General features: G+C 33.0%; 3 protein-coding genes across 3 annotated transcripts; 1 reads left to right on the forward strand and 2 right to left on the reverse strand.

The window, feature by feature from the left end:
- The first annotated feature begins 21,258 nt into the window (after window positions 1-21,258).
- Window positions 21,259-28,898, forward strand: LOC111913855 (calcium-transporting ATPase 10, plasma membrane-type). Its single transcript, XM_023909566.3, has 33 exons — window positions 21,259-21,428; window positions 21,811-21,968; window positions 22,791-22,907; window positions 23,008-23,047; window positions 23,151-23,266; window positions 23,347-23,478; window positions 23,574-23,663; window positions 23,751-23,820; window positions 23,912-24,066; window positions 24,160-24,237; window positions 24,322-24,393; window positions 24,499-24,582; window positions 24,708-24,790; window positions 24,888-24,996; window positions 25,083-25,138; window positions 25,232-25,274; window positions 25,351-25,434; window positions 25,530-25,667; window positions 25,741-25,806; window positions 25,890-25,988; window positions 26,075-26,185; window positions 26,287-26,457; window positions 26,554-26,613; window positions 26,681-26,845; window positions 26,927-27,043; window positions 27,133-27,231; window positions 27,324-27,562; window positions 27,670-27,715; window positions 27,795-27,929; window positions 27,990-28,097; window positions 28,212-28,303; window positions 28,453-28,562; window positions 28,644-28,898. The coding sequence occupies exons 2-33, from the start codon at window positions 21,813-21,815 to the stop codon at window positions 28,673-28,675; spliced, it is 3,273 nt and encodes a 1,090-aa protein (XP_023765334.2). The 5' UTR covers window positions 21,259-21,428; window positions 21,811-21,812; the 3' UTR covers window positions 28,676-28,898.
- Window positions 28,899-29,970: 1,072 nt separating this feature from the next.
- LOC111913856 (protein MANNAN SYNTHESIS-RELATED 1) lies at window positions 29,971-34,881 on the reverse strand. The gene is made up of 6 exons (XM_023909568.3): window positions 34,647-34,881; window positions 32,154-32,289; window positions 31,899-31,972; window positions 31,661-31,743; window positions 30,824-31,397; window positions 29,971-30,284 (listed from the first exon to the last, which is right to left on the reverse strand). Exons 1-6 carry the CDS (start codon window positions 34,743-34,745, stop codon window positions 30,018-30,020), a joined length of 1,233 nt encoding a protein of 410 aa, XP_023765336.1. The 5' UTR covers window positions 34,746-34,881; the 3' UTR covers window positions 29,971-30,017.
- Window positions 34,882-48,267: 13,386 nt separating this feature from the next.
- On the reverse strand, window positions 48,268-50,260 carry LOC111913857 (protein LSD1). The gene is made up of 6 exons (XM_023909569.3): window positions 50,104-50,260; window positions 49,746-49,863; window positions 49,185-49,295; window positions 48,993-49,105; window positions 48,818-48,901; window positions 48,268-48,674 (listed from the first exon to the last, which is right to left on the reverse strand). The coding sequence occupies exons 2-6, from the start codon at window positions 49,855-49,857 to the stop codon at window positions 48,549-48,551; spliced, it is 546 nt and encodes a 181-aa protein (XP_023765337.1). The 5' UTR covers window positions 49,858-49,863; window positions 50,104-50,260; the 3' UTR covers window positions 48,268-48,548.
- Between the last annotated feature and the right edge of the window lie 21,829 nt (window positions 50,261-72,089).

The following is a 72,089-nucleotide window of genomic DNA, read 5'->3' on the forward strand; positions in this document are numbered from 1 at the left end:
TCAAAATACATACCAGTGATTTCTTGAGGCTCGACCTTGACCTCCTACATAACGATGGGTTTTGAGGTCTGCACTCCCTTTGCCACCCATGCAGGACAGTCAGATTTAAAATGAGCCAGCTGGTGACAATGAAAACATATCTGATGCTTTTTACAATCTGCACATGCCTTCTTTCTCCACACTTGAAACATTTGAACTTGTGACAAACAAACCCGTGAGTTCCACCACACTTGCCAAATATATTAAAGTCCCCATGACTTCCAGTAACTAGGTTAGATGTATCGAACTCTCCACCCATCTCCAACCACATTGAATCATGTGTTTGCCTTCTTTTTCCTTGTTGTGCCTCGACATCAAGATCTCATATCCTAGTCGCCTCAATAATGTCTCCTATAGTTTGTACGATTGTAGTCTGCTCTTCGAACTTGACAATCAGCCTATCAGTGATCCGACCAATGATACCAGACAACTCTTCCAGAAAAATCTTTAAAACCTTAGTGACAATCCAATCACGTAGTCCTGTGTTGTCCACATCAATCTCAGAGGGATCTACATCTTGTCGGGTAATCGACATTATGTTGAACAAATATAGAACTGACATCGCATAATCAAAGAATTATATTTTTGCTATAACAGTTACCCGCTAATCAGAATCCTTCGCATCAATCCTCTACCAACCTCTTAGAATCTCCATGATCCTTCTCGATTCAGTTAGGATCCTATGCTTTCAGTAGTACAGGTCGAATACTACCTTCCACACCTATCCATACTTTCCTCGAGAATCATCCCAAATCCTCTAAGTCACATCCTTACAATGATGCTCCTAAACTGCTAAATAGCGCCCAATCGCACTAAAGCACTTACTAGGCTCATCTAGGACTGCCACCTCACTCTGCCATTAGCTGTTGAGAAACTCCTACTAATGTTAGCTAAGTACTTCGTGAATACAATTACATGCAATAAAACTTAAATAATCCTTCAACTAAAAGACCCAACCCTATAATGGTTAGACTCATACGAGAGTTACGCAATAGAGTCGAATCAATCATTCTAACATTTTTTAACCTTTGCAGCATATAATTGTACATATTTATTTAATAGTTAACTCACATTAGTGTGAGTCCCACAAAGCACAAAGCAAGAACCATTCGAGCAGTAACACTCAATAAGTCACAAAAATACAAATGCATCCTTCCTAATAGGCATTCTAACATTCAAACTTGAACATATATGTGACATCCCCATTTTTCACGGCCAGAAAAGACCGATTTTGTTTATGCTTTGTAAAAATCAGAGTACTTCTTTTCATAAAAATGTTGTGGAATTTGTTTTCAAAAAAACACAATAAATACGTTATCAAAACATTTTCGAATAAACGTATTTTATTCATTTTAAAACGTTTGGGATGTCATCGTTAATATAGAAACATAAGCATAAACAGAACTTACATTCATTATCACTAGTGTTACATCTCTTTTAAATCTCTCAGTGTAATGTGACATCATAACAACACCTGAGACATAAATAAACTGTGTGGGTCAGGTTGGGAAACCTGATGAGTACATAGGGTTTTCAACCCACAATAATATAATTATTATGTTTAAACAATCAAACAATCAACCCAATTACCCATCCCCATTATCTTCTTTAGTCTTAAGGGTCTACCCTAAGAATCAGCTATTCCTCATTTATTCATTCCTAAGGATCATCCTAAGGAATAGGTACAAAGTCCATCGTTACCAATGTTTATAGATTACAACAGGTGAACACGTAGACCAAAACATCTAGTAAACACTTAGTTCAAAAATAACCAGTGTAGTTCAAAATACCTAGTGAACACACTCAATTCAAAAATACCTAGTGAACACACTCAGCTCAAATACCTAGTGAACACACTTAGTTCAAAAATATATAGTGAACACACTTAGTTCTAAAATACCTAGTGAACACACTCAGTTCAAATACCTAGTGAACACACTTAGTTCAAAAATATATAGTGAACACACTTAGTTCAAAAATACCTAGTGAACACACCCAGTTCAAATACCTAGTGAACAGACTCAATTCAAAAATATATACTGAACACACTTAGTTCAAAAATACCTAGTTCAAAAACACCTATAGATTACGAGCTTGCTAGCGTTCCACTGGACTGTCTGGTATCGTCCGTGGTCGTCATCCATACTCCACTAGATGACTGGAACACTGTCAAAATTGATGTCTTTCATCGTGTTATCACAACTATTTCATTTACCCATGTTTTACCCAACACATTTTGTAGATATAAAATACATATACAGTTTAAATCATTTAAAACATGTATAAAAATCTTTCACCCAGCATAGACAGCAAGTATTCAAACAATATGCACACATATCACATAATTTATATTAAATACTTCATATCTATGTGTAAGATGAAAGGGATCATGCACTCACCTGATTAGGTGGTGACTCGGTACTCGCACAACACTTCGTTATCTCAAAACAATTTTCCCTCGACAAAACCTAATATCATTACCACTAAAGTTTAGTTTAACGTTAACCGTGACTAATTAATAGTCTAGCTATTATTACTATTATATAAGCGTTAAACAATACTTATATAGCCCATAATAATAGCCACAATACTTATTATAAGGTCCTAATAACATTACTATGTTGAAACATAAGCTATACTAAAGATAGGGTAGGTACAGCTCACTTACAGCGGGTTTTCTCGAAAACCGGGTTTCGCTGGAGCAGCGTTCCCAAGCCGAAAGGCTCTTTTCTCAGGACTCCAGGAGCCTCGGGGCTTCTTTTAGGTACTAGGGGGTTTACCTAGACTTTAGGGGGCTTAAAGGAGGTTAGAGAGAGAAACTAGAGAGAGAAAGTGAGGTTTGAAGGTGTGAGGAAGTGAGGGAACCCGACACCTCTATTTATAGGGGTGCTGACTGATGGACTCTCCGAGTAGGAGGACCTACTCTCCGAGTTGGGGCATGTGGCAGCCTTCTGGTGATGCCACGTGTCCAGTTCTGGTGGTGCCACGTCACCTCCTATCGCGTATCAGCCTTCAAACTTAGAAAAATCATAACTCTCGCATACAAGCTCCATTTTTGACGGTCTTTTTTTCAACGCGTAGGTAAAAACAAGATCTACAACTTTCATTTAGACTCCATTGGCTAATTCTCGACCAATCTCAAATTTAACAGTATGAGGCGTTTAGACTGTTAAATGACCGCGAAGAATTCGTAACTTCTTCATACGGACTCCGTTTTCGTCTATCTTTTTACCGTTGAGTTCCTATTAATGAGATCTTCAACTCTCATTTAGGTCGCGTAAGCCAAAAACCCCTCGAACTAAATTTAGAGTTTCAGGTCGTGCACTGCTAAGTCGAATCTTAGAAAAATCATAACTTCCTCATACGAAGTCAGATTTGGGCGTTCTTTTTATGGATGTTCTCGGTTTAACGTATACTACAACTTTGGTTTATATCACCAAGGCTAAAAATCCCTCCAACATAAATTCACTATTTACCGCTCCCGGTACCGTGTCGGTTTTGCCGAAAAACTTCGACGGGTCATAACTTCTTCGTTATAACTTGGATTTTGGCGTTATTTATATGTATGGAAACCTTGTAACATATACTAAAACTTGGTTAAGATTATTTATTCTAAATAATCTTTTTTCAAAAAGTCATTTTCGACACTTATTACCTCTAAATTGACTAGCCCGATCTACGGGCGTTACAATATCCTTATGCTAACTTCTAGCATGCAAAACATATAACATAACGACATGTATGTGTATTCTAGGAACCACTTACTTGAGCTCAGATGATTACATGCATCTCACCCCTTTCTTTGTAAAAGTCTTTTTAGAAAAAAAAATCTTTCAAAAGATTACCAATTCCTCGGTTTGAGTTCAGATACACCCGAGAGTGTACCCAAATCCCTCAAACCAAGTCTCTAATACCAACCTGTAACATCCCAAAAATAGTAGAAATATGTTTTTTTCGAAATCATTGAATCCATACAAACATTTTTTCCAAAACCAAACAGCGCCAATTGTATTTATCAACATAAGAGTAAAACATAAATAATCATTGCGGAAAAAGCTGTCAGGGGATGTTGTGCAGTCAAGTCCTTCCCTTTGGAAGTGGATGTACCCAAAAAATATTAAACCATAAACTATAAGTACAAAGCTTAGTGAATTCCCCCAAAATACCACATACCATACAGGCATTGCCATGGGCTACCCCCATGCTCTTCCCCTAAAATGGTATGGGCTGTCCCATGGTCTTTCCTTGAAATTTCATGGGAAACCCTCATAGTCTAACATCTAAGTGTCATGGGTTGCCCTCATAGTCTTTAATGCAAATGTCATAACTACCCCCCATGGTCTTTCAAACAAATGCCACGAGATGCCCCTGGGTCTTCCATGCAAGTATCACAAGGCAACTAGCATTCTACACGGTATAGTGAGAATACTTACCTGACTCATGAAATCAGCTAAACCACAACTTAATTCCCTGAAACATATGCTACAACACTCCTATCAAAACATACAAGGTCCAATCTTAATCTACACCTTGAATCCAACAATCTTGACCAAAAGTTAACCCAGGTCAACAAGTCAACAACCAAAGGTCAATCCTCAAATTCAACATCCCATAAATTACCTCAGTGAGTCGCCATGTCGTGGCCTCCATTGGCCATGTCGTGGCAGCATAAAGACAAAACAGTCGAGTAGCCTCCCAGACGCCGTTGCGTGGCCGCCAAAGTGCCATGGTATGGTAACTAGGTCTTAACAACTTAATTGATCAAACTGTTTTCTTTGTCCTTAAGAGCTCCAAAGCTTTGATCTAACATGTCACTACAACACAATAGCATGCATAACATGATATAAATCCAAAGGGTCGGCATTGGTGCCTTCGATCTGCAAATACAGTCAGGAAAACTCACCTCACAAATTGAACAAAAGCTGATGAGGTCTTGAATCTAAATCTCAATTCTCTAACCGACAACTATTCCCATCAAATGACCAATTTCCATCAAAATACCAAAATACCCTTAAGGTCAAACTTGGTCAAAGTCAAAGTCAACTATCCTCACGTCGTGGCCAGGCGTTGGTCACATTGTGACAGCAAACCCGATCCGTTTCCCACTCGACTCGAACCAAACTGGTCAACTCAGCCAAAGAAACCACCCGAGTTAGCAACACAACATGAACACCCATTATCGCGTCATAAGCCCCAAGGGTTCCAATAGAAACGGGACAGCTCTGATTCTCACGTCATGGGATCTAACACCTCATGTCGTGAGTATTGTCTGAGGCTAAGTGTCACCATTTTAAGTCCTTAATCCATTAAGTCTTTGATTCCATTTCATCCAGAAGCTAAAGGAGACCCCTAAGGTCCATAAAAATGTTTATTTTATGGCCATGCATGCACCAAACATGATCATCCATTTTCTAGGTCAAAAAGGGAATAAATGAGCCTCAAACTTGCATGCATGCCTCAACTCTAAACCAACTTCTAGATCTGAACGCTATAATGCTCTTGGAACTCTTAGAATCCATAAAGTTGCCAACTTTATGGATCTACTCCACTCAATCATGCAATAACATCAACAAAATGAACAAAACTCAAGATCTATCCATGATAAGCAATAAAGTTGGGTCCTTTGATACTTACAAGGACCCAAAAGCAGGCAAAGATGATGATGATGCTAATTCTTTGTCCACACCAAAACTAGAGCACTTCCTTCTTCTTCTGTTCTTCTTCCCACAAGCTAGAAATGAACCCAAATGACAAAGCATCTTAAGAAGGATGAAGATTAGGATTATTGGAGGTCAAGAGAGTAAGGGAGGCTGAGGGTGAGAAACCCTAGCAATCTCATTCCTTTAGATACCGAAAACTTAAGAGTTTTTTTGTCACCAGTCGCCGTCACGTCGTGAGCCTTAAAATAAAGCACGAGTCCTTATTACTCTTCACGACATGATAATGCATTCCTCACATCGTGAGAATGGAAAAAAAAAAGGAAACTTTAACTTTACAATATGGAAGGTAATATGCACTTGATCCGGGTGTTACAATTCTACCCCACTTGAATTAGACTTCATCCTCGAAGTCAACTACTACGAAAAACTCCGGGTAATGCTCCCGCATCTCAGCCTCCGGCTCTCAGGTCCATTTGGAGCCTCTCCAATGCTACCACTTCACCTTTACCAAAGGTATCTCCTTGTTGTGAAAAGCCTTCATCTTCCTTTCTAGAATAGCTATCAGCCTCTCAACATAGTTCAGATGATCATCGGCCTGAATATCGTCCAAGGAAATTACTGCCTCATCATCCAATACGCACTTTCGCAACTATGAAACATGGAAAGTGTTGTGAATCTGGTTGAGCTCCTTAGGTAGATCCAACCTGTATGCAACCTTACCAACCTTGGCAATCACCCGAAAAGGCCCAACATACCAGGGACCCAACTTCCCCCTCTTCCTGAAGCGTACCACGCCTTTCCAAGGCGAGACCTTTAGTAATACCATATCACCGACCTGAAACTCCAACTTGGATCGGCGCTGGTCGACATAACTATTTTGCCGACTCTGAGTCATCTGCACTCTCTGATTGATCTGTTTCCCATAACCCTGTAACCAAACTCCCCCCCAACAAAATTGGGGTACGGCATCTCCGACCATACAAGAGCTCAAAAGGCGGAGAACCAATGCTATAGTGATAACTTTTGTTGTAGGAGAACTCCGCAAGAGGTAGGTAGGAATCCTAGCTCCCCCAAAAATCAATAATACAGACTCGCAACATATCCTCAAGAGTCTATATGGTCCACTCACTCTGCCCATCAATCTGCGGATGATATGTAGGGTTGAAATGCAACCTCGTGCCCAGTTCCTCATGGAACTTCTTCCAGAAATGGGAAGTGAACCGAAAATCACGATCTGAAACAATGGAGTATGGAACCCCATGACGATCAATTATCTCCCTAACATACACATCGGCTAACTTTTCAGCCGAAGATCTCTCCCGAATAGCCAAAAAGTGGGTACTCTTGGTCAATCAATCCACAATGACCCATATAGCATCAAAGCCCTTTGCCGTCTTCGACAACTTGGTGATAAAATCCAGCGTGATCTACTCCCATTTCCACATGGGAACCTCCAGAGGCTGCAGCTTGCCATGCGGCCTTTGATGCTCAGCCTTGACCATCCTGCAGGTCAAGCATCTCTCAACATACCAGGCGATATCCCTCTTTATACACGGCCAAAATTAACTAAATCTCAAATCTCGATAAATCTTCATGGCCCCCACGTGAATAGAAAAACAAGACTGATGAGCCTCCTCCAACACAATCTGCCTGATCCCACCCGAAACTGGAACCCAAACCTGACCACACCGGGTAAATAACCCTCGACTATTCGTAACAAATCTATCAATCTCACCTCTGATCCTCTCTTGTTTCCAATTCTCATTCTGAACTCCCTCAACTTGAGCCTCCCTGATCAAACCCAAAAGTTGAGAATCAATCGTTATCCGCATACACATCTCCTTGAAGAAGATCCAACCGAATTGTGACTCAAAGCATCCGCTGCCACATTTGCTTTACCCGAATGGTAAAGGCTCTCACAGTCATAATCCTTGACTACGTCCAGCCACCTGCACTGCCTTATGTTCCGGTTCAGTTGATCCATAAGATGTCTCAAACTCTTGTGATCCGTGTAGATAGTAAAATGGACCCCATATAGATTGTGCCTCCAAATCTTGAGGGCGAACACCACTACCCCTAACTCTAGATCATGCGTGGGATATCGAGTCTCATGCGGCTTCAACTGCCGCGAATCATAAGCAATCACTCGTTCTCTCTGCATGAGGACTGCCCCTAAACCGGTGATGGATGCATCAAAGAATACCACAAAATCCTCAACTCCCTCTAGGAGGGTCAATATCAAGGTCTCACATAATCTCTGTTGAAGAGTCTCAAATACCGACTGTTGCTCAGGGCCCTATCGGAAATCCACCCCCTTCCTCGTCAGACAAGTGAGGGTACCGCAATCTTGGAGAAATCCTGAATGAATCTCCGATTGTACCCTGCCAAACCTAAGAAACTCCTGATCTGAGGGAGATTTCAGAACCTCCCACTGCATCACAACCTCAATCTTGGCTGGATCGACCAAAATCTCATTATAGTTAACGAGGTGCCCTAGGAACTGGACCTCTCGTAACCAAAACTCGCACTTCGAGAACTTGGCATAAAGCTGCTCCCTCCTCAAACCCCTAAAAGCTCTCGAAGGTGCTCCTCATGCTGCTCTCTGGTCTTGGAATTCACCGATCTAACAAATCACTACAGCACAATAGCATGCATAACAGGATATCAATCCAAAGGGTTGGCATTGGTGCCTTCGGTTTGCAAATACAGTGTGGAATACTCACCTTATAAACTGAACAGAAGCTGATGAGGTCTTGACTCCAAATCTCAGCTCTCTAACCGACACCTATTATTACCAAATGACCAATTTCCCTCAAAATCCCAAAATACCCTTAAGGTTAAACTTGGTCAAACTTAGTCAAAGTCAAATTCAACTATCCTCACGTCATGGCCAGACATTGATCATGTCATGACAGCGAACCCGTTCTGTTTCCCATGCAACTCGACTCAAACTAGTCAACTCAGCCAAAGAAACCACCCAAGCTGGCATCACGATGTAAGCACCCATTCTCACATCGTAAGCGCCAAGGGTTCTAACAGAAACAGGATTACTCCGATTCTCATGTCGTAGGATCTAACACCTCATGTCGTGAGCATTGTCTGAGGCTAAGGGTCACCATTTTAAGTCCTTGATCCATTAAGTCTTCGATTCCACTTCACCCAGAAGCTAAAGGGGATCCTTAAGGTCTATAAAAATGTTTTCTTTATGGCCATGCATGCACCAAACATGATCATCCATTTTCTAGGTCAAAAAGGGAAGAAATGAGCCTCAAACTTGCATACATGCCTCAAATCTAAACCAACTTCTAGATCTGAACACTATAATGATCTTGGGACTCTTGGAATCCATAAAGTTGCCAACTTTATAGATCTACTCCACTCAATCATGCAATAACATCACTAAAATGGAAAAAACTCAAGATCTATCCATGATAAGTAATAAAGTTGTAGCCTTTGATACTTACAAGTGTCCAAAAGTAGGAAAAGATGATGATGCTGCTTCTTTGCCCACACCAACATTAGAGCACTTCCTTCTTCTTCTTTTCTTCTTCCGACAAGCTAGAAATGCACGCAAATTACAAAAGATCTTAAGGAGGAGGAAGATTCGTGTTTCTGGACGTCAAGAGAGTGAGGGAGGCTGGGGGTGAGAAACCTTAGCCCTCTCATTCCTTTAAATAACGAAAACTTAAGGTTTTTTTTCACTAGCCGTGTCAAGTCGTGAGCATTAGACTACCTACGTCGTGAGCCTTAAAATTATGAACGGGTCTGGATTACTCTTCACAACATGAGAATGCATTCCTCATGTCGTGAGAAGGGAAAAAAAGGAAAACTTTAACTTTACAATATGAAAGATACTATGCACCTGATCCGGGTGTTACATTGCAACATTTTCAAGTAACTCACAATAAATCATCAAAATTTTATGTAATGCATATTAGTCTACTTCCTATTTCTAAGTATATATTTTCATAAAAGTATCACAATCTAAGGATAATATGGTAAACTCAAAGCATAAACAATGTGTTAGTTTTATCCGTTAACCTGTTTAGAGTCTTCAATCATTAAACAGTTTGGGAGTCATAAGACCATACCACATGAAACCACAAATTAGGTATGCAAGTTCTATCTCCTAATCAATACTTGTCTAGAAATTAAATCACACTCATAAGTGTCGGTGCTTATACGAGACCTTAATCCTAAAGTGTAGTGCTCAAGACTTCATTCAAGTCATAACCAATCCTATATGAATACATTGGTTATTATTAAACCTCCTTTAAACAAGTAAACATTTACCTAATTATTAAAACTCCTTAAAAAAATATTTCATGCATGTATGTTAATACACATAAAAAGGATATTTACCTAATTATTAAAACTCCTTGAAAAAATATTTCATGCATGTATGAATTAACATATAGTAAATCATGCAATTAGTACACACAGAAAGGAATTTTATAGAAATCACTTAACACAACATAAGTTTAAAGACGTCTATTATTGGGAATAACTCAACTGACATGTGCCTGAGATCTTCTAATTCACTTCGAAAAATGAATATGAGTTTAATGGTCACAAAAGAACCATAATAGATATAAGTCATTGCCTCTAACTAACTAGCTGAAGAAACTTGTAGCTTATATAAAAGTCAAATATCTCATAGCCGCTCTTATAATGTCCAAGGAAAGCATTGAATACAATCAAACATTAACCAATTCAAAATTATAAGTATTTAAGCTTTAGGATAAAAGGTCAAAATGATCGTTTTACACTAGGCAAGTCAAAAAATCATTTCACACATATGTCACACATAAAACAATCCTAATGTCCTAAAATACCCCCCACCCCCAACACACACACACACCCAAAATATATATATATATATATATATATATATATATATATATAACACTTACAAAATGATTTTTAGTGATTAATGATGACTTCTTAAAGTCTCAAAAGCAATCAATGCAATAAATATGAAAATCAGATTTAGAGGAAATTTCTAACATCTAAAAGCTTAATGACTAAGAAATAGATTTGATAGTTACATTAAGAGCTTTTCCTTAAAGATTAAGCTTTTTAACACCATTAGGTCTTTAAACATACTTCTAGTTTCACCATAAAACTAAAAGAATTAACATCCATGAGAATCTTAGATTTTCAAAATGAAGGGAGAGAAAGGAGATTGAGGGATATAAGCTGAAATATTTTCTTATTTAACAAAATAGGCCCCTCAACTTTATAATTTATGACTTTAGTCCCTAAATTGATAACAACCACATTTCTAACGTAATTCTAACCTAGAAACTATAATATAGGTCCTAGAATGTTAATACATTAACAATTTAGTGCTAAAACTTAAGTTCTAGTTAAAATCCAAGTCAAGTCAAATTTTCCAAAATTTGGAAAATTAGTCCCTCGACATTAAATTTTATATTTGATCATACTTATCATGTACTTTAAGCATGAACTTTATATTATTATTATTATTTAATTGTTTTTTTATATATTTTAAAGGCTAAAACTACTAGCCTAAAATTAATGAGAGAGAGATTAGTATTTTGTATAAATATGTTTGTGTTATTTAGACCGATTTAGAATATATTGGTCTAATTTTGTCTGTTTTTGATCCGAGTTGATTTGATTTTGACCGAACTAAATTAAGGTTTTATTGACAAAAGTTAATAAAATTAGTGTAATCGGGTTACTCGTTCTTGGAACCCAAACCATCGATCCCGGGACTGATTCCAAAAATTTAAGAACTGCATATATTGGTTCCGGTTCTGGTTCTAACTTTCTAAGAACTGTCAATTCCGATTTCGGTTCTGGTTATCACCAAATGAGGTGGATTACTTATGGAATGTATAATTGTGTCAAAATGTCCAATATATATACACATTTTTGGATCTCTTATATTAACACCAACAATCAAGATGATCTTATGAAATGATGCATTTTCCTAAAGAATATTTCAAGCAAATTCTAGGTATTATAGAAAAAAAAGGTCATAATTAAACATCGGTAAACCAATATGATAGGTCAAAAAATTGTCACCTCACTATTTAATTATATTGACCTCTAATTAAATTGTTTATCCAATGGTTAAACTTTTCTTTTGTTTTTTTATTTCATTAATTTAACTATGTTATCTTTATTTATCTAAAATGTTATATAAAACCTTTTTATTTAACTAATCATTTTTTAAACATGTCGTGTTTTAATATAAACATTCACTTACATACAACATATTCACATATTATTATGGTATATATTTATATATATATTTTTATCTATAAAATTTAGATAAATAATAAACTCATAAAAATAAATAACAAAGTATTAATTATATTGATCATTCAATATATATTAAACGGTCAATAAAAATAAATAAAAAAGTCATCTATTCCAATAGTATTAAATTGTTCCGACCATTCATTCAAATAATAATAAACTATAAAAAATATTTCATTGGAGATGCTTTTATATACGATCATTATAATAGATGTCATAGACATGTTTTACATGCTTAGTATCGAGTATATAGTTTATTTTTGTGTTTTGCATATATGGAAGTTTATAGGACGATAAACAATAAATTTTACTATTATGCTAATCCTAAAGAATATTAATGATATAAAACAAATAATATATACTTTTAAAACAAATAACATGAAACAATAATATATTTAAGAATTAAAATAAAATAAATAATTTGTTATTTATTATTTGTAGAATATAAGAAAAATAAATAAATAAATGAAATTATTTATTAATCAAATAAAATGAATTATTTAACAAAAATAATTAATTAATTAATTAATCATAACTAATTACATGCATCGGATATACTTGAAAGGATTGGCTTGTAAGGCTTTCCTAATGACCTTATAATTATGCAAGTATTTGAAAGGATTGGCTTGTAAGGCTTTCCTATACACCTTCCTATTTTTTTTTATATACTTGCATAATTATAAAGAATTATAAGGTCATTAGGAAAGCCTTACAAGCCAATCCTTTCAAATATATCCGATGCATGTAATTAGTTATGATTAATTAATTAATTAATTTTTTTTGTTAAATAATTCATTTTATTTGATTAATAAATAATTTCATTTATTTATTTATTTTTCTTATATTCTACAAATAATAAATAACAAATTATTTATTTTATTTTAATTCTTAAATATATTATTGTTTCATGTTATTTGTTTTAAAAGTATATATTATTTGTTTTATATCCTTAATATTCTTTAGGATTAGCATAATAGTAAAATTTATTGTTTATGTTCCTATAAACTTCCATATATGCAAATCACAAAAATAAACTATATACTCGATACTAAGCATGTAAAATATGTCTATGACATCTATTATAATGGTCGTATATAAAAGCATCTCCAATGAAATATTTTTTATAGTTTATTATTATTTGGTTGAATGGTCGGAACAATTTAATACTATTGGAATAGATGACTTTTTTATTTATTTTTATTGACCGTTTAATATATATTGAATGATCAATATAATTAATACTTTTTTATTTATTTTTATGAGTTTATTATTTATCTAAATTTTATAGATAAAAATATATATAAATATATACCATAATAATATGTGAATATGTTGTATGTAAATGAATGTTTATACTAAAACACGACATGTTTAAAAATGATTAGTTAAATAAAAAGGTTTTATATAACATTTTAGATAAATAAAGATAAAATAGTTAAATTAATGAAAAGAAAAGTTTAACCATTGGATAAACAATTTAATTAGAGGTCAATATAATTAAATAGTGAGGTGACAATTTTTTGACCTATCATATTGGTTTACCAATGTTTAATTATGACTTTTTTTTTCTATAATACCTAGAATTTGTTTGAAATATTCTTTAGGAAAATGCATCATTTCATAAGATCATCTTGATTGTTGGTGTTAATATAAGAGATCCAAAAATGTGTATATATATTGGACATTTTGACACAATTATACATTCCATAAGTAATTATGATTGGTAAATAAAATCGATTTCGAAGTCATTTTTTAGTTTTATGTTAATTTAACCAGTTTATCTTAAAATATAAAAAGATGGTAAAGGAAACATGTCTCGACTGCCTTACAAAACAAAATTTTCAAATAAGTTAGCCTCTCATAACATTTTCTTTTAAACAATGTTTAAGAGGAAATAAAACAAATGTTTCAATACCCATTATGACATTCTCTATATAAAACCCAATTTAAAGTTGCATGTAACATGGATTGGGTTGTGTTGCATTGTCATTGTGATCCAATTGGAAATACCATCAAATTCATATTTATATATTTCGTCGAAAAAAATATGTCATCTTATTTACTTCGTAATTTAGGTCCTTTTAACAAAATATATATTTTTGTTTAATGGAAATATTTTCTTGTCATGTTGATAATATTAATCACTATAACATATTTATTATAATGATTATGATTCCCAAATGTTTTGTAAGACATTCTTGACAAAGGGTCACCTAATTTTACCATATTCTTACCTTTACTTCTAATCAAAGTCTCCTTCATGAAAAGTAGAATAAATAGTTCTTATACGAAACGAATATTTTTACATGACTTTATTTTTAATATTTTTTTTTGTTGACTAAAATTTCATTTTAACGCGTAAGAATATATGCAAAATTTATCAATACGTATAACTTAGAATATTTCCTTTTGAACGTTTTTTCTTGCAAACACAACCTTATTTTGGATTCTCCTTTGTATTAGTCACTTTAAATACATTGAGATTATTGTTGCTAATTATTGCTTTTTTAATAATGCTTTGGATTAATAAGACCTTATGCATTGAGTTTTTTTTATATTAAATTTCAACATTATTGTTTCCTGAAAAAAAAACTTTACATTTTTTTATTTTTCCAAAACGACACTCTACTTTTTATTTTATTTTATTTTTTTCTAGAAAAAACTTACATTTGACATAATTTTTTTGATAAAACTACTAAATCGGACAAACCGAAAAAAAATGTAAGATATTTTCCAAAAAAAGATTAAAGGTTAATCCATAAAATTACAATATATAATATATAAAATCATTTATGATATTAATCATAATATTTTTCTATACCAATGTCTTGTAAAGAAATATAATAATAAAAATAACAATAATATTGAATTTGAAATAAAACCTCAAAAAGGTTACAATGTTGGAACATGTCACAAGTCACAACCACTGAATGATGCGGAAATTACGAAATAGAAACGGCCGAAAAGAAGGAATGAAACGGTCAACAACACAACACACGGATTGCTCTCAAAATAATGCTTCACATAGCTCAAAATTCAAGCCTACAAAGAAAGGAAATCACCATGTTATAAATAAATAAATAAATAAATAAAAATAAATAAAGAATGAAAACACAATAACCCTATATTACCTTCAAGAGCTTTTCTAGCTTATTTAACAAAGTGTTGCAAATCTATTTTAATAAATGAATGTTATTTTGTCACATGTCACACTATCATGAATTTTGATACTTGTCATTTTGTGGTATTTTTAATATTTTTTTTAAATCAACCTATATAATATATGAGTTTCAAACATAATCTACCCTAATAAATAAAAATAATTTTGTCACATGTCCTCTTCTCTTTTATTTTGACACTTGTCATTTCCTAGATTTTTTTTGAATTATTTAATATCCACTTGTCATTTTCATAGTTTTTTTTATTCAAATCTCACCTATGAAAGTCATCTCATATTAATTAATTTTATAAATATAATAATTAATATAAATAATAACTTTTTATTTTTGAATTCCACTTTCTGTTAATATATTAATAAATGTATATGTATATTCATGTAAATAGTACATTATAGATTAATTAAGACCAAATTACATAAATAGTCCATGTGGTTTACTAAAAGGTCACAAACTCAATTGTTACTTATTTTTTTATGAATATGGTTTTTGTGGTTATCAAAACTTTCTTTTAATAAACTCGTGTAAAACACGGGTTTCACACCTAGTAATATATATATATATATATATATATATATATATATATATATATATATATATATATATATATATATATATATATATATATAAGATCGAGTGAGGACTCTTTTTATAGTGATGATTCGTGAAGACACTTTAAAAAATTGAAAAAAATCTAAAAAAAATACAAATCACAAAATCGAGCATAGTACTATATCTGGGAGAAAAATAATTGATTTTTTTTTTGCATCATTAAAATTGACTCATATGTCCAGTTCTGGTGATAACTCTTTTTTCGGTGAGGACATCTTAAAAAATTTTAAAAAATACAAATCATGAAATCGAGTATTGAAACATCCCAAAATTATGACAAAAAATTTCATTTTTAATTATTAAATAAACCATAGTATTAAAATCATTACATCCAAAAATATAAGTCATAGTATCAAATCAGAGTATCATATCAAAACATCAGAGTGAACATCCCAGGCTAAACATTGTGGTGTGTGCAATACAATCATCCTGAGCTCTTCCCTTTGCTACCGGAAGTACCTGAAACCAAAATTGAAAAGTGTAAGCACGAAGCTTAGTGAATTTCTCCCAAACTACCACATACCATACACATAACATGCAACTGTGAGATACGGGCCCCACCTACACTCAAGGAGATACGGGCCCCACCCTCTGACATACGGGCCCCGCCCACACTCGGCTAACTAGGAGATACAGGCCTCGCCCACATTCAATAACTAAGAACACATACAAGTGTCACACAGACAAAAAGTATAACAAAATCTATCAATCAATTCCATATCCATACTCAGATAATGCTAACATACAGTCCCAGCCCACACTTAGCTACTAATCAGCACACATAACATACACGGGCCGACATTGGTGCCTTCAACCTGTTCAAACCAGGAGGAAACTCACCTCAAATGCTGGATGATAGCTGAAACGTCTCTTCCTGAAATTAGCTATACTCACTCCCTGAACCAAAACAACCCTTTAGATACCATTCCATACTCATAACCCTTAAGGATCAACTCTGGTCAAGTCAAAGTCAAAGTCAATGCTTCGAGTTGACTTAACTCGTCGAGTTTACCCTTCAACTCGTCGAGTTCACATGAATCACATTATCGTGAAATTGCAATCCAACTCGTCGAGTTTTCCTCCAACTCGCTGAGTTCCTTCTTCTCAATAGAAACAAGACTTTCCCAGTACAACTCGTCGAGTTCCCTTATGGACTCGTCGAGTTCCTTCAACAGAATCGGGAACATTCCAAGCCAACTCGCCGAGTTCCCTTATGGACCCGTTGAGTTTATCAGTCTGTCAACCCTTCTTATTTCATTAAGCCCTTATTCTTCAAATCCAAGTCTCATATTCTGGATCTAGATTGGAATTGCCTCTAGACAAAACTGCAAATTTAGTCCTTATGGTTTGTGAAAAATTATCACTTTGGTCCAAAACATTTTGGAATAACACCACCAGTTCAAATCTTTGATTTTGTTGCTAGTTTGGTCCAAAATTTTTGAAACTTTTTATAAAGACGATTTTGCTCCTATTAGTATAATTTTCACTTTTTCTTATTTTTTGATTTAAAAAAACAAAAAATAAAAATAAATTAAAACTTACCCATACTACCACACCAGCCCACCATATCTTTAACATAATAGTACACATCTCTTTTACTCACTCCGTTTTGTCACCAAAAACCAAGAAACCACTGCTACGGTGCTACCTGCCAGAAACCACTGCTCCATACCGAAACCACCGCTACTAGTCGAAAACCATCTCTACAATCATCATTCTTCCTCTACCCCATCTTTCTTTCTATCCACTATCTCTATCATTCTCCCACATCGAGGGTTTGTTTTGTCTTCATCGAAAAAAGATGGTTTTCAGATCCGAGGTTTCCCAAATTTGTACATCCAACCAAGCTTCGATGACGTTGGGGTACAAGATCGACGACGTTAGGGTTAGGGTTTCTAGATGGTGGTGGTGAAATTAAGGTTAGGAGGGATTACATTAAGGTTGTCGAGAAATGAGACAGATAAAGGGGAAGTCTGGCAATGAAGATGAAGTCATTGGAGTTCAATAAACACATTTACAAAAGGTGGTGGCGACATAGAGACTTCAACAATGACTTACATATCTGGACGCCGACTTCGTCTCTCTACTTCTCTGATGTTTATAAAGGCGAAGAAAACGTAGAGATGAAGGGTTTTCTCCATTACTAGAGCTAGCATTTTCTAACGATAGTGCCGATGCTAGACTTTTTTAACAGCCAAGGAGGCAACGACGACATTGGAAAGCCAAACCATGACAAACTTTTCTCTCCGGTGACGTTGCATATATGGTTGGACATTGTAGATCCTGTGCCAGATGTTCAAATCTACGTTGTCGGTGATGGTCAGGATGATCCAGTGAAAAGGGACATCTCCGATGAATAGGGTGGTCTGATAGGCTGAGGTAGTCCGACTAGGACTGTTCATTATTTGGATAAAGCCGAATTGTCCAATTGGACAAATTGGATTGGACTATTTGGTTCGGATATTCGGATTTTTGGATTGGTTTTCAACAAAACCGAATTGCTATTTTGGATTTCGGATTGGTTTTGGTTTATAAAATATGAACCGAATAATCCAAAAAACCGAATAACAATTTATTATTTATTTATTTTTAATATAACTATAACTATTTATTATGTTTATAATTTATTTTTCAAATAACTTTAAAAACTTTCATCTAATAAAAACATTAATATGCATTTTCTCTTAAAAGTTCTTTACCTATTAAATATTAAACTATAATATACATTCTTAGTAGTTTATAAATTTTTAATCACAACTAAATATTTTTTTGTTTCTTCTATAAAAATTGGATAATATTATAATTATATGTCATTTTAAAATGTTTTAGTTTTTGAAAACCGAATTATAAAAACCGATCCAACCGAATTGTAAGTGGATCGGATCGGATCGGATTTGAATTTAGTTTGGATTATTTGGATCCACATTTTGAAAACCGAAATCAATTTGGATTTACTTAATTGGATCGGATCGAACCAATCCATCCAAACAAACACCCCTAAGTCCGACAGACGGCGGTAGTCCAGTAGGCGGTGGTGGTCTTATGTATTTAGGAGTAAGGGGTGGGTCAGTAGGAGGTGGGGGTAATTTTTTTTTTTTTGTTTTTCTTTTAGTTAGAAAAATACTAAAGTAAATAAAAAAATGAAAAGAATAATACCAAGAGCAAAGTCGTCATTTAAAAAAAATTCAAAATAAATTGGACCAAATTTATAATCAAAATCAAAGTTTTGAACGAATGATGTTAATACAAAACTTTTTGGAAAAAATGATATTTTTTACAAACCTGAGGCATTTTTACAATTTTATCTTAAATATAAATGCACTTTTTTTATACGCGTAGTTGATTAATTAACCACAACATAGAATGTGAGGATTGATCATCACATGAAAACATGGGAAGTGTTTAATGACATTGAATGCCACATAAAAATCTCATGTCGATGCTCGTTCTAATGTCGATAAAACCGAAAAATAGAATCATAATGAATCTTTTGTTCTAAAAGAATATGGTCGATCATAATTGTTATCATTTTTAATATCCAAACAAGTTTTTGTTAAAACGAAATTATACACGCAAACGTCCTCTTAATATCATAATAGTTATATATTGTCTCTTGATGTCAAATTTGTAGTCCATGAGTAATTAACATTTTAAAATACATTGATATTGAAAAATACTATGAATACAAAATAAGTACTTGAAAGTTGAAATTATTGGTTATTACTGACTATGAGAAAAATCATAGATATAACACCTATATTTTTAGTACTCATAAAATTACCTATTCCAATAAATTTTAGTACGAGTCAGTGTAGCAATGACTTTGTTTTATGATAGACCAAATAATATACAAAATATGAACGAGTGATAAAATTCTTCAAAAGATAACAAAATATAACTATATATGTATTTTTAACTAAATTGTTTATTTAAGTTGCAAACGATGTTGTCTTACATTATTAAAATAATTTAAAATGGAGTCTAATTGACATAGGCAACAATGTATTATCTTCTATTAATTTCAAGTTTTGGATGAAATAGACCATATAACAACCATAATTTCTTTTATTTAACAAAAAGATATATATATATATATATATATATATATATATATATATATATATATATATATATATATATAGTTTTAATTTTGTGTGACCCACTCTTACCCTATATTAGCTACGCCCCTAGTACGAGTTGGATGTAATATTTTTACATGAGTTTCTAAAAGTATAATTAGTTAATAGATTATATGTTTAAAAAAACTTAAAACATCATTGATAATATCTAATTTTGTTTATAAATTAATTTAGGAGGTTGAAAACATCAACATAGCAATTAGGGTGGCTTTTAAATTGCATTTTGATCTTTAGTAAGTTTTAAGGATTTTTGTAGAGTGTATTTACAAAACATTACATTTAAGGCCTTATGATTTGATAAACATATGTTTTATACCCTAAAAACATTTTGTTATCATTAATAATCTTATATAAAAAAAATACATGATATTATATGTCAAATTTTTCATTAAAACCAATCAATTTAACAAAAAATTATATTGTAATAATTTTAGCTTGTTATAGTAAGTTAAAATGATCGACATAAAAATATCAAAATTAGATAGATTTACTTGATAAAACATAAATATAATGGTTACAGCAAAAATATAGTAAAAATTAGACTTCTTATGTATTTTGTCCTAATAAAAATGTTATTAACTAAATGGTCCAGTCCTATATTGACATTGGGTGTGTTTAAATGTGTTTCTTGAGTGGTTGAATGTTAAATTTATGGTTGAAAAAATATATAGATTTAAAAGTTTGATTAGACGAGTGTTTTTTTTTAATAAAATATAAAATAAAAATAACAATGCTATAAATTAAAATGGATAAAATCAAATTGTAGTAACACAAATAAATGAATGATATAACTAAAAAGATTTTTTTAACATGCATGCTAAGGACATACGTTAGAAATATTAATTATGTGGAAATTTTTTTTGGAAAGAGAATTTTCTTAACGATGATTTTTGAGTCAGCTTTCGTGCAACGACTAATCTCCGCTGCGAACATGAGGCTATGTCTCACGCCCTAGAGTCACTGCAGACGAACCTCAATAGTCACAGAGGTTGAATCGTGCCAAAATTTTAACATGAGAATAGACTATTCAAATTCAGTTATAATAATATTCTTAAAACTAATGTTTGTTACATAATTTAATGGTTAAAAAAATATGTATGAATAGTTAAAAATAAGTCACATTCTTTATTAACATAGATCGGTTAATAGTAAATATATTTTATTATGATATCATTTAATTTTTTTTATAGAATTTAAACAAAATTATAATTATTACAAAATGTCTTTCTCCTATAATAAATGACAAATCTTATGAATATAAACATAGTTAATATTACATTATTACATTTAAAAGAAAAATAAGCGTGATATAGTTACTAAAAATAGCTCACATAGCACCAGTTATCTTGTCTCCCATGCCGTTTGACTTGCAATTTACAAAGAAGAAAGAAAGTTCCAGGAAGTTGCCCCCATACTGTGGTTTCCTATCACCTTCACCCAACAAACAAACAAACTCAAATCAGAAGTTCTACCTTTTCTTCCTCCCAATTTCTCTCTCTCCTTCTCTACAGGTGCATTTGCTCAATCTCCCATCTCAATAACTGTAATTTTTTACTTGATATAATCATCACTACACAACAACTATCCGGTTTTCGATATGGGGAACTTCTTGGAAAATGTTTTGGTCGGTGGGATTATTATTTAATTCAAAAATACCCAATATAATGCGAAACCCTAGTTACTATCGCGAATCAGTAAAATCCATCTTTTGTATGTGTTTGTTCTTAAATGAAAGCTGATGTACCCACGGCTAGTTTGATAATTTTCAAGAGTCAGATGTTATTCTGTTGTAATTTTCACAGTGTTGTTGTTGTTGTTGTTTTTGTTTCTGATCGAGAATTTGAGACGGTGTCATCTCTCCTGCGTACAGTTGTAACTAATTTTAATTTACAGAGATGAGTAATGGTGGTTCGCCTTACCGGAGACACAAGAATGATGTGGAGTCCGCCGGTGCCGGCAGCGGTGGTTTTGAGGATTACGAGTCGACTTCCGGCCCTTTTGACATTGTTAGTACCAAGAGTGCTTCAGTCGATCGCCTTAAAAGATGGAGGGTAAATAATAATGCTTCATTTTTCAATTGCTTTTTTGATGTTTCTTTGTTTCGTATCATGAATGGTTTCTCTAATTGAAATTGATTATGATTAATTGGATTCTTTAACAAGCTTTCTTCTTCGTTATCTTCAATTTCATGGTTGGGTATCCCTGTAACATAGATGTAGACACTTTCGATGAGAATATATTGTAAATTTGATTCAATATTGGCCTTTGATTATTTCCTAGGGTTCTTCTAACTTTCTACCCTAAGAATATGTTCTTGTTTAACGGAATTTGGGCAAATACATTTCGTTTTTGTGAATAGTTATCGAGTTTCCATTAGATTAAAAAAAGTAGTGCTACAATAATTATATGATCATTTCCAACAATTGGTATCTTGTGTCCATTTGTGATCATATTTAATAAGTTACTTTAAAAGAATTTTGTTACTCTTGTTTTTTTGTTTCCCAATATTTCCAACAATGAAAATGCGACACTTGGGTATCGAAAATAGCAATACTTTCTAGTTTCTATTTTGAGTTTTCCTACAAAATGCAACATTTTATTTGAAAGATTTAATATTGGGTTTTCTTAACTTTGTATTTAGGTATTTGATCATTAGTCAAAGATTTCAATTAAACTATGTACAAATGTCAAATGTTACATTTTTCTTGTATGAAAGAAGAATATTCTATAGTGCAAGATAATACAAGTTTGGAATCAGAATATAGTATCTGATAACATAATAGTAGTTAAAAGAGTAACCTATTCTGTTAAGTTACTTAATTATACTTAATTCTATAATTCTAAATATTAACAAAATATTTATTTTTATATAGCAAGCAGCACTTGTACTCAATGCTTCACGTCGATTTCGATACACCTTAGATTTGAAAAAAGAAGAAGAGAAGAAACAAATTATAGCCAAAATCAGAACCCATGCACAAGTTATAAGAGTAAACACTTTAACCACTCAATTCCTTTTTTTTTTTTTATAAAAAATAACTCAACTTTATTATATTCATTTTCATTTTTCCATTTTTGCCCTTCTTTCAGGCAGCCTACCTCTTTCAAGCTGCTGGAGCACAATCTAATGGTACTTCTTTTTCTGTTTAAACCTTATATTATGTTTTTAAAGTTTAAACATGAAAAGTTATTTTTTTTTTTTTATAAAAATTTGAAATCTTTTTTTATAATAGGAATCCAAAGATCACTTCCAAATCCAATTCCAACTGGAGATTATAGTATTAGTCCAGATCAACTTGCTGCAATGACAAGAGATCATGATTTCTCAGCTTTACAAAATTATGGAGGAGTAAGTTTATTATAACACAAAGTTTGACTTTTTTCAATCATGTAAATAATGTTTGACCATTTGTCTACTTTATTAATTAGGTCAAAGGGTTGTCAGAAAAGTTAAAGACAAATCCTGATAAGGGAATTCTTGATGATGAGTCAGACATTTTGGAGAGGAAAACTGTTTTTGGGTCAAACACATACCCTAGGAAAAAGGGTAGAAGCTTTTGGGTATGTATTAATTTTATATAAATATAAATTTCCATTTTTCTTTTTAAATTTTTTTAGCATATTCTATAATTTAAAGATTTTAATCATTTTTATAGAGGTTTGTTCTTGATGCTTGTCGAGACACCACCTTGATCATTTTAATGGTGGCTGCAGCTGCTTCTTTAGCTTTGGGTATTAAAACAGAGGTAAATATTGGATAATATTTTGTTACATAATAATAATAAAAAAACATTTTTTTTTTAAAAAAAAACTTGTTATAATAATAATTACAGGGAATCAAAGAAGGATGGTATGATGGAGGGAGTATAGCTTTGGCTGTTATCATTGTTATAGTAGTTACAGGTATTATTTCGTAATATTAATGAATAATGAATAATGAATAATGCCATGTCATCAATCATTATATATGATTATTGATTTATAAATGTTGTAGCCATAAGTGATTATAAACAATCACTTCAATTTCAAAATCTAAATGAGGAGAAACAGAATATACACTTGGAAGTTGTTAGAGGTGGAAGAAGGGTTGAGATTTCAATATTTGATATTGTTGTTGGTGATATAATCCCTTTAAAAATCGGTGATCAGGTTAGAAAAATATAATCTTTTTTTATTTTCTTTTTTAAAAAAAATGTTAAAGTTAACATTTAACAATTGAGTTATAAAATATATTAAAACCAGGTTCCTGCTGATGGAATTTTAGTATCTGGTCATTCTCTAGCCATTGATGAATCCAGTATGACTGGAGAGAGTAAAATTGTAAGTTTTTATTTATTTATTTATTTATTTTATAAAGTTTTTTCTTCTGTAAAATAAAGTTTATTATTTCGTTTTGTGGTTAAGGTTCATAAGGATCAAAAAGCACCATTTTTAATGTCTGGATGCAAGGTTGCAGATGGTTATGGTACTATGCTGGTAAGATTTAAAAAAAAAAAAAAAGATAATATTTTTCTAATTTAATTTCTTTTTAACAAAATAATTGTTATTAAAAATTAAAATAATTTGTATATTTGTTTTCAGGTGACAAGTGTTGGAATAAATACTGAATGGGGATTACTTATGGCCAGTATCTCAGAAGATAATGGTGAGGAAACACCATTACAGGTTAGTTTTTTATATCTCAGAAATTAGAGTTAAAATTAAATTCATCTTAAAAAAAACTAGTTTATTGCATAAATTTAACAATTTAATTTTTAGTTTAATTAATCTTCTATGACTTATATGATTAGGTGCGTTTGAATGGAGTTGCAACATTTATTGGCATTGTTGGACTTGTGGTTGCTGTAGTTGTTCTTATTGTTCTTCTCGCAAGGTAATTAAATTAAAACAAAAATCACCCACTTTTTTAACCTTTTTTTTTTTTAATATAAAATGGTTTTTCAGATGATATTTATTTATTTATTTGGTAGGTATTTTACTGGACATAGTAAAAATCCAGATGAAAGCGTGCAGTTTATTGCTGGAAAAACTAGTCTTAGTGATGCTGTAGATGGCGCTATTAAAATTTTCACTGTCGCAGTATGTAAACTATTTTAAAAAAAAAAAAAATTCAAAATCAATATATTTATTTATTAATTTAGTAATAGAAGTTTGTTTAATTATAGGTGACTATTGTTGTTGTTGCTGTGCCAGAAGGGCTACCCTTAGCTGTGACATTAACGTAAGTTTATATATTTTTATATAAAATTAATTGAGTTTTTTTTAAAAAAAAAATTTCATCCTTTAATAATATATTGTTTACTTAATTTTACAGACTTGCATACTCCATGCGTAAAATGATGGCTGACAAAGCATTGGTAATTTACTAATTTTGATTACACTTTTATTGAAAATAAAAATTCATTTATATAATATAATTATTTGTTGTTACAGGTTAGAAGACTATCTGCTTGTGAGACAATGGGATCTGCTACTACAATTTGCAGTGATAAAACTGGAACATTGACATTAAATTTGGTATGTCATGTCTCTTTACAACTTTTTTTTTTTTTTTTTTTTTTTTTTTGGATTATTTCTAATTTATAAAATGTTTGTTATTTTGTTGTGTTCAGATGACTGTGGTTGAGGTTTATATATGTGGTAAGAAAATTGATCCACCAAATGACACGTCAGCAATGCCACCTAGACTTGTGTCTCTTCTCATTGAAGGCATAGCTCAAAACACAACTGGCAGTGTATTTCTACCTGAGGTAAATTAAAATTCTAAATTCATTTAGAATTTTATTTATCTTAAAAAATAAATTTTTATAACTTTTGATATAGGGTGGTGGAAACGTGGAGGTATCTGGATCTCCAACAGAGAAAGCTATACTTCAATGGGGCGTTAATGTTAGTAGAGTATAAATTATAATTTTTTTATTCCATTTTATTTTTTAATTTTACACATTCTCATGATATATCATTATATGCAGCTTGGAATGAATTTTGATGATGCCAGGTCAGCATCTTCAGTAGTTCATGCATTCCCGTTCAACTCAGAGAAAAAACGAGGCGGGGTTGCAGTTAAACTGGTAAATAAATATTTTTATTTTGTATTTTATTATAATAATAATAATAATAATTATTATTATTTAATTGTTTTTAATTTTTGGTGTAGCCTGATTCTGAAGTACATATACACTGGAAAGGAGCTGCAGAAATAGTGTTGGCTGCATGTACAAGCTACATGGATGCTGATGAGAGGTTGGTGCCTTTGGATGGAGATAAGGTTCGTTTGACAAAAATGGTCCCTGTGGTTTCTAATGTTTAACCATGTTTAGTCCAAACTTGAATTTTTTAATCAGTTTTGGTCCTTATTTTGGGATGCAGGTGGAATATTTTAAAAAATCAATAGAAACAATGGCTGCTGGAAGTTTGCGATGTGTTGCTATTGCTTACAGACAATACAATGGGGAAAATTTCCCAACTGATGAAGAGGAACTTGAAATGTGGGAAATGCCTGAGGATGATCTTGTTTTGCTAGCGATTGTTGGTTTAAAGGTGAAAATACTTTTAACTTTTATTCATCTATTACACCATTACATTTGAAAAATCTCGATCCCCCTTTTTATGTATGATTTGCAAATTGAAATGTAGGATCCTTGTCGACCTAATGTGAAAGATGCAGTTCAACTCTGCGTAAAAGCTGGTGTTAAGGTGTGTATTTTTTTTAAACTAAATGTAGAAGAAATGGTTTTTAATTTTTAATTTTGGTATTATTCAGGTAAGAATGGTGACAGGTGACAATCTACAAACAGCAAGAGCAATAGCTCTTGAATGTGGAATTTTAGAATCAAATGCAGATGCAAAAGAGCCTAACCTAATTGAAGGGAAAACATTTCGTGCAATGTCAGAAGATCAACGACTAGAAACTGCTGAGAACATATCCGTATGTTACTTTGATTTATTTGTTAATTGTAAATTTATTAGTTTTGTGTTTGAAGGATTTGTGATTTGTGTTGTGAAACAGGTGATGGGAAGGTCTTCACCTAATGACAAACTATTACTTGTTCAAGCACTGAGGAAACGAGGGCATGTTGTTGCTGTTACTGGAGATGGAACTAATGATGCTCCTGCATTACACGAGGTCAGAAATCAGAATCAGATTACAACAAACATTTTGACTTTCAATTTTGACTAAATCTAAATCGAATTTGGCATTCATTCATCTATTAGGCTGATATCGGGCTCGCTATGGGTATCCAAGGAACCGAAGTTGCAAAAGAGAGCAGTGATATTATCATATTGGATGACAATTTTGCTTCTGTCGTCAAGGTACATATAGTAAATATCTTCGTAATTCTATTCTTCTTCTTCAATTTTAAAATCGTTAAAGTAATTATGTAATTGAATGGATATATGTAAAGGTTGTTCGATGGGGAAGATCCGTTTATGCGAATATCCAGAAATTCATTCAATTCCAGCTTACTGTAAATGTCGCCGCCCTTGTAATTAACGTGGTGGCGGCAGTTTCCTCCGGCGATGTCCCGCTAAATGCAGTGCAGCTGCTTTGGGTGAATCTCATCATGGACACTCTCGGCGCCCTTGCATTGGCCACTGAACCACCCACCGATCACCTCATGGACAGAAAGCCCGTTGGTCGCAGGTGTTTTTTTTTTTTTTTTTTTTTTTTTTTTTTTTTTTTTTTTAAATGTTCGAGGAAAAAAGTCCAATTTATTATGGATTTGTGAAAATCGTTTGTTTCTGTATCAGGGAGCCTCTTATAACAAACATTATGTGGAGGAATTTGTTGATACAGGTATTTATATCACTTGATGAAATTAATTAACGTTGTGTTTCTTGAATTAATTATTTGTCAAAAAAAAAAAAAACTACAGGCTTTATACCAAGTGACAGTTCTTCTTGTACTCAACTTTGATGGCAAAAGGATCCTGCATTTAGATCATGAGAGTGAGGAAGATGCTAAGAAAAAGAAGAACACGCTTATATTCAATGCCTTTGTCTTTTCTCAGGTAAGTCGTTGCATTCATCAAATTCACCTTTTATTTTTTTTAATACTTATTTAAATGCAGATATTCAACGAGTTTAATGCACGAAAGCCTGATGAGATGAATGTTTTCAAAGGAGTTACTAAAAATCGTCTCTTTATGGGAATTATCGGCTTTACTGTTGTGCTCCAGGTGAGATTCTTTTATTTTTCCCCTTTATTCTCTCTCTCTCTCTTCCAAAGGGCATTCACGTCTTTTTCAACTTAGCATCTTTCAAATATGACTCGTGGAATCTTTCGGTTTCAGGTTATTATAATCATGTTTTTAGGAAAATTCACGACAACTGTTAGGCTTAGTTGGCAATTTTGGCTGATATCAATTGTTATCGGTGTTATCAGGTTGGTTTTTTTACTATTAGCTTTTGTTGATTTGTTCGTTATATAGCAAAATCTAGCAATCAAAGTAATACTATATCATTCAAATAGAAAGCAATTTTCCTTGTCTTAAAAGTAAAATATATAAAATTATTTTGTATGTATGTAACCAGTTGGCCTCTTGCGGTTGTTGGGAAATTGATACCTGTTTCCGAGAGGCCTTTCAGTGAATACTTTTCTAGAATTTTCACAACATGCAGATCATCTCAACCCAGTAATAGAGGTATTTTTATTTTTATTTTTATATATCTGGATAAATGATGTTTGAAAAATATTTATGTTTGTTGTTTGAAAAATATTTCAGGTTCATTAAGAGGAAATGAGGAAGATGCTTGAACACACGTTGACCTTTTGGTATGGGGGGTTGTTTGTGTGTGTTTGGGTAGAAATTTGTACATTTATACAGTCGGTATACACTAACTCTTAAAAAAAAAAAAACTGAAATCACTATATATATAGGCTTTTTAGCTTGAGATTAGTGCAAGAGTAATAGAGGGTGGTGAGAATGGAGTGTTTGTAAATTTGATTTGCACATAAACCTTTCTTATATTTTGTTCTAGATTGTATTGTCACTATTCATGCTATCTATCCAACTATAAAGATGGAGGTAATGTTGGAGAATTTTCAAACTATATAAAAAAAAACTCAATACTTTTTTCAAGCACCCCTTAGTGGCCTTTTCAAGAGCATGTGTGAGATATAAGTTTGGCATGGGAGTATAATGGTAATTATTTTTTACTATTTGAAGTAGTTTTTACTATTGAAGATAACCTTTTTGTGTGGTCGTTAGTAAACTCCAAGAACTTGTTAGTTTTGTAGGGGGTTGTTTATTTTGGCCCTTATTTTTTATAATATTTTATTTTATAAAATAGTTATACTATATATTATTTTGTTATTTTATTTATTATTTTTATCAGTTGATTTATTTAGTTAATTATATAACATAAAATACACGTGTTCTTATAGAATATTATATCACTATAAAGTAAGTATTAGAACTTTCAAAATGATATAAATAGATTAAAGTACATTATGGTCATTATATTTTAATTATTTAAATATTAAAGTATTAACATTAATGTTAATGATAAATTATATGAAAGTTTAAGTTAGATAAAAATATACTAATTTTTATTTATTATTTATTTTTAAAAAGGATTACCATTGTTAAAACTATTTGGCAATTTTTTTTTTTTTTAAGAAACTAACATCTAAAAATGCCATTTTTTATGGGAAACTAAACAATAGCTGGGCCTGGCCCGTATAACCAGCTAAAACCTTATAGTTGAGGAAAACCGAAAACCGGTCCAAGGATTTTGAAATCCATCCGGTTATTGTGGCTATCGCCTATGGGTCCGGTTATTCGGTTAATAATGGATTTTTTTTTGGTTGAGTTCTTTTTTAGTATCAAAATCAGCCTTCCCTTTTACTAGAATTATGAACACCATTTAGTGTTGATAGTTGATATTACATATGTTGTTTTCTTGTGCCTTGTGAGGCAATTTAGTCGTAAACATAGTTGTACTTCACTTTATTTATCTTTTAGCCGTTCGATTAGAACCGCAAAACAACACCTAGCATAAACACGATACTTCGACCACTAAACTTTTGATATTCAACACACATACGACTAACATAAAGTCGTTTATTTCACATTTCATTACAACTTTATTTTTGTTTATTGACAGAAACAAGCGTATGCTGGGTGAGACCTCTTCGATATGTAAGAGGACATGTGATACCGTGCCATGGTTGACTCTATTTGACTTGGCACGAGAACCTCAGGGTTGCTTGTAGCAATCCTGTTTCCAACAACATTTGCATAAAACAGACCGGATACTGCGGGCACAAACACATCACTAACTGAACATAAATGGAAGTCTATGATTTCACGTTCCAATCTCGATGAAAACTTCTGCTTCTCGGCTTCTTCCATTACCTCCTCCTGGTTTAAAATCCAAAAAATGATAAACAAGACAAGATTGGATGACAAGAATGGAACAAATGAGTTTGGGCAAGCTTTGTAAGGCTATTTTCGATGACCAGAGTGAGAAATTTTTGTCTTTTTGCACAAATGAGAAATCAAGAGCAGATCCCTGTCCTCACTTGTTTCACCTTTTTGGGTAGGACACAAATAAACAATTTTTGTCACATTGACAACAGTTAAAGTCCAACGGACACCGGTCAAAATCTTGGTCTTAGTTTTTTTTTTTGGAAAGGGAACTTCCATAACGAGGGTTTCCGGGCCAGCTTACGCGCACCGACTAATCCCCCGCTGCAAACATGAGACTTTGCCTCATGCCCTGGAGTCACTGCAGGCGAACCTCCATGGCCACAAGGGCTGAGTAGTGTCAGGATTTGAACATGGGTCAATAGGTTATCCACCATATCTTCCACATGCCTTACCAAGTCACCACAACCCAAGTGGTTATCTATGTTTGTCATGTCATGTTGTGTTTAACAAAGTTAGTTGCAAGTTTGTACCTTTGTGTATATGTTGGTATATGAATTTTTTAACACATCAAGCTCACGCCCAGACCTTGGTTGAGTCACATATATGGTCGTATTTTTCTCATACCCGATCTTCCGAAGAAATTTTGTGATTTCCACCATGTTGTAGCAACTCTTCGTTCCTTCATTCCCTTCACCTCGACACACACTTGTTCCCATCTTCTCACTCTTGAAGTCAATTGCCATGAATTCTCCTTTCGGTTCACCACCACGAAGCCGACTCACAATGGAGTCAACAACGTGTTGTAGTTCGGGCTTCAAATGGAGAGCCTCAAACATCGCCCAACATGAATACGGATTCATATCCTTATCAACTTTACCTTCTCTAACATTTGATGATGGAAAATAGGTTATAACCCGCACGTTTGGTGTTGTTTGGAATAGAGGTTTGATATTTGTCTTGATGTAGTTTCGATTAGCATTGTAAGGAACTTTTACGGTAACGGATGTTTGTGTTGATGATTCGGGATTCTTACGCCTTTCCACTTGAATTAAGCCGTTCATGCTTTTCATAAATTTCTCAACATCGTAAATTTCTTCGAAACTCCTGAAAGATATCAAACTAGAGGTGTAAGTCTAACTATCAACCATAAGTTTTCACTCGATAAACAAACATATAATAGAGCAAAACTAATTTTAATATCTTTAAATTTATGTAATCGATGCTTACTATGAATTTAAACATTAAACCAACTATTCGGAAAAGTGTCGAGAACAAGTCGTTCATGTTGATGTAACGTTGTTTCCTCAAAATAAACACACTTAGGTGGACATAGTTTAAACGTTTTTGCATTATCAGTTGCAACTAACCTTTTTTCTCCTTGGTTTCCAATGATTTCCGGAAGCACGAGAGTTGCTCCAAGATGTTTAGCGACTAGCACTGCATTAGCGATCTGAGTGAACCATTTAACATAAGTTATAACAAATAATATAAAATCGAAAACTTACTAAAGAACAACACATTCAAGTGTTCAACTAGCTTTTTGCTAGTTGAATATAAAGTAACTGTTCTAAAGAAAACTAGAAAATATTGAAAGGGAGGTTGAACCTGTGAAACATGGTACTCGGGGCCATTGGTTAACGAGAATGTAACAAAACCTTTCGAAGGCTCTTTTACTTTCTCTAGAATAAAATGAAACGACATAATCAGAACAAAAATTAAAATTATTATAAACATATGTTATCAAAAGAATAATTTTAGTGACTTAATGATATTGGTTATTCAACAACGGCTATTATTACAAAAACTCTACATTTTGTACATTTTGTTTCTTGTAAAGATTAAATGAATACGACTACTTACCTAGTAAAGAATTGTTCCAACAAAGTGTTAACCGTTGACCATTGGTTTTTGATGCTTTATTATGAAGTTGAAGAAGACTATGCTTAGACATTTTCACGAAATCTTGTTCAACATTCGCTACCATGGGGACATCAAGCTGAGAAAAAAAAAAGATGAACATTACTACTGATTTGTATACTGTTAACATTATTTTATTATGATTTGTCTATAAAAGTGTGAAAATAAATTTTTTTTCGACAAAATTTAGAAAATAACACAGTTTTCGAATGACAATTTTTTTTCTTATAAACTTATTAACCGGAATATGAAATTATATTAACAGAGACCATGTAAAAATAAAACTCAACTAATAACATGTCAAAATAAAGATTGCAATATAATAGATTCGAAACTTTAAACAAAATAAAAATAAAAATAAAGATTGCATGTCATATATTTTCTTAATTATTAAATCCTAAAAAGTACCAATCAAATATTCATAATTTGTACACGGTATGTTTAAAATTACTATATTGACAAAAAAAAATATTGTTGATTGTAAGTAATCATAAATAAAATTGTTGAGTAAAATAAACATAATATTTTAATATAGATTTTTGAATATTTTTTTTTTACATGAAATTATAAGTTTTTTGGGATAGATTAAAATCTAAAAGATTTAATATGGATTTTTAAAAGATAGAGATCATATTTTTCGAAATTGTTATTAGTATAGAATTTTTTTTTATTTTCAAAATTTAAATTGAAGTTGATTTGTTAGAAAAAAAATAAAAAAATAGTAAAGATCATAAAAAATATCACGTGTCAAACATAAATGCTAGAAAAAAAAACATGAAACATTTTTAGGTTTTATTTATTAGGATAAATAGATAGATGCAAATTATTAGATAAAAAAAGGAGTGTACAAAAAGGTATTATTGCACATTTATAATTTGTAGTTAAATCGAGTAAATCCAACAAAAAATGATGTGATTGTAGATTTATTTCCCCAACTACAAAAGGAAATTTAAGGCCAAGAGGTGTCCCATATCATTTCCTTTTATTTTTTCTTAGCCAATTATAAGATTTTTTTATTATTATCCTCGCAGATAAAAAATGATGACCTTCTACTTTTCACACTTCTCTTAGTTTTTTTTTTCAAAAAAAAAGGTTTAACTTTTTAACATTCAAATAAATATAAATAATATATTAGTATTTTATTCTATTTATAGGGTTAAAAATTATGATTTTTGATATATTTTTTTATAAATTTTTTAATATATATATATATATATATATATATATATATATATATATATATATATATATATACATACCACACGCTAAATTAAAAAAGAAAAAAAGAAAGGCGTCGAAATTAACTGTTACGTACATCAAACAACTTTGACCCACGAGGTGTTGTTCCCTAACCTCTCACTGCCACGTCATCACCTCCACCGCATGGTGCGGTGGAATTATACACTAAAGTGATTTTTTACTTATTTATGTAATACCATTTTAGTTTGTATCCAATTTATATAATAAAACTGATCACTTTTACAAATTTATGCATTTATAAATATTTAATATGTGACTGTATAATTTGTGTCGAAAGCTATTTCGTTATATAATTAACAAGAAGATATATAAATATGCCTTCAACCTTTGAAAAGAATATAGAAATATAATAGCATATTTATCTATTTTAAAAAGAAAAATATGCAAGAAATTGTGTAACCTTTAGGGGTCACCTATAATTGCTTGAGAAAAAGTTCATGAATTACTCTACATAGTAACTTTATAAAATCCTGCCTTTAAAAAAAGTTTATAACTTTCTTTAAATCCTATCAAATCTAATTTAATAAAATTCTAAGCATTTATCGATCTCTAGATACTTAATTTTTTTTTTTTTTTTGTCAAATTCAGTTTAATACAATATTCATGACTATTTATAAGAGACTATAACGGCATTTGAATTTAAATTCCCAGCCAAGTAAAAGATTTTATAGGAAGAGTATAAAGAAATGCAAATTAGGCTAAACGTTTCATCCTTAATTTGGAGAAGATATTGAAACTTTCACATAAGAAAAAAAAAATTAAAGAATTTGAGATGGGAAGTTATTCGGACACAACAACATACACAACAATTTATGTTTTATGAAGTTGTACAATACAATACTTTAATGCATAAATTGTTGTGTATGAAAAAAATTTATTATGTACGAATTAATTTTCATTTGAGATCCACGTATTGGGTTGAAAATATGTTGATCAATCAGTAGATTAAGTGTTCAAAATCTGTGGTGGACAAAATAATAAATTTAGAAGTAAAATCAATAGGTGTTTGATTTATCAAGATATTCTAAAATAATATAGATGTACTCATGTACATGTTAGTTAGGTTTTTGAGTTGCTGATATGAAACATAGATAAGATGGACCACATGATCCCCACAACATAAGTTTAGTAAATATATGAACAGTTAATGGAACAGTTGATGTTCGATATACTTACCAAAACATCACCATCAAAATGATCTCTTTTGATCATGTTTCCAAGCATTACAAACATGGAAAATGTAAGAAAAGCTCCCATAATTTGCCTCACATCCATTGCTAAGTACACTGCTTTTTTCAATCTTGAATTGAAAGAGGAAACAAATCTAAAAAAAACGATCAAAGCATAGTTTAAGCTTTAGAAGGCTTCTCCCCTTTTCTTTCTTCTATGAGTTGATAGCAATCTCTTTCTCATATATATATATATATATATATATATATATATATATATATATATATATATATATATATATATATATATATATATATATATATATATATATATATATATATATATATAAAAATGGTATGTGAATTTACTTTTCTTTTTCTTTCGGTTCCATAAATAGAGAAAAATGGAGGAACACCGATTGAAAAAAGGGAGGAAGTAGTAGAGAAAATAATATGGAAAGCTTAAATTTGGTATGCGGACAGCAAATACAGCTTGCAAGATTCATGAGCAAATTTGGATTTCTCTAAAATAGCCAAGGGATCATTAAACTTTGCCAAGAAAAACTGTTAGAACTTTATTTCTGAATCGGTGAGGGGAGACTTTGAATTTGAGATGATGTGATTGGATAATAACTGAGTTCGACACGCGTTTTCCAGCTCGATGACACATGTCCTAGTAGAAAATTACGTTCACGGACTTGAAAGTAGGCCTGCAGAAAATAACCGATACCCGAATAAACCGACCGACACGTTGATAATTCAGTCGGTTCGGGTTAATCGGATTTCAGGTAACTAGTAATCGGTTCACCCGATCTTATTTCGGTACCCACTGTAGGTTTGGGTATAGGGTATGCATACATATAATCGGATATACCAATAACGTGATTAACTTAAAAAAAATATCTCATACAACCCTTACTTATGCCTGAAGTACCAAAGGGATTTTTGCCAAAAGGTATAGAAGTTGATGGATAGTTATCACTTCAGTCACATGTTGAAGGTTCAAGTCTCATTTAAGATAGAACTTCTAGATTTTGGACTAACCGGATTCCGATCTTGATCCGATCTGATCCAAAAACTGGTTTAGGTCAAAACATATTTTTGACCAAATCGAATCGGTTTAGACATCCAAACTGGTTCGAAATTTCGGATAAATAACCGAATTAACCACCATATCATAAACCGGATTGCCGAAAAACCAGTTCAAAATTGGTTTTGTCTTTTACCATTAAAAACGAAGAATTTTTTATTTTTCTTAAATAGCCGCTGGAATATGAGAAAGAACATGTCTTTGAACATTTCCTCAAATTTTTACTATCTAAACACATATAAATAGATGTCGCTTGTGTTTTCAACATAAACATTTATACCGTTAAAGATCTACAAAAATGAGTTTGAGAAACTCTACCACTGCGCGAGGTTGAAAATCGGATGGCGTTGTGGAAAGTCTTATCAACCAATCAGAATAAGGAAGTGTGAGACAATTTTGATTTACACAAAATATCCATCGGATAACGGGGGTACAAATTATAGTTTATATGATATGACCAAGTTAGGTTAAAGCAGCAAAATAATGGGGTCGGATCAAGATAATTTGCTTTTTTAAGTCCAATTAGAAAAATCTATAAATACTCATTTGATCACTTAATTAAGCTTAAGTTTTAAAATGCCACCTAACCTATTATTTGTATTGGAAATGACCATTATGACCAGATATAATCTGTAACTTGCTTTGTATTGGAAATGACTATTATGACCACATATAACTTGTAATTTGCTGACTTGGCCTACACAACCCCATGTAGTAGTTTATTTGGCTACTTAACTAAGTTTTAAAATATAAGGTCACCTAACTTCTTATTTGTTCTAGAAATAGTTACTATGATCGGGTATAACCCGTAATCTACTCACTCGGCCTACACCTTACGAAATGGCAGTATACCTTGATTAATTAGTCTTATTTGGAAGTTCAATGTGGTAGTTGACCTTGAACCAAATTTGATTATCATTAAAGAAAGACTATTCTCTCTGTATTCCAAAAATTTCAACGGGAGGAAGTTTCAAGTCCATGAAAGGCAAGAATTTCAAGGAGTGGTTCTCAAGTTAAAACTTAAACTTAGCTAAGAGATCAAATGAGCACAAATGAGAAAGTTAAGTGACCAAATTCAACCTTAATCCAAAATTTAATAAAGCGATTAACCAAATTCTTTTGATGGATAAATAACATATAACAATTACAAAAAATCTTATCAAATTAAAATATAAAACTAGTCGGTTAACAATTAAATCTAATAGATTAATACATCTAATAGAATCTATTTTGTTTAATTTCTTTACATAAAAATAATATAAATTAGTATTATATTATATGTACTTCTCTGATCCAAAATTCGCACTTTAAGAAATTGGCGTACAACTTCTCTTTTCTTAGAAGTTCTAGGATAATTCGTAGATGTTGACCGTGTTCTTCCTCGGTTCGTGAGTATATGAATATGTTATCGATAATTACAATCACCAAAATGTCCAAGTAAGGTTTGCTGAAACGTTTCATAAGATCCATAAAGACTGTTGGGGCATTGGTTCGTCCGAATGGCATAACCATGAATTCATAATGGCCATAGCGAGTCCTGAATGCTTTCTTCGAAATATATTCTTCCATCGCTCGAAGTTGGTGGTATCATGACCTTAAGTGAATCTTCAAATAGAAGTTGGAACCTTGCAATTCGTCGAATAGGTCGTTGATTCTCGAAAGCGAGTATCTATTCTTGATCGTTAGCTTGCTCAGCTCCCGATAGCCGATGCATATACTGAAGAATCTGTCCTTTTTCTTGAAAAAGACTACTGGGGCTCCCCAAGGTGAAAAACTAGGTCTAATGAAGCCTTTGTCAAGAAGCTCTTGGAGTTGTCCTAATAAATCTTGCATTTTAGAGGGGGCTAATCTGTAAGGAGATTTTGCTACTGGATTTGCCCCTAGAACTAGATCAATTTGGAATTCAACTTCTCGAACCGGTGGCAATCCCGTTAAATCCTCTGGAAATATGTTAGGGAAATTGCATACCTGGGGTATGTCCTTGATTTCTTTCTTATCATTCCTTTTGTCTATGGCGTGGGTCAAGAAAGCACAATACTTTTTATGAAGGTACTTCTGTGCTTTCATACAAGAGCTGATTTGAAGGTTTTTGCTAGGTGTATCCCCGTAGATAATTGTAACATCCCGAAGTAAGGTACTCCTAAATTTAAACCCTTTAATTCATTTATATTACATTTGGTCCCAAAGTTCAAGAAATGTATGTAGAAGGGCTTGAAGGGCATTTTTGTAAATAGAAGCCTTCAGAGTACGTCATGCGTACGTAGTGTACGCTGAGTGTACTAGGACGCGCCCTAGTATCTTGGGCATACATCACTGTATGTTGGGCGTACTTTCTAAATGAGGAAACCCTAATTTTTAGGGTTTGGATGGTATTTAAGCATCTTTATGGCCCCATTTCCCTTCACCTTATCAGCCTCCATCCTTTCATTCGTGTTTGGAGCCCTAGTTCTCCTTGAGAAGCCATTTCTAGCCTAAAAGTGTGTGTTTGTGCGCTTAGAAGAAGAAGGAAGGAAGCTAAGCTCATCTTTGGAGAGTGAATATTCACTTTGGATCTAGGATTTAGTCTTCATTTGCAACCCTTCAAAGGTATAAAGCTTGCAACTTGATCTTTCAATCATGTAGATCTATAAATGGGTGTTTTAGTGATACTTTTTGGTCTCAAATGTCTTATCTTGAGCATGACATGTTCTTGACAATTTGAGTTGTCCTTTCAGACCCTAGGAGGGATCCTAAGTCATCAAAATGAAGTCCCAATAGTTAGTTTTGCTCCATTCATCTTGTAGAAGCTCTTAATGGATTAAGACCTTGAGTTAAGCACTTAATGGGCATGTAAAGTCATAAAGTTAGAAACTTTATGACTCTAGAGTGTATTTTAGCCTTGGATCTGAAATATGGACGTAAGTGCTTATGCCATTAAGCACTTATTGAGTTTTGAAGGTTGCGAGAGTACGCCCTGCGTACAAGGTCAACCACCCCGATGGTGGTCAACTGTGAGGATTTGGAGTACGCTCAACGAAACTTCGGAGTATGCCCTACATATTCGCATTGGGTCAATCCGGTTGAGTTGACTCGGTTGGGTTGAATCGACTAGGTTGACTCAGTTGACTTATTGGATTTGACTAGTTGACTTTGACCTTGACCAAGTTTGACCTTAAGGGTATGTATGGTATTTTGGGATTTTGATGGAAATTGGTCATTTGGTGGGAATAGGTGTGAGTTAGAGAGCTGATATTTATGTCGTTTCCTTACAACATATCGTGGTGCCTACACAATCATGTAATACTTGATGTTAAGATCTAAATTGAGATCATTCCGTTTACCTATAAGTGTAGGTAAAGGTTTCAAGTTTTCTCACAATATTTAATGTCGTTTCCTTACTATCTAAGCAAAATTCCCATTCTATCAAAACAATTATTGAAGCTAATAACTCTTTTCTTTGCTTCTGGTGCTGCAACTTCTCCGGATCCTCATCTCGAATCCAAAGTCGAGTTGGCTTTTTTACTTTGTTCCTCCCGTACTTGGGTTTGAACCCTCACTTTTATCATTACATACAACTGATCAAAGCCCAGAATGGCTTTGTGTCTACGATTGGTAGTTTTCTATCTGCTTGAAAGAAGTTTCTAATTATCATGATGACTGTAATACTTTCAACGTTGTAGTGCTTCTTGTGCTTATAACAAGTGATCTTCTCGTAAGACACAACATAGTCCGATCAAGATCATGAAAATCGCTTGGATGGTTCTACCAATGTACATGTGTAGCAGATGATATATGAGGGTCATAATATTAGTAGCAACGACGGTTATTGAACTCAATATTTTCTCTTCCTCCTTTCTAATACGATTAACCTTGTTGTGCTCTTCTTGATCATAATTAGGGTAACTGGATACCACTACTAATGTCTTTATGCATATCCCCCCTAGAAAAATCAATTTTTACAATTTACCCAATGAGTATCAAACTTTTGGGCTTCTGTTGGCGGTGCTCAACTAGCACCCATATCTTAATTCACTATTGGACCTTCAGTCCAGATCTTCGAGTCATAAATTCGATCTTTATTGGAGGCTCCTACTCCTTCTTGAATTTTTCTAGAGACTCCAATGTAGATGAGGACTTTACTCTAGCTACAATAAACGGGGCTAAATGGTCACATTCTAATGACCTTCTTTTGTGTAGTGCTTGCGATGCATGTTGAACTAGACTCTTGTATTTAAAACTCCTAGTACTAAAGATACCTTTCTTCATGCTCTAATGTGGTACAACCACATTGTAGCAAGTAACACTTCTTGCTACCGGTTGCTTGGTTTTTAACAAAGGCTACAATCTTTCTGTAGATTGCCTTGATCTCTTCCTCCGATTTGTCGACTAAGGTTGGTTACAATACTAGACATAATTCTTGGAACCAATCGACTTACTTTGCAGATTTATACTATTCGTACTCGGTTCCTTATGACCATCATGTTTTGAATGAAAATTGTTTCCTTAGTCATTACCGAAACAAAGGTGATGATGGGAATGAAAAAAACTTGAGTCAGAGACTAGCTTCTCAGTAACCTTGTGACACATCTTGATCCAAGTATGAGTCATGTGCTTCCGATAGTATAGGACTCTTCTACCTTTCACAACTAATCATACTTGTCCCAAGAATTGTTCCGTAGTTCTCCAAGTCACCATACGAGAACGAAATCACATAGCAATTTACCACATTAAGTAGTATAACATAATTAGAGACTTTTATACCTTCTGGAATGATACAATCATATTCAAAGTTTATTATACTCTATACCTCATATATCAGGCTACATACTATAATATAATCTAAGTGGAACGACCATTTTTATGTCTTGAACTTCCTGGATAAGCGGCTTCCTTCTATTGTCTTCCAATAGCGATGTTTTGCTTCCTCCTTTACACTCCTAAGAGTCACCCAAAATGCTTGTGCAACTTCTTTCTTTCTTGGGCAGTTATTCCTGAAATTCCCTGCTTCCCCGCACCTATAACATATGCGTTGGGTATAGTTTCTAGAGTAGTGACCAATCCATCCACAACCAAAGCATGCCACCTATTCTTTGCATTTTCCATAATTCTTTTATCTACATTTTCACACCATTTTGCCTTATTGTCTTCCACAGGCTTCTTGCCGTTGGGGCTAGGTTCTGTTGACATATTCTTTTTATTAGATTTCGAGGATTCATCATTATTCCTCTTCCCTCCAACTTCTTCTTTGTCAGTGGTTATCCCTTTGACTACATCTTCCAAGGATTTGGCAACTCGGATGGCTACTTCTAAGGTAGTTGCTAGTTTGACCATTGAACCGAAATCCTTTGGTAGACCATTAGCAAATTTCTCTACCTTGGATGGTTCAGCAGGAGTTAGGTAAGGAACTAGCTCTATCTTTTCCACAAAGGCTGTAATATACTAGCTGACGCTCATCTCTCCTTTCTTTAGGTTCTGGAATTCATTACATATTTCTAGAAGGTCTCTCTTCGAGAGGTATTCACTTTTCAATTGTTCAAGGAAGTCCTCCTATGACATCTTCCTTTCTTCTCCTTTTGGCATAACATTAGCCATCCATTCCCACCAGCTCAACACTCCAGTCTTCAATTGTATGGTTGTGAAGATCATTTTTCGTTTGTTGCTACAGTAGCAACTTTCAAATACCAGATCCATTTCATGGATCCATTCCATAGTTATCATTGGTGTTGGTTCTCTAGAAAGACTTGGGGGTCGGGATACTATGAATTCCTCATAACTACATCCATTTTTGTCAACCCTTTCTTCGGTGTTGTCCTTCCTATCCTTTATAGTTTGGTTTGATTTACGCTCCTACTATAACGTCCCTCTTTGTACTGATCTCCAGTTACCACGGGTTTAATAACCGGTGCAGTGACTTCTCTCCTATCTCCTTGGAGCAGTTGTCTAGTTTCTTCTGCTAGCATTGCCCAAATCATAGCTTAAACTTCTACTATTATGACGGGTTTAGCTACTGGCACAACTTCAGGTGCCCACTCGATCACAAGGCTCAGTCTGTTGGTTTCCATTAACATTCCCCAATCCGCTACGTGTTCTTACCGTGACGTTCTATACACCAAAGTAGACATTCAGTGTATTGAGATGCGAGTTTATTATGATAGGGAAGATTTTATTATTGTTTTAGACATGTAAATCCTCCTTATTTCCCCGAAAATCTACATGCTGATTCTAATAAGTTCTAATACAGTAAGTATTTTTTTAGAAGCCAGAACACACAAAATTTCCTTTCTTTCTTGACAAGGTCGACAATAGACCTTAATTTCTATTAACAACAATCTAGGTAACAACCTAAGGCATGCTATGTTATATATTAGTTAACATATAAGGCATCTCCTCCTAAAGTATGCTAGGGCATATTATAGCAAGTAAGGTAATCCAACTCAGTTATGCTAATTTTTTTCCTTATTTATCACCTAATATTATTGAAGGCATTTACCCTAAAATATTCTAGTGTTTGTGTCTATTTAGGTATACAACCTAAGATGCTCTAGACACCTATCTTACCATCATCGCTTAGCATTCTAAATTGAAGTCTTGAAATAAATCCTTATTCCTAGTTCGCTTAAACTAATGCTCTGTACCAACTTTGACATCCGCAAATTTTCAGAACTAATTAAAACCTTTTCTTTACGCTTTCAATTTCATTTTGTAATTGTTGTGGAAAATCGTAGTATATTTGAATCATTTTGAGTACAAGTGATTGTATCGATTTAATAAAACCCTAAGGATGTCATAATCAATACAGATACAAAAGTTACAACATAAAGACCTAATGGTCCTAAACTCTATTACATGCTATCTCTTAATCACTCAACATTCTAATCAAGTTCTAGTAGCTTAATTTTGATACGTGTGATGCATACAAACCGAGTGGGTCAGGTTTGGGGAAACTGGGTGAGAATGTTAGATACATAGGGATTTCAATCCCATAATACTTTTACGATAATATTCATTAATTAACAGGCCTACAAAACCAATTGTTACTAAACGATATAGATATAGCTCAAACTTAAATATCTATGAGACCTTTTATCCAAACATACCCATCCCAAGTTGATCCTCACAGATCCTAGTCCACGACTATCAGGGAGAGTTATCTTCTCGATGAACCGTTTAAGGTAAGGGTTTGACTACACAGCTAGGGGCTTCCTTGGCCGTTGTAAGTCATAAAGCACTTAGGCCTTCATAGCAAATTGACGAATAATGTATTACCTTTTATCTACGTCAGTAGGTTATGAGCCTACACTAGAAACATAATTCACAAGACTGCCTAGAATGGTCAAGTGTTGTCATCCTACTTTGGGAGATGACCAGACATACTGTTAAGTTGCCTAATTTGGACCCACCATTTCTGGTCATCCAAAAGGAATACTAAGATGTACTCCGGTACGGAGCTACCGTACATTGACACCTAATAGTGTCATAGGTTAAAGGTCTACTCTCCGTTCCTAACACACATGCCCATAACATGATGCTACTCGTTATTTAAACCTAATTGAACTAAGAATCCTTTTTAAGTCTTATTTCCATACTAGGCAAGACTACCGAGGTTATGAACTTTCCTTGAAATACCAATTCTATTTTAGGCAACTCTTTCCTAATATTAACATAGAGTATGAGGTATTTATATTTTCTTATTCTTTCTCACGAATAATACTCCGATTAATTATTATCATATTATCTATATAATATAATACATATAAAACCATATTTAGTTCACACCTTGTATATAAACACTTATATTTCTACCACATATTCCAGGCATAAAAGCATACAGTTCACATATATTTAATACTTTCCATAATTTTTTATATAAAAATTATGTTTATGAAAGGGACTATGCACTCACTTGATTTTGGTAGCGCTCCGCTTTGCACTTCCAAAGAGACCTAGACGTAGAAAGCACTAAGCCTTAGTCTAGTTTCATAATCATGCCAAATATTTAATGATAGTTTAGATTCCTCAATAATCCCAATGTCTACATCAAAATCTATCAAGTAACGAATAACCATGTTAGATCATATCGAATGTAGGGTCCGTTTGGTATAAGAGTATACTGTTTGGAAATCCCACTTTAAACACCTCACTAAATCTAGCTTAGAAATCACTCCCGTAAGTAGATAAATCACTATAATGACTTGGAATAACTAATAAATCTTAATTATAGGTTCATAATAACGATCATGACTATAATTAAAAGTTACACATAAATAAAATAAGTGTAGCTTAACTTACAAAGTAATTTAGTGAAAACCGGGAATTATGCGGGTAGAACTACGATCTGGGAGCTTCTATTCATCGATTATCTGGCACCACAGGGCCTCGCTAAAGTAGCCGAAAACTCGGGAGAGATTATAGGGGAAAAAAACTAGAAAGTATTCCACAGAGAACTGGAGTAAAGGGTGTGAAGATAAGTGTTGAAATCGAAGGTTTGTATAGGCTGAATCGGGGGGCGTGTCGTGCACAGATCAAGTGCGCGCCATGCATCTGGTCGGGAGATGATGACATGTCGTTTTCTGTGTGTTACCACGTGTCGAGCATCTAGTGGAGTGTCAGTGTGTGCCACACCTACTGTCTGGGCGCGCGGCTGCGCACAAAGATTAATGTTTTCTAAGAAAATTCATTTCTTCTACGAGCTCCGTTTTTGACGGGTTATATATCCACTCGTAGCGATTGACGAGATCTACAACTTTTATTTAGACTCCATCGGCTAATTTTGAATTTATAATTAAAGTTATATTTTTACAGGCTTAGACTGTTAAAGTTCGTGTAAAATCATAACTCTCTTATATGATATCCGTTCTCGATCGTCTTTATATCGACAGATAGATGAATGAGATCTTCGGTGCTCGTTTAGATTGTTTTTCCTAACAATTGGCTAATCTAAATTTTTGTATTAGTTTTACACACTATTACGCTGAAATTTAGGAAAATCATAACTTCCTCTAACAAAGTCAGATATGGGCGTTCTTTGTATCTACGGGTTCTATTTCGTGATTCCTACAACTTTCGTTTAGATTACTTAGGTTAATAAGCAACATATCTCCAATTTACTATTTACGATACACTATCTGAACGAGAAACTTCGGAAGTCCATAACTTCTGCATACGAAGTTAGATTTGAGTGTGATTTATATGTACGAGATTCATATCGCAATTCCTACATTTTTCGTCAGGATTATTTGTCCTAAATGATCTTCTATCAAGATTTTCATTTCGTCACTTATCGATAAATCACTAAAATGGTTGTATCATACGTAGTCTTCAACGCGTACAACTAATGATAATCCTAATCAATGATTTATATTTCTACTTATTATTTATTGTATCTTAAATGCCTAGCCCGAAGTTGCAGGCATTATTGTGTCGGAACTGAGCTACCACACCTGCCTATTTATAGAATGTGAGTTTGAGTTTGAGGGCAACGACTAAGAACTGATGTGTGCGCGCGACACCATCAGAGAGCTGCCACGTGTCATCCTCTCCTTGTGCCATGTCACCTGTATCCTGACGAATTGTGACATCCCTAAATTTATGACCATTTTTAAAACTTTTTCTATATGTCTTTTTTTAATCATAACGATCCTTATAAATGCGAAATTTGTCCCATAAAAAATATTTCTAAAGAGAAATGTTTCTCATTGATTACTAAAAACTTGGGATGTCATAAGTGATTCAAAACATAAGCATAAATAGGTCTTACATCAATATTCTTGTAGCCTACGAACTCTTTAAATCTCTAAGCAGATAATTACATTATCTATCGGTACCTTCGTATCGCTACTTGTGATACAGACAAACTAAGTTGGTCAAGTTGTGATATTAATGAGATCTTTAACTCTTGTTTAGATTGTTTTTCTTAAAAATTGACCGATTTCAGTTTCGGTTTCTCGGTTTCTGAGCCGTCAATTGCTACGCCGAAACTTTGAAAAATCATAACTTCATCTCACAAAATCATATTTGGATGTTCTATATATTCCCGTTCTCGGTTTTACGACTAGTACGACTTCCATTTGGATTACTTAGGATAATAAGCAATTTATTAAAAATTCACTTTTTACGATACATAGAGCTGTGTCGATTTAACCACGAAACTTCAAATAAGCATAACTTCTTCATACGAAGTCGGATTTCAAAGTTCTTTATATGTACGGAATCCTTGTCATATTATTTATCATAAATAATCTTCTATAAAAAATCATTTTTATCGTTTATTATTTCTTATTTGTCTAGCTCAAATCTGCGGGTGTTACATGAATCGGTGCGTGACATGCGGAAGTGCGCGTGTGACGAAAAATTGTTTTCTAAATTCCATATATCCCATTACGAGCTCTGTTTTCGAGGTTTATTATATCCACACAAAGGTCTCGATGTGTACTACAACTTTCCTTGAGGTTGTTCTCGCTAGTTCTAACTTTTATTTTTAGCCTATATTTTATACCGACAATGATTATATAAACATCATAACTCTCTCATACGGATTCCATTTTCGACGTTCTTTGTCTCAAAATTCTTATCTCAAGGAGTATTACGTTTCTCCTTTTGGTGACTTCAGCTAAAAGTCAATCGTTCTCTTCGTAACTTTTTACATTGCAACTTTTTGTGCGCGGTTGATTTTTATATTTTATAAAATCATATCTCCTTCATACGAAATCGAACTTTCACAAATTTTATATTTTCGGAATCATGTCGACGCGTACTTTCAAAATATGTTATCTAATTGGTAGGGTGTTACGACTTTTTGTGCTCCTTGTTCTTGGCTTTACTGCCTAACTGACAACGTTTTTACGAGTATGTAGTTACATAATTGTTTTCCTTTTTTAACATGACATAAATGTTACAACCTTATTCTATTACATTTATGTATGTCACTATTCATATCGGCATGTGGTGACACATTTTTCTCGTTTGTCACAATATGGCATATGGTTTATGAGAAAATAGGAGTAGACATTGCATCGGCCCAAAATGTTTTTAGAACGACCATTTGAAGGTGTTCGAGCTAATTCAAGAAGATGACAATTTTTTTTTTTGGTTTAGCAACTCCATTGGTGTATCAACACAAAAGATTCATGAAGAATACCTTGTTGAAAGCATGTATGACTGAAACGTTTCACAAGTATATTCTTTTGCATTATCACCAAGCAAAATTTTCATGGAGACACTAAATTGTGTTTTAATCTCAGCAACAAATGAACAAAAATGGGTGAATACCTCTAGCGATTTTCATCAAATATTACCAAGTAATACCGAAATAATCATCCACAAAAGTCACAAAATACTTGAACCCGGTTTTAAAAGTAATGGGACAAGGAACCCATACATCAAAGTGAACCAATTCAAATGGAGATGCAGCTCATTTATTAGCTTTAGGGTTCAAACGAACACGTTGATGTTTAACAAACTAACACGACTTACAATTTAGGGATGACAAATGACTAAATTGGGGATATAATTTCTTAAGACATGGATGACCAAAAAAACAATGTAATTCAAATGGAGACAACGACATCAATCCTACTAGGGATTCCCGTACCTCGGGTTCGAATACATAAAGTCTACTAGCTTCTTGTCCTCTACCAATTATTTTCTTTGTTGAAAGATCTTGAAAACCGCAATAATTAGGGAAAACATGAAACTACAGTTCAATCCACAAGTAATTTTACCGACTGATAGTAAATTAAACGAGAAATTAAGGAGTCTTAAAACAAAAGATAATGAAATAAGGGAACTGATTCGTACACAACATTTTTTCTCCATACACAACAATTTGTGCTTTAAAATGTTGTATTTTACAACTCTATAACGCATAAATTGTTGTGTATGGCAAAAAATTGTTGTGTACGAATCACTATTCATGAAATAAATGGGGCAAGATCAATATTGTAAGATCTTAGAACTTAAAGGGGTAGACCCATCAACAATTGAACCTTAGGATGTAGATGTATGAGTATAGGAATCATACAAGAGATGATGGGTACATTTCATGTGATTTGAAGCACCTAAATCGATGACCCATTAATCTTAAAAAAGAGGCAACCGGCAAATGTGAAATTTTGTATCCTAAAAATTGAGCATACTCTTCTACATATATAGTAACAGTGTTAGAACCAAAACCAAAAGTAAAAACGGAAGCATGAATTCGGGTGTAATATCAAAACCAAAAACACGAATCTTTTGACCATTTATAGTCATTTTCAAATCACGAATTCCATGCTTAACGCAAAACATATTCCAGCCCCTAAACCTGGCTCTGATACCATGTAAACTAGAAAGAGATTGAAGATGAAAAATACTAGACTGATTGTTCCTCTTTAAAAAAGGGAACATATAAAGCTCCATATAAAGATAAGAACCCTAATTATAGAAAACCCTATAGACCCATAGGCTAACTAGGCCAAAACAAATACATACACAATTCACATTCTAACACATATAATCTATGAAGCATTGTCTACACCACAATTACAACATTCTAGTGAAAAATAGTAGTAAAAGTTGAAAATACTCGAAAACAACAAAAACCACATATTCATTCCATAATCTTCAAGCAATTCCAAACCAACAACCATATATAATAACCACAATTGTAGGGCCACATGACCACAAATTAATAAACATGTGCCCTATGTCCTCTTCCTAACCAAAACACCACATCAAATCTCAATTCTTTTAAATAATCTAAAATATAAGAAAGTCAAAATAATGACCATTTTCCTTTTCTTCTATTTCTATACACATTACTACATCCTTAAAAGCAACCATTTTCATTCATGGATCCATTATTCACTTTATCGCCTTCTTCTTATCCGTAGTTACCCCAACAACAACATTACTTACCAATTTTCCACTCTCATCAACAGACATCGGATTTTCAACTACTACAGTTTGATTATGAGAGTGAGGTGTTGCCTACACAAAAGAAATAGCAACGTACTTTCATTTACTATAATATCCATGATCAGAAAATTGGAAAATAAATGAACATATATTTATATATGAAAGTAAATTGTTATATCTTTCTTTTAACCCTAAAAAAAGAGAATGAAACTCACTGTTGAAACAGGTGGCATTGATCCTGATGTTGTAGTTCCATTAGGTCTCATAGGAACAGGAACAGGAACTCTTCCATTGCTCATCTGTATTAAAAACAAATTGGTTTATAAAATATAAAAGTAAAATATAAGAGTAATTTACAAAATAATAGAAGATAGGTTTTGTTGAACTCACATTGACATTTGTAATGTAGTGACAAACTGCACATTTAACAGATGGAGCACCAAATGGATACATTAACATTGTTCTACAATTGCCACAATTTACTTGAGCAAGCTGATTAGAAACTGCAAATAAAGAAATTAAGTAATTAAAGAAAGGCATGAAAAACTGTTTTTATTATTTAAATATTATTTATAAGTATACCTGGTGCAAGATTAACAGTATGACAACAGGAACATCTCACACTTGTAGCACCACGTGTGTACATTAGCAATGTTCTACAACCTCCACATATAAGTTGATCCATTTCCATCCCTGAAAATGTTTTATTTAAAACCAGTTTGAGTTTTTACAGAAGAAGAAGAAGAAGAAGATACTCGAAATCAACAAAATTGTAACAAACAAAGGCGTAGCCACAAAAAGAAAAACTTCTGTTGTTGATTTAAAGCTTATAGCACAAATCATATAAATAACCCAACAATCTTAACGTTTATCATTCAAAATCCGTGTTCATTTCGTGTGTTTTATGATATACGAGTTCTTCTTCTACGTTTCTATCCCCTTTGTATAGTTGTTTACGCGTCCTTTGACTGATGTAGCAGACGTTGACTTTTTTACAGAAACAACTTGTTGATTACGTTTAATTGTTGAATTAGTCATGTAGTGAGGAAAAAAAACCAAAAAGAAACAGTTTTAATTTGTCGTAATTTGTAAATATTGATTCGATCATGTCTGAAATAACTTCAATTATTCGATAAATCTTACCAGGAGGAGGAACCGGGGTAACGGCATTACACAAGGCACAGCACACATTAGAAGCTCCTCTAGGGTAAAGCAAAATGCTTCTACAACCACTGCATATGATTTGACTCTGCATATTTTTCTGAAATTCAACGAGTACAAAATTAGGCTGAGTTTTTGCCTAAAAATAGAAACTAGAAATCAACTTTTTTCATATGAATCATGAATTCATCCATGGATTCTTTGTTCATACTGATTAACTAAAATTCTCAAAATCCGACACAAGCAAGCGCTCCGATTGCAGTAATTGAATCAAATTTAGTAATTGTTCGTTATTCTCGAAATTATTGATGAGATGAAATTGGATAAAAGTGGAAATTACCTGGTTAGATGAGGAGATCTAGAGGAGAATGATTTAAAGGACTACTTTGACTTTCTGTGTAGAGAATTTACTGGCCATGGAAGAGCATCGATCATCGCGATGAAAAGGGAGCAAGAGAGGGATTTGTGTTTGTGGACAAAAAGAGCATTTTATAATAATCAAATTAAGATACTTTTAGGTTTAATTTATTTTTTTATTTTATTTTAGGGAAAATGATATAAATGCCCAACAAATTTTTTGGGTTGACCTTTTTCTCTCTAATTTTTTTTTTCTTGACTAGGGAATAAACTTGTGGATAACTTGTTTTTTTACCCTATTAACTTGTTGGAGCCGGTTTGAGTCTTTCTCTCTCAAAGTCAATATATTTGTCTCTTTTATCTTCTCCACAAATACACAGGTGACAGGTTCGCTGCCCTTCTTTCAATCGATCACATTATCCTTTTTCTCTGCGTGAATCCTTAGCGACATCAAGAAACCACTCTGCAACCTTCTTTTCTTTGTGTTTTCTCGTCTCTCTCTCTCTCTCATTACAAAATCAGAGTTTAAGAAATGTTGTCGCCATCGCCATTGACGCACCACCATGCTCACCTGTTCTCTCCTCTTCATCTCAATTACAAAATTTCACACATCATGAAGCAAACTGGAATGGAACTCAATACCAAAAACAAGAAATTCCATTAATGCACACAGTAAAAGAAGAGAACTCATCTGAAATTTCAATACTCCATCTGAAATTACAAGTGAACTCATAAGAAACTACTAAAGTCATAGGTGAGCACTGAATACAACAACCAACGATGAGAAAAAATGGTGAGCAGGAAAGAAAAAAAAAACGTAAACCCACATGTAATTCCGAACACCCATTTGTCATATTCGCGTCAATCACACAGTTTTCACGATCGAATATGAGGGTTCGTCCTTAACCAAAAACAAGAAACTGTTGAAGATGTTAACTGTTTTTGGGTCTTCTCGCGGATTGAATGCGTTTATTGAAAGGACGTTTCACTCAATTGAATTGATATTCAAAATACATCCAAATGGGTGTCTTCTGGTTGTATCAAACCCATTGGAATCGATAAAAGGAAACAAGATTCTCAAACCTTTTTCTGAAAAAAGGTTCCGAGTAACAACAATTTCACTTGATTTCGATTACTTGTTCAAGAGCACCATGGCAGAATCTTGGTTTTCAAAGGTAATTTGAGGTCATGTTCATTCCGGTGATGTCCCATTGAGCCAAAGCATCTCAAATCTATTTCGAATTTATTCGTTTTACAAATACGGTAGTGTTTATGTTGACGTAGGCGTGATATTCCTGAAAACTTTCTCCACATTAGAAAGCTCAATTGGAGCACAATTGGTGATGTGGCAAGTTTGGTCAACAAATTAGGAAAATTCAAAGTCAATGGGAGGAAATTGGTCAACGGTGGCAAAGGGGTAACCGGGTGACCCCTTCACTTTGGCCAAAAGGATGTAATCGACCCGAAAAAAACAACTTCACTCCCTCATAAAGCCAGAAAAATAGTTTACGGACTAAATAGACCAACCCTATAAAATTTGTAGGACATTTATGTCATTTTCCCTTTTCTTAAATACTAGATAGCTTTTGTCGGTAAAATTCTTTTTTTCTTCATTAAAAAAGAAGTTTATTTGATTTTTGTAGTCATGAAATTTATTCAAACTTCATTAAATGTTATGCTTGAAAATCTATAAGAATCATCTAGAAAAATATTTAGCAGGGTAATTATTTGTTTGTATTTACGTAATATATATATATATATATATATATATATATATATATATATATAGACAAAACTTCCAAAATGGTCCATGTGGTTTCCGAAAATATCAAGTTTAGTCCCTAAGTTCAAAAAACTTCATAGATGGTCCCAGTGGTTTCAAAACTTTTAATGTTTAGTCCTTTCGCCTAACTCAGTCAGCTTTCTATCGTTAAGTGAGGGGTATTTTCGTCATTTCAATATCCGGGGACCATTTATGAGGTTTTCTCTTATTATCTTAATTTTTTATTAAAAAAACGAAAAAATGAAAGAAATTTGATCTCTCTCTCACTCTCATTCTTTCTTTCTCTCTCTCTCTCTCTCTCTCTCTCTCTCTCTCTCCCTATTGCTTTGATACTTGTACAGTACGTATTCTTATAGCTTCATCTTCCCCAAAAAGCCAAACCAACTTTGACCTTGAATAATCATCGTATCCATCAGATTGGGCAAGGAACAGATGAACGAAATGCAGATCGATGGGAGGTCTGGTGCGGCTGGGAAATCACGAGAAGGGAAAAGGGTGTCCGTCGAGACTGATAACCCCTTGTTGGTTTACGCCTCTTCTTCATTGATCGGGAAAAAAAAGAAGGAACACGAATGGAAGCAGTCAAAATGGTGGTCTGATGGTTACATAGATCGCAAGAAGGGAGTCGATCTTCGGCAAACTCCCCTTGGCTCTTCTCTCGTCATCGGCGATCACAAATCGAGGGGAATGGGAAACACTGGATCGAATGGAGAAAGAAGAATGGAAGCAGAGGTGGTTCGGTGGGGGGTTTGGACAATCGCTAAAATGAAGGCAACTTGTGATGTTGGGTGACTGTTACAGCAAGGGGGTTGCTCTGGTGGCCTCCTTGGTCGTTCCTTCTCTGTTCCATTGGAAAAACACGAGGGAAGAAGGGAAGGAAACAACGAAGTAGCAGTGGAGGGAAGAAACGATCCTCATGTGTGTTTGGTTGTTTCCGATCAACAAGAGGAGGGGTGGAGGAGGGTTGCCCCCTTTCTTCTTCTGGCTGCTCCGGTGACTAAAACGGAGAACCCGTTTCTTGATTTTGTGAATGATTTCATTGAGGTTGCTAATCGATTTCATGTCTGCTACTCAAGCTCAATTTCTTGGTGAACTTTTAGGGAGGAAGAGAAGGATGGGATGGGGATCAGAGTGTTTACCAGAGGAACCGGTGGTAGAATTTGGTGGTGACAAACGGTGAGGAATGATACGATGGTGGGGGCAACGAATAATGATTTGATTCACGAGAGAGAGAGAGAGAGATGGTGTTTAATATTAAATAATTATATATATATATATATATATATATATATATATATATATATATATATATATATATATATATATATATATTTTTAAATTAAGGCAAAACTTCATAAATGGTCCTTGTGGTTGTGAAATGACAGAAATGTCCTTCACTTAACGGCTAAATGTTAACGGAGTTAGCGAAAATGATCATTTGTTAAAAGTTTTGAAACCACAGGGACCATCTGTGAGGTTTTTTGAACATAGGGACTAAACTTGATATTTTTGAAAACCACAAGAACCATTTTTAAAGTTTTGTCATATATATATATATATATATATATATATATATATATATATATATATATATATATATATATATATATATATATATATATATATATATATATATATATATATATATATATAAAATAAACCAACAAATTTATTGAAAATGTTCAAATATTACTATTATTATGACGGGTAATTTTAGGTTACAACTTACTAAGCGTATATAAAACATCTACGTGACAACTTAAAATGAGAAAATAACTCCAGAGGTTAATTATCATTTGAAACTAATATTCAATTTTGATGATTAAGTAACTTTGTAGTATATATCTTCTAACTGTTAAATTTATTTTTATCATATTTCTTATATATGCAATATTGTATATGTTTTGAAACTCTTTTTATCTCAATATTGCTACAATTGTAAAATACATGAATACTACATATCCATACAAATAATAGAAGATACACATCACCACAAAACATGTTATTAGATTTATTCATTGTCATAAGCATATGAAATGAAAGAAAAATTAATATAAAATAATATGGATAAATGATTTGTTTCTATTATTTGGTAATATAATCGACAATATTTGGTTTATCAAAAAAAAAAAAAAAAAAAAAAAAAAAACTCAATTTTCGTTATAAATGACATTGAAAAGTTCTAACAAGTTCGATGGTCAATCTTACTCTAATAAATAAAAATCTATTTTGCCACTTGTCATCTTCTCATGCAATATGACATTTGTTATTTTCTGGGTTTCTGAATTATTTAATATCCACTTGTAATTTTTTGTGTTTTTTTCCTTTTTATTCGCATCTACTATAATAAATGAAGATAATTTCGTCACATGTCTATCTCTAATGAGTTTTAACACTTGTCATTTTATGATATTTTTTAAATAAGTAATATCCACACGTCAATCTATGTTTTTTTTAATTTTTAAAATAATCTTATTTTATATATGTAAAGTATCAAATGTAATAACTATCATACTAAATTGCAATTAATATGTTTATTCATTCATTTTTTCAAAATTTTATTTTAAAAAATACTTATTATTTGCATTTTAATATTTTATTTTATTTAATCAACCCGAGTAATACACGGGTTTTACACCTAGTGTCATCTAATAAATGACACCTCATAATAATAAATACTAGGTGTGAGACCCGTATAATACACGAGTTATATATATATATATATATATGTATGTATATATATATATATATATATATATATATATATATATATATATGTTGTTAAGCATTACATGTTTAATAATTCACAAAACTGAATTTTGAAAGAATATCAGTATTAACTGTGAATGAACCAATTTTTGTAAGGTTTCTGTAAATTATCATGAATTGAAAAGGGATTGACTGAAAATTATGTTTTTCAATTATGAAGGTTGATTTGAATTTAAATTGAATTTAATACATGAATTGACAAATTACGTGAGAATTTATGCAGACATTTAAGTTTTCTTATTTTCTTTATTATATTTTTAGATTAGATTTTTTTATAATTTAATAACCAAGCCAAAAAAACCATAATTTGTCAAGTGGATTTAAATGAAATTAAAAAAATTAAAAATATATATATCATGTGGCATATTGAATTAAATGATGACATCTGATAAAAAATAAATAAATAATAAGTTAAAAATATATTTTTGATGAGATTTTTTAATGTGTAATTGGAATGGTAAAAAAAATTAGTGTGTAAAACTCACGTAAATCGATTGATGGAGAATTTGATGATAAATAAGAAAACAATTTAATTTTTTGGTAAATGATAAATAAAGTAAACAAAATACTTAGTTGGCCTATAAGACATTAAATTTTCACTTTGAGTTTTAAATAAGAGTAAAAAGGTCAAAACAGTTTTATTTTAAATGGAAAGATCAAATTAACAATAGGAAATATGAGCTTCCATTTTGAATACTTCTTCTATCATAATTGATCGTTTTTCTTAAATGCAGTTTATTAGTATTTTGTTGTTTTATTTAATTATTAGGTGTGACGGGTTAATTAAAAAAATTAAATATCAAAATATAAATATTAAGTATTAATTAAATTTTAAAATAAAGAAGGAAAAAACATAATTATTGCAATTTAAGATCATATTTATATTTAAAACTTTACTTATATAGTTATATGTATTATGTGACTTTTTAATTTTAAAAATTAAAAAAAAAACTTAAAAACTTAAAAATTGACATGTGAATATTATTTATTTTAAAAATACCACAAAATGACAATTATCAAAACTTACGAGAGATTGACATGTAAAAATGAATTTTCACTTATTAGAATAGATTATTAATATATTACTTAAAATGTGTACAGAAACCTTCTCTTTTTACAAATTCCTATATCTACCGTGTATGTTAATCTTAAACTTTCCTATTTATCATCTTTATTTCTCAACTAAGCGAAAAATAAATGAAAACAAACTTGTTAAGAGTTAAGATTTAACCATTATTCTAACCAAATTTACAACCTGTTTGAAATCCAAGAAAATAAAATTGCAACTATAAAATTAAACATTAAATTTGTCATTATCTTTTTTTTTTTTTTTTTTTTTTTGAAAAAACGATATTCTTTCACCTTAAATTAATGTTTATTAACACTATTTTTTTGTTATGTTAAATACATCGTTAGAATCATAAAATAGTTTAAGAAGAATAAAGTGATGTATTTTATGACTTTTTTAAAAAAATCAATTGTTAGATCATATTATTTAATATATATTTAGTATTTTCTTATTGAATCACGTAAATATCAATTCAAAATAACTAATTTAAAATATTATTTTGCTCATGAATTAAATATAACTTTCACAATGGATGTATTATTATTATTTATTTGATATTTAAAAATATCACAAAAATATATAAAGATGATAAAAAAAAAAGGAACTTATAAAAATTAGTTATGAGTATTATTATAATAAAATTATATATAAGCTCATGAAATAAACATAAGTTCAAAAAAGATGTATAATGTTATTATTCCTATATGGTAGAGGCTATATGTATTTCAATTTGAAAATCATATCTTGATGCACTCGGTTTGTTTAATGGAACGAGGTTATATGTTATAGCATTGTGTAATCGTGTTATAAAAACATAGATATTTCTGGAAGTGATATAGGAAAACCGTACGTTTATTTCAAGAATGTCTTTGACGTATTCGGATAAAATGATTCATTTTATATTTCAAAGAAGACAATTTCTACTGGTTGTATATTTTGCGATGACAAGAAACAAGAGTGAAGAACAGTCGTTATCGAATGTGGGTTTTTTTAGACAATCAACATTCACTCATGGGCAGTTATTGCATTGTCTAAGGTTAAAAGCAAAGATGAATTAAAAATATTAATTTTAGACAATGACAATAAACTTACAAATAGAACATCTAATATCATATTTAGAGAATTATATGAAAGTTTGTGATTCGGTGCATTTATTTAGAATATGTCATTACTTATTATTATTAGGGAAATCTCCAGAAAAGTCCTAAAATTTTAGTCCAATTTATGAAAAAGTCCCAAATTAAATTTTGTTTATAGAAAAGCACAAAATACCGCCTAAAACTTCGAAAAGCCCCTTTTTGGTCGGTTTCTTAGATTTAGCCGGTATTCTGTCTTTTTTCGTTAGTTTGCTCAAAATATTATGACTTTTTTGAAAAATATCCGATAACCAAAACATTAAGACTTTTCTTAATATTACTATGAAATTAATGGATATTCTTATTAACAAATCATTTATAAACATAACAGATATATTTTATTATGAACAAACGAAATACATTTGTTTCTACTTTCTAGGAATAGAATGGTCGACTAGGTCTATTGTTTGTAGATCGCTTCAAACTCCTTATGTTCCTCCTATGTATCGTTGTTGGTGTCATAGTGAGATATATTATGTACGTTTCTTCAATTAAATACAAGTGTTGATAATATTTATTAATACACAATCAATAAGTGTCTACTTTCTATTAGGTGGACTGCGGTAAAGAACATTCTTAAGTACCTGCGGAGGACTAAGGATTGGGTCCTTACCCTCGGTGTGAGTGATGACTTGAGAGTGACAGGGTATAGTTACGCCAACTTTCAGACCGACAGAGATAATTTTCGCTCTCAGTCGGATTGGGTATTTACCCTAAATGGAGGAGCAGTAACATGGAAAAGTTCCAAACAGGAGACTGTAGTTGATTCAACGTGCGGATCTGAGTACATAGCAGCAAGCAAAGCGTCGAAGGAGGCAATATGACTGAAGAACTTCATCGGAGACCTTAGAGTTGTACCAGCTGTAAATGAGCCTATGGATATTTTCTGTGACAACGAGGGTGCGGTTACCTTAACTAAGGAACCAAGGGATCATGATAGATCCAGGCACATGGATTGAGTAGGGTTAAGCACCTGCAGCATGCTAGGAGTATTGGACTGAAGGACGATATTAGTTTTAGTGATTTGATAGCTATTTAGAAACTTGTAATAGATAAAATGTAATTGACATTTGATGATTAAATAAAATGAGTTTTATTTATGAGTAAAGTTACTATCTTGTGTCAATAGTTTACTATTGTTTCATTTTGCATCTTTTGACTTATAGAATAATAAGACTATTCAAATTTCCATAGTCGATCATATTTTGGAAGTAGGTACTGGGGCAAGACTGTCATGAATTGGCTTATAGATTGTCTAAAGTGTTTAGACATAGCAAAAGTTTGCTACAACGTTCATGAGTGCTCCTGAAATAAGATTTGAGTATTGGATTAAACTCACGCTCACATGAATCACTTCATGGAGTTTATCACGGGTGATTGTGAGACGATAATATTGTATAGTCTTCAAACCAAGATATATGAGTTGTTGATTACGAGTTGCTTGTGCATTGATAGTACGAAAACGCATCAGTAACTTGATGTTATAAAACGTGTTGTTATGTATAATTTAACAAGTAATTAGTATAAGCATATAAGTCAAAGTTTATCTGTTCCTTTTATCTCAAGATGATTAAAAGCGATATCTTGGGCCCCTCGATGATTTTGTTTTGACTTATGTGTCGGGCCCGGTCAAGACTAAATTAATGTGTTAAATTATGTTCTATGTCAAACAAATCAAAAATCGAGAAACAAACTGTTGGACAATAAGTATGACTATGTTCCATGTATTTGTCCACGCGATATCTTGAAGAACAGAGGATTATATGATCCCTTATCTAAAGGACGAGTCAGAGTTCGATGAAGGCTTTTGAGAGCTACGATTGTTAATCGGTTTTTTAAGTTGCATTGGCAGTTATAGTTATTAGACTTATCCAAGTGGGAGACCGTTGAATTAGGTGTCTAATCTCATAACTTTAATTGGTATATACTTGACCCGATAGTAGCATGGTCCATTTGGGTTACCTTCACCGGACAAATTTGATAGGATGGATATTTGAGGAAGAGTTTATTTGTGATTTATTAATATATTATAAGTATAATATATTAATTGAGAAATAATATTATTTAATTGGTATTGATCAAGAGTTAATTTGGAATTAATTTAGTGATCAAAAGAGACTAATTAAATTAACAGGGACTGATTATGTAAATGAGAGATATATATAGATTGGGCTAATGATCCATGATTAATTAGTAATGCACTAAGCTTATGTGAGAGTTCATGAAGTTTTAGTCCAAATGAGTTATTGGATTAAAAGCCTGAGTGAATGAACTAGGGTTTACAAGTGACGATTGCAATTCTACACTAAAATGTAACCCCTAAGCCCTAAAATCGGATACAAGTGTATTCTAAGAAGAAGCTAGCCGATTTTGGAGCCTCCAAGCTCTCTCTCATTGTCCTCCATTGTTCTTGGTGTTTGTGACTTATTTGAGGCATCACATTTGAGGTGCTAAGCTCTTGTAAGGCCAAGTTCTACAAGCTACAACAAAGAGGTAATCATCTTACTTGTTTTTATGTTTCAATTATCAAAATTGTATGCTAGTTGGGCTTCATGCTTTGGAAAAATGAAAAATTGCATGTATAACTTGAGAAAACTTAGATCCAAAGCATTAGGATTGTATGTACACCATAGAGATGTTATAGTGCTCAAAACCCATCAAAATTATGCTCCCACTAGCTTCATGTACCCAAAAATCAACTGGACTTCTAGAAATCAATACTCTTGACTTTCTTACCGAAGTACGAATTTCTATTACGCGATGCTTCGATAAGTCTCCAACTATACTTCTTATGCTTATACACCTTCATTGGATATCATATGAGTATGTTCAAACTCTTTCATAACTTATAACTATAAGGCTTGAAAGTTCAAACAATTCCTTGCCATTCCTCACAATTCGAAATATGAAGAGGGATGTCATAATCATATTGTGAATTTGAGAATGCAATTAACACAACAAATATCCATACTGATCTTTATCAGACCTTTTAAAATCTACTAGCAAAAGCGTTTCCTCATAATCATTCTCATGAATTAAAGCAAAAACTTTGCCACCTAGATTGTATGTTGCATACATTCCCATCGATGTGAATCTATCATTTCCAACCTACGATCATAAGACAAGGTTTAGGACAAACCAAATTCAAATTTATCTTTCCTTTTGTCACACCCCCAAACCGGAACGGCGGAAACGTTCGGGGGTGGCTGACATCATGCGTAGTATCACACAATTGTATCATAGCAAGCATAGTAAACACAACCAGACATTGAATACTTATGTGAAAAAGGTTTACATTGTTTAATACATAGTTTTGTTATTATCAAAGGTATAATAGAAAGGTCCGACTCTAACGCTTCGAATTCTCCGAACTCCTGGAAATACCTGTCTACTAATTCCCTGAGAATACAAGCAGTTTTGAAAATATATCAGCATAAAGCTGGTGAGTTCATAAGCATTTAGTTTTGGTGGAAAAGTGTTCTTTGAATCCTTTTGAAAAAGTGTTATGCAAGAAAATCCTATATTTTCTAATGAAAAGCGCGTTTGAAAAACCCATTCCTTCCATGACTTCCAGATTCATACAAGATATGTACAATCCAAGGAGTCGTGAAAGGAATATGAATATCCATTGATTTCATATTAAACAATTTGTTTTTGAGTAGTCGGGTTATCCCAGGAAAATCCTATATTTTCCCTTAAGGTTGATGATTGATTATCCGTTCTAAACTGAGGTGTGCAAGTATCTATCATACTCGAAAAGTAGTTTTCTTTTAAAAACCCTGGCTACACCCAGAGAGGTATATTAGCCTTATTATATAAATAAAACTAAATAAAAGAAAACCGTGATGAACTAAGTCCTGAAGGTATTATTAGTAGTGCCCTCTAGTAATCCATTAGTTATTACTTTGAGGTTAGTTCATTTGATTCATTATTACAAATGTAAATTCCTGTTATCTAGGTTGTGAGTTTCATGACCATAACTGACTGGATATGGCCCGCAACGGCCGATATCCTTAATGACTTTGTCACCCGCAGACCTGCCGGTCCAAATGTAGCTAGCAGTGAGGTGCGGGATTGTCAGTCCCGTATAGATCTATACACAACAGTCACGCTCTCCCTACAAGACTCTGGTTACGAGTGCTAGTCCTCCACTCTGTGTCTTGTGGTGAGTGTTACCAAGGATGTGTCTCAAACATAGCCTAACAAATTTACAAGTAATAATACCAAAAATCCTGTTTATGATTTGCATGAATCCTTTATAAAATAATACATTTTACAATATGATTCACAAGTTCATTGTTCTAGTTTTGAAAACTGTTTCTACGTGTTGATTTCTTAATCAGTTGGTAAAACTGTTGTCCGTGTTAAAAGCATACTGAAAATATAATTATCTTAAACAAAATAATATATTTTGAGCACAAGTTTCCTTGTACTTTTGCTTGTATTCCCTCCCCTAAAAACATGAAAACTTGAAAAAAGCGTAGGGGTATAAACTCACCTCGGGTGATTTGAATGAAGGATCGACACGAAATGATGGATGTTCAAGTGAAGCCTTGAACACGCTTTGATCCTAATTAACATGTAATGACACATAATGGAGTCAAATGAAGGTATTTCATCACTAGATGTGACGAAGAACCACTATAAGAACTTGGGACTACTCGCACTAAGTGTTAGAACCTTATCGGATTGCATGAGGGGAGTGTATGGCCACCTTTAAGGTGTGTGCGGCCATGGGTGTGTGGCCCAAGGGGTGTGCGGCCGTACTCCCATGATGGAAGGTATTCTTGGGGTGTTTCAAGGTCCATAATTGCAATCCATGAAGTGTTCTTGGTCCAAACTCAATTGTAGTGCAAGTTAGGGGTCCTAGAAGTGTGTTTGTGGTCCCAGAATGAGTGTGTGGTCGCACACTTGGGTGTGCTGCCGCACACTTGGAGTGTGCTACCACATAAGGGTGTGTGCGGCCGTACATAGGTGTGTGTGGTCGTACACCCCACACAAAAATGTCCAAATTGCCATTTCCAAGGTGTAGCAAGGTTATGGTCATGTCTAACTCGAAGATGGAAGTCAAACTCTCACTTTGGAGGGCGTTTTAAGAGTGTGCGGCCAACCTTATGAAGGTGTGCGGCCGCACTCCTTCAAGGGATGAAGAACATGATGAATCTTGATAAATCAAGGCTTAGATGAAGTGGTTCTTCAAGTATAACAAGCTAAGGGATGGATTACTCACGTTTTTTAAGCCTTGGGAGGGTTTTCGGTTGAAGAGTCTTGAGAGAAAAGGTGTTGTGTGCTGCCAGAATGTTAAAGGAATGAAAGGAAAGGGGTCTACCCTTTATATAGGGTGGGTGTGCTGCCTAAAAAGGAGTGTGCTGCCAGGAGGTGTGTGTGCGGCCGCACACCCATGTGTACGGCCCTACACTCCCTCTAAGGGTTTGTATGGCCCTGTTTCGACAATATACGATTTGCTGACTCATTCCTAAACTCAACCTTGGTCATACTCAAGCTTAGAATCACTTAAACGAACCCTCAAACAGTGCCAGAAGTCAACGAAACATGTTTAACTTTGATTGAAATGGCTAAGTATGCGAGACAGAAGTTTCGGGTTGTCACACCTTTCATGGACTGAACTTCTCTTATTCTAAATTTCTTGCCCTCTGGTAGCACAAGGGCCTACCAGTGCTTCCGTGTTGTTAAGAAGCTCACCCATATTGATCAATGTACTTTCACTGACCAACATTGCTTTTGTAGTTAAATGTAAAACATAAAAGTCATAAACATTTCCAACTCAACTAGAAGTGAACAGAAATAAGAATGTATCAACCAAACACGATAGGTTATCAACCTCAGGTTACGTGTCAGTGATAACTAAAAGGTTTATTGTCGGTTGAATCTTGAAACTCTCAAGATCAATACGAATCCCACTAACTTCTTGACATATGAGTTTTCTCTCAAGAAACTTTCTTTGACAAGAAAACACTTCACATAATAGGTCTCAGTTTATCCTTTGTTTCTCGATTAACGAAAAAACATCACAACTCCAATTCTATATGTGCTAGAGTAAGAAAAACATTTTTGCTCCACATATTTTGAGGTTTTTTCAACCTTCTTAGTTTCAAATGAGTTTCAAGATACGATTTGTAGTTACTAAAGCATGGCTTTACAACTTGATTTGGAATGAAGTATGACTCATCTCTTGATTTAACTATTATTCAACAAAATCTGATTCTTTTTCTTAGTCATACAATTTTACTAAGATGTTTTTCGAGGATCAATTATGATATAAATCCAAAATGACTAAGATGCTCATAAAACATGATACTAAAGTATTCTCCTTTCTTCTCAGATTAGAGAATCTTTTATCTTTTTGCCTAATAGATTCTTGTTATTCATTCTGCTACTCATTTAATCTTTTCAAAGTATCATAATTATGCTTAATTTTATAAACACAACCATATTTACTAAAACATTAGTAAATCATGACGAATAGAGTTATCGTCCTTTGTGGTGGATCTGAATAGTCCATATTAACATGTACTAGATGCATTGGTCGTTCACTTGACTTACATAAACATGTGATCAATGAATTAGTCATAATTTTCCAATGAACAAGATTCTCATATACTATACAATACAACTTGTACAATACTAGGTATCTTTCCAGTTGGTGATGAGATTTCTTTTCACTTGGTCAATTCTCACAATACCACACGCGATATCATAAGAATCAAATCCATAATTAATATTGCTAATATTATAAATCTAACTAACACTTTCAAAAATGTCATTGCAAGGAAATATAAATAAGTCAACCAGATAAACCAAAATTTCACTTTATTGAAAATAAACGAAAATTTGAACTTGTCCTTACCACGCATAAAATGAAAACTATGTTTCTAGACATTTATGAAGAGTAATAGCAATATATTAAATTATCCTATCTCTTTAGTAGTAGCTCCAAATTCTGATTTTCGAACCATGTGACAAAAGTCCATTTCTCATGATCAAATTTAGCTCACCTTGCTCAAGCTTCCTTCTTTCTCTTAGATCCTTTAATACCATCAATATGTGATCATCACATCATTTATTAAGAGTCTATTAATAAGAACTTGTAAAACAATGGAGTCAGATAATGGATGTACCTAAAGTAGAGTCACATGAATTGACTTTGCTATCTCTAAGATCTTGCAGGTATTTTGGGCAGCTTCTTTTCCAATGTCCCTTCAACTGGTAGTAAAAACAAATGGGCTCTTTAAGGTCAATACATGGAACAATCCGAGAACTAGCCATTTCTCTTTACCATATGATCAAACAGTTTGATCTTGGACAACCCTTTTCCATTGGGAAGATAAATCTTTTATGGACCACCATTGTTACCATTGTCAATGTCCATGGAAACCTTGGAATTAAACCTAATAATCATCTCTGCTTTAGATGTGCTCTTAAGCATTTCTGCTTCGACAACCATCAACATTTGGGTCAGATCAATTAGGGTCATGTCGAAATTCCTCATATAAAAGTTCTCAATAAAGTTCTCAATGAACTGGTGAATTTGGAAGCGAGAGAAGAACCAAGTTAATGCTTTCTCTATTAGGAAACGACACCCATTCTATCCAACTTGTCAATGTATAATTTCTTTTCATAACATGCGTACACACAAAGTTTCCAACTTGATGTTTATATGTAAATAAGGATTGAGTAGTCTTGTATCTTTCATCTTAAGGAAAATGTGACGTTAAGAGAGTCACAGGAGGAGGAGGTGGACGAAATATGATGTCTAGTTCCATCATTTCCTAAGGAATGGAAAAACAATTTCATCTTGTCTTAAAATTGGAAGACCATCTCTAGAAGACTAAGGAAAACTATTTCCTTAAGAATGAGGAAGACCATTTATATCTTCATAAGATATTTCAAAATATGAGAAAAAGAGAATTCATGTTAGTTGATTTTAATCCTTAATTATTAACCCATAAATTTAAATTAAGGCTAGGATCCATATTTTCAATTCGAACTTTGAAGAGGGATGTCGTAATCAAATTCGAATCTATTTTAGGTAGGTAAGGCTTTTACCGATTCCAATCTTATGAAATTCCTAGATCTTTTGAGATTCATTTATTCTTATTAATGGCATGTTTAATCTCAGATTCTCCTCTCACTTTTATGACTGCGATGTCGAGGATCACAAATGAGATGTGAATAACCATGCACACCTGCTTGACAACCTTGATGTCATTTATCATCTCACATTGATGTGCCGGTAAACCACACACGCTCCATCAACAATGATAATTTTCAAGATGTCCATCATATATCTTTATAGTCCCTATTAGTGTGCCGGTTAACCGCACATGCTCTACTAATGACATATAAAGCATGATGTGTGGTTTCATGGATTTGCATATATACTTTTCACATTTTCCTAAAGTAACTAGAGTGGGATTTTATAAAAGAGTTATAATACTTTAATAGCATTATATTTTTAATGAAGTTAATGTCCTATCAGATCTATTTTGATAACGACCATCCACTAAACAAGGAAGCGGTGGGTGAGAGTGTACACCCATTCAACTACCATTTTATAGACAGTTTCCTTATACCCCCTAGACTCTAGCTTCGAAACACTAGGTTTAAGTTTAAATTTTCGAAATTAATATAAAACTAATATAATTTAAAAATAAACAAATTTTGATTTAATCATTATCTTTTAATTAAACAGATAATTAATTTAATTAAATCAATATGGATCAAATAATTATTTACAACTAAACAATTAATAAAATAATTTGCATTTGATCCTAATCCTAAGCCTACTAGTTTTCGAAAAATGCTAGGGTTTACTAGGTTTTAATTGTTCAAATATGAAGGCTCTTAAAATAACAAATAAAGAAACAAGGTAAACCCTATAAGAGATCCTTAAATTTCAAAAATTAGGCAAGAGGCTAGGGTTTCTAAAACCCTTAAAGTTTTCTAAAATATAGGATGGAGGCTAGGGTTTCAAGAACCCTAGGGAATTTTCGAAAATGTCACCTTAGGGTTTAGTTTCTATAAACCCTAATTTTGATCTGTTCAACTTTGTGCAAAATCAATGAAAACAATGGCTTTGATACCACCGATGGGTTTTATATGTTACAAAAACTAATTTTGGTGGATAAACATAAACCCTAAGTTCACATGCACCTTAAAGGATATAAGTTCTCACTGTGATTTGCAAACAACTATTGAATATTAAGAACCCTAGAAGTACATTGCTATTTTCAAAAAATACTAAAAGGTTATTGGAAAATACTTACCTTAGTTTGTTATTGCAAATAAACTAATAATCCTTCCTTGTTGGTCTTCAGGAAGAAAGCACCAGAAGTCTCGTGCATTTAATGGCTCACACCCAAACCTTAGCAAGTTGGAGGCTAAAGAGGAGAGATGAGAGAGAATGGGAATTTTTGGTTCTCACTCTTTTAGAAGGGTTGGACGAGATTATGAACCCTTGGGAGGGTTTATATAGGTGACTAAGGGAACTAGGATAAGACATGTTTCCTTAGATAAGCCTTATCCTATTTACTTGCTCCCTAATGACTCCTAGGCTTCCTTATTGCCTAAGAAAACCCATAAAACTATCTAGAATTTCATCCCCCCTCCTAGGGAGGTTCTAGAGTTGGTCAATGTTCAATTTTTGAACATTGACACCTTTAGTCCTTCCACATTTAATTAATCCAATTAATCTGAAAATTAACTCTATTAATTTATGATTAATTCTTAATTCAATAATATTATTTCTAGTTAATATAAATTCTCATAATATGTAACGACCCAAAAAATCCTTCCGTTAGTGACGTTAGTCTTTCGTTACTCGAATAGTTGTTATAGTAAAATAATTTCGATTTAGGATTATAAAATGAAATAAGTTAAATAAAAATGGTTAATATGAATTAATCAATATTTTATAATTTCTTTTTATGAAATTAAATTATATGAATCAAATGTTTAATATAAGGGAGGGTTAGAATTAATTCAAACAAAAACAAAGGGTGGATTATGAATAATTAAGCAAAGTTAGAAGGTTAATGTTGTAAATGTGGGATTTAAAACCATTTAAGGCCACGTAAATATGCTTCTATCGTTTCTTTTAGAGTAAATTACATGAATGGTCTCTATGGTTTGTGGTAATTTACGCGTTTGGTTCCTATCTAATTTTTTTAACTCGAAAAGTCCCTACCGTTTGTTTTTATTACGCGTTTGGTCCCTACTATTTGTTTTTGTTACGCGCTTGGTCCCTATCTTACCTAAAAAAAACTATTATTTAAATAGAAAAAAATAGTGGGATATGTAAAGTAAGGTGGGGGGAATGGAGTTGGAGGTGTGTTTATTTAAATAAATTAAAAAATCAATAAAAAAAATAGTCTTTTTAGGTAAGAAAGGGACCAAACGTGTAACAAAAACAAACTGTAGGGACCTTTCGAGTTAAAAAAAATAAGTTAAGGACCAAACGTGCAAATTACCCTAAACCATAGGGACCATTCGTGTAATTTACTCTTTCTTTTAACAAAAAAAAAAAGAATAAAAAAATAAGAGAAAGAAACTTAAGGGATATAAGTTGTAAATGGCATTCAAAAACACAATTAACCAAACGTCCATTTCTCCATTTCTTCCCGACGTTCCTTCACCTCTTGCCCGACGGTTACGACCCATATTTCTTAACCCAATTAAGTGCATGCTCATCATCCTCTCTCGGTGAGTAGTATATGACAAGAGAGATAGAGATCGTGGTAAATTGAGAGAGTGTCGAGATGGTGGTGCAATTTTCCAGCATGGCTAGAGACTCCGGAGAAACGACTCTGTTTTCCGGCACCTAACTGCAACTCCGACCGCCACCTTTATGGTTGAACACCCTTACGAATCGCTCTGGAGAAACTGTGAAAAATCAAAGTAACAATCAGCGACAATGAGGCTGTGAAGCTTTTCCGGCAAGACGAGACAACTATCTACGTTTATAGTGGAAGAGGGGCTGAGTAGGGATGAAGGAACATGAGTTGGTCCTATTCGCGAGGTCAGCGGTACCTATATCTTTGCTTGAGGAGTATTTTATTAAAATAATGCATGTATATATAATATTATATGAACCTATATATGTTTGTATATTCAATATGTCGTATATACGTAGACAGATAACACAAAGAAATTTAGGATGTCGTTAATCTGTGAATTATTTGAAAATGGTCGTAAGTGATAACTGTAATTAAACTAATGTGGCAATCAAATATATTCACACTAAATTGGGCTAACATGTCAGTTGATGAATTTGTCGCTGTAAGTTGGCCTTCCGGTCTGGAATTAGAAAACCCATATTGTGGCATACAATTCTTCCTTACACAGACACGAATTAGATGGAAAGAAAAATTGAGGTCCACATTTCCTTATGGAAATTAATTGCTTATTGAATCAATCAACGCAAATTTCCATAAAATATATTTATAAATCTGTGATGTTGTGAAACCCTTGACATATTACAACTAAAAATAAGAATCAGTAAAGAAACAAATATAAGAAGAAAAAGGTTATGGAATTAGGAATGATGGGCCTTAAATATATCATGGAACTAGGAAAGCATGTAGGTATTATACTCGTTAAATGGTTATGGGTATTTTTTTTTTTGAACCATATAATAATTAGCTTAATTATATCAATTAGGTTTCATTGATACGGTCTAAATATAAGTATTTAACGACCGTTTATTAAACTTATGATTTGCATGTTTAGCCTTTTAAAGTAAACGAATTTATATTTACTTATAGGTCATATTAATTATTTATGAAGCTTACGGATGGCAAGTACGATGACTCTTAATCACAATCTAAGGTGAGTTCATAGTTTTAACTCACTAAGGTTGCATTATTGAAACATGCAATCCGTAGATGGTGATTTGATTCACTTTAGGATGACCATGTCATTACTTGTGCTTGATGATGATATGATATTGGTGATGCTAATATATGCTTTGTGCTAATGCCATGAAATGACGTAATTGCTATGTTGCTTACACTTTGATGTACTTGATGTAAATGACATGCTAGCTTAAGTTGCTTGAAATATGATGTATGGTTATGTTTTGATGTGCTGGTTATGAATACATTGCATGTTTAATACACATTCATATGGTATGCATTATATGACTTGCTTAATTTATAAATGACATTGCGGGGTTATGCGTAGAGGGTTTGGGTAGTTAATGATCTTTTCCTAAAACCTTATCCAGATCATTGAGGGTGCCTACTAGGTTGAAAGAGTAGCTATAGGAAGAGCTATAGCCACACCGGTGATTAGTTGTCGGTCTTTCTAGATGATCGTGTGACACATGGTTTGCGGGCACTTCGGTGTTCGTGGGCTAGAGTGATGTTGGTCCCTCGTTCGCGGCCAGCGCAATCATCACGTGGGAATCGGGAGGTGTATCGTTGGAATTGGCACTGTTTGTACCGATCCTGAACGACACCGCGGGGTACTTGTACTTTGCAAAGTCGGAGTAGCGAAAGTGGAGTCACGGGGTTGGTGTTTCGGGTGGAAGTCATGAGCCACTTAGAGCATTCGGCTGGTCGTTCACACAAGTAGTGAACAGGGTGTTTCTCTTGGGTTAGGTTGCACTAAGAGACACTTTTCTATCAAACGGTTGGATAGATATAATAAAAGGTTGAACATGTAACAAACGGTTGGTTGCATATTAAAAGGCTGAATATATAACAAATGTTGGTTATTAATAAAAGGTTGAACATGTAACAAAAGGTTGGTTGCATATTAAAAGGTTGAATATATAACAAAGGTTGGTTATTAATAAAAGGTTGAACAATTAAAGGTTGCTTATGTGGTATTTGGTTGATCATATATGTTATGTTGTACAATTGTGGTTAAACATATATGCATGTATGCGGTTGAATATGTGATCGAATAATTATGATATGCGGTCATTTTCTAAGTGGTATTTGTCTATCATTTTTATGCTTTATCATAAAATGAATGACTAAACCATTTGGGGCTTGTATGTTTTATGTGAAACTTTTTGAACTCACTCAGCAGGAGCTGACACTTGTATATTTTCTCTTTTGTGTCTTATGATTGGTGCAGTCAGTTTAGAAGATTGACCTTGGTGAGAGGGGTTCTTATGGGTAGTAGATTTATATTAACGATACCACTCTTGGACACGTTTTTGATTATTTACTTTAAAATACTATTGTTTACATTTTAAATGGTTTGGATTTATGATTGAATTTTTGAAGTAACGTTGTGGTTTCGAAAATGTTTTGAAATAAAAAAAAACTAAGTCTTCCGCTAACGTATTCTGTTAAATAAATGTTTTAAAAAGAAAAAAAAAATTATGGTAAAAATCACGACGTTACATAATATACTAATAAATTATTTGTTTTATTTATAATTAATTTATTAATCATATAATAAATTAATAAATCAGTCTTTTTCTCTCTCCAAATAGTATTCCATTCCATTACTAGGTTTGAGGATAACCAAAAAAGAACTTTGCTAAAAATTCAAGATTATACTAATTTAGTTATTGGCTTAAACGCCTAATCCAACATGAGAGTAGACACCCATTCAACGACCATTTTATAGGCCGCTTCCTTATACCCTCTTGATAGCTCATTTTGTTTTCTTATTTTTATTAGTTTATTTTAGATTTTTTTTGATATTTTTATCATTATTGCATTGTATTTTATTTATTTTCCTTATTATGGATCATACCGGGGACTTTTTATGTTGCATTAGGTATTTTGTAGAATTTTGGAGCTCATTGTGGTTGCGGTTTGCCTGGAGACGGGCTTAGTGGGCTCTCGAGGCATTGTTGGGCTTGGCGGATCCATAAAAGAAGATTTGGACCTTAAGAGTTAAAAACTTGGATATTTTGGGCTTGTGAAGATGGGTCATAAACTTTTATTTTGGGCTTGGAGCATCCACATTTGAAGCTAAATGATGATTGGTTGGTTTAAATCACATGGATATGGAGGGGACCAAAGGAATCTTTGGTAGTGGAAGGGTGGAGTGGAGGAATGAAGAGCCAATAACATTACAACAACACTTGCGCGGGTGGAATTTCCATTTTGCGGGTACCCGCGCAACTACCAAGTTTGGGCATTTTGGTCATTTGGCACACCATAACCTTGGGGGATCAGATCTAGCAGCCATCACTTCGATATTACACCATTAGAGAGCCGAAGAAGGCAATTTTGGAGCTTGAAACCCATTTCTTTTCATCTTTCCAAGTCATTGGTAGTTTCTTTATGCAACTAGACTTTTGTGATTGTTATTTTGTTGCCATGAGTGGCTAATTTCTCTATATTGGTTAACTTTGGTTAAAACCTTTGAATGTTTGTGGGTTTTTGAAGGATTCATGCTAATCCAACATGAGAGTAGACATTTATTCAACGACCATTTTATAGGCCGCTTCCTTATACCCTCTTGATAGCTTATTTTATGTGACATCCCCAAAATCATGGACCGAAAAGACCGATTTCATTTATATTTTTTAAAATAATTTCAGAGTAAATCCTTTTGATTTAAAAGAGTTGTGGAATTTTTTCCCAAAACAAAATATGGTAAAATAATATTTATCAAAGCATCTCATCAAGAGATGCATTTTCATTATATGATCAAAACTCGGGATGTCATGTTCCGATACAGACCATAAAGCATAAACGATAACATTACAAGTCATTCAACAAATATATACATATACAGACTTGTAAACAAAACAACTCAATGATTCATCCACCTTATGCCCTTGCGCCACTTCCTGTAATACAAATAAAACTGAGTGGGTCACGCTTGGGAGCCTGGTGAGCATATAGAGTTTTTCAACCCACAATAAATAAATTATATTTAATTTCACCAACCAACAATAACTCGATTACCCATTCCCATTATCCTCACTTTACGTCTCTAAAACAACATCTATCTCAAGGGACCTAGTCTAGGATTTTCATCGGGACGGACATTACTGCTAAGGGGTTTCCTCAACAATAGATATCCTAAAGGCACCCATGAGGGGGATAGAGTACACCGGTGAACACATCGTTCACAACACCTAAAGGTTATGAGCCTGCTAGCGTTCCACAGGACTGTCCAAAAAGAGTCCGTGGTCGTTATCCATACTCCGCTGAATAACTAGATCAACAACAACAACAACGAGGCCTCTCATTTGTTTATCACACATCAACTTTCTA

This window comes from Lactuca sativa, chromosome 5 (assembly GCF_002870075.4).
Source record: "Lactuca sativa cultivar Salinas chromosome 5, Lsat_Salinas_v11, whole genome shotgun sequence".
Taxonomy (NCBI): domain Eukaryota; kingdom Viridiplantae; phylum Streptophyta; class Magnoliopsida; order Asterales; family Asteraceae; genus Lactuca; species Lactuca sativa.

Bases quoted from the DNA above. Each gene is read 5' to 3' on its own strand.
- LOC111913855 (XM_023909566.3), top strand. From the start codon at position 21,813: ATGAGTAATGGTGGTTCGCCTTACCGGAGACACAAGAATGATGTGGAG. The intron at 25,435-25,529 runs GTATGTCATGTC...TGTTGTGTTCAG, and splicing joins GAACATTGACATTAAATTTG to ATGACTGTGGTTGAGGTTTA. The intron at 28,304-28,452 runs GTTGGTTTTTTT...GTATGTAACCAG, and splicing joins ATTGTTATCGGTGTTATCAG to TTGGCCTCTTGCGGTTGTTG.
- LOC111913857 (XM_023909569.3), bottom strand. From the start codon at position 49,857: ATGCAGAGTCAAATCATATGCAGTGGTTGTAGAAGCATTTTGCTTTAC. The intron at 49,296-49,745 runs GTAAGATTTATC...AAACATTTTCAG, and splicing joins TACCCCGGTTCCTCCTCCTG to GGATGGAAATGGATCAACTT. The intron at 48,902-48,992 runs GTGAGTTCAACA...TTTTTAATACAG, and splicing joins ACTACATTACAAATGTCAAT to ATGAGCAATGGAAGAGTTCC.
- LOC111913856 (XM_023909568.3), bottom strand. From the start codon at position 34,745: ATGGATGTGAGGCAAATTATGGGAGCTTTTCTTACATTTTCCATGTTT. The intron at 31,973-32,153 runs GTAAGTAGTCGT...ATTTTATTCTAG, and splicing joins TTGGAACAATTCTTTACTAG to AGAAAGTAAAAGAGCCTTCG. The intron at 31,398-31,660 runs GTTAGTTGCAAC...GATATCTTTCAG, and splicing joins GGAAACCAAGGAGAAAAAAG to GAGTTTCGAAGAAATTTACG.